Below are 72,089 nucleotides of genomic sequence, written 5' to 3' on the forward strand. Positions count from 1 at the left end.
ATATCTAAATTACAATCAATAGACAGATTATGACTCCTATATTTAGCAATGGCACGATACATCGCTTTTATACCCTTTTCATATAATGTCTTAACATTTAACTGCGTGAAGCCATTTTTGGTGAAATAAACACCAAGATATTTGAAATTTTTCACAATTTCCACGTTGTTACCATTAAAAGTGAACCTTATATTTCGAGATAGATTCCCTCTACCAAAAACAATAACTTGACGACCATTCAACTCCACGGGAGTCAAATAAGCTAAAATCTTTAAAAAAACTTATTGTGAATATCAATGAGGTCTAGAGACTTGATACATGTATTTGGCCTACAACATACTAGGATGAAGGGCTACCAAGTTTGTTCGACAAATGACCTTTACCTATTTCAGAAACTTACATATTATATTAAGATGTTCCTTGTATTGCTTATATGAAAACTTAACCACTACTTTATACTGTGACTTGTTTTGTGCCATGCGTCATGACCGTTCAGGCCCATGGGCCTCTTGTTTGATTGCATTGATTGATTGTATTGAAATGTTTTACATTTACTCGCAGAGAACGAGTTCATTGTAGTTGTTATCTTCATTAATATAGTAAGTTGGATGAAATACACAAAATAGGATAATACAGCATAATACGGTAATTACTTTTGATTTATACGTATTTTATTGTAATATTTTATATACAATGGGACTGGACATAAGTCTTCCAACTTATATAAAGTCCACTCTCTATTTACATTGTTCTCATCTACGCTTATTATAGTACACGACTGAAATTAATGAATTGATCATTTGTCATAGGAAAAAATACTGGGAATTGTATTATTGTTTGGTTATACATGTACACAGTTTTAATTCAATACTTTTATTTTAGGATTTCTTTGTTTTAGTTTAATTTTATTCTGTTGAACCACATACTAGTACTGTACTGTGAACAGTTTGTTCCCTGTTTGTTTATCTGATTTTTTTGGTTAAAATAGAGAGAGTTGCAACAAAATTCAAAAATGTTTGAAAAAATTGGGTCAAGCAGAAACTAAACAAAAGGATCGTTTAAGTGAAATAACAACGTATAATAATTATGGTGAAAATGAACCTGATTAATAATTAGTAGAGAGGTAGCTATTTTACAGGTGATGATTAATAAAACTCGATCTATGAAAAACTAGCCTTCTAGTACGACATAAGCTTCGTAAGCCGCCCCTTATCTAGGTAGATACTGACATAAAGAGGACACGGACCATTGTAGTGGAAGAGTAACATCCGAAAGGAGACGTCACATTCCGGGACCACTACCGAGATGAAACTGCTGGTCTTTATATTAATTTCTGTTTCACTGAAATGTTTAAAAGGTAAGATATTTGCTTTATTTCTTATTCTTATCGTTTTTTAGTGAAAAATATTTATATATCTATTAAGGAATTAATCCGTCAAAATGATCGTTCAAAAATCACTGATAAATGGATCTTATCAAAGCAAAACCATTTTTTAGCCATTTAAATGCATTTCATAAAGTCTTTTTGTTGGTAACAATTTGGATTATCCACATATAACTTTAGAATAATGCGAGTGTTTATTCTTATTTAAAAAAAAAATCCAAGTAGGTGCCTAATAGAATAAATGAACTCAATATGTTAGCATACCATGATCTAACTTACTTCCGACAAGGAATACTAAATAACTAATTCATATTATATTACTAAGACTGCAAATTACTTTTATTCTTATATAAGCTTTAAAGCGCAACACTTTTACAACGGTCACAAAATACCAAAAAAAACGTGAAATCAGATTTGCTGGAACACATCTTTTGTAGTATAAACTGTTCAATTTATCGAAAAACAAATTTCATGCCCTTCAGCCCCTCCTTTATATATTTCCGTTTTGCGTATTTCCATTGTTAGTTTGAAGTTTGGTTTAATTGTTTTTGATCGCGACAATAAATAAAAAGTGACTTGATTTACTAGTATACAAAATGTATTGATATTAATTTGTATTTGATTGATTTTTTTATTTTACATCCAAGAACTTAGTACAAATCCAATCGATCGACCTATTGCAATACAATGTGTGGGAATCATGTTTTATCATACGTTAATGAATATTTGTGAACCAATAAAGCATACGTTATAGATATGAAATGACAACGCATTACGTTATAGATATGAAATGACAACGCATTACGTTATAGATATGAAATGACAACGCATTTACTTATTTGGAAGGATACGAAGTTAATAATGTTTCTGTCTCGTTTGGTATTAATAGTTTTAGCCAACCATTATCTAGACCATCGTGTGTTGGGGTCGTATAATCAAATTGCATATTACGTAAGCTTACCTTCATTCCGATTGCTACTTAATTTTTTATATGCAAATTTTTCTTCCATTTCATATGTGAGTTCGTTCCTGTTAGTTATTAATTTTGTAAATTCCGTTTTAGAATCGGGTGACATGCTATCTTCAATTCTACCGATGGACTTCACTATTTCTCAAAAATAAAAAAGAGGTTTTAGATATATCTAAACTCCTCTTGGTACTTGCTTGTATTTTCACAATTGAATCTTGTTACCGCAATTTCCCAGAGAGATTTTTTTTCCATTATAATATTTACAGAGTTATACGTAAGGTCGTCTGGATCCGTATGTGTGTTAATTCATCATTAGAATTTAAAATAAAATATTGTTTTCAGTTAGATGATATCTCGAATAAAACTGAATGCATATTAAATACCATAAATAGAAACATTTTAAACATTCTTCTAGTTATTGCATTAAAAGCAATGAAGATATAATCGAAACCGGATAATGCATATCTTGAAACGCAACCTTTTCTGTGATTAATACAATACTTCATTTAATGTCAACGTCCGTTTGATGTGTACCCTGTAATTGAATTCAAACGCTGTTAAATACAAAATTGCAAATGGATACATTATTATATCAAACCATATTAAACACTGTAATTTCTTCAATGCTCGAAAATGGTCTATAGTACCCAAACCCTTGAGTAAATTCGACAGTAAGATATTAAAAGGTCTATAATGTATGTCATTTAGCAAATATCCATAGGATATAAGACGATAAATTCCCTCACTGATAACCATTTGAAATATGTAAACGTGTGGTTAAATCTCGGGGCTTATTAAACATTTACTGTTATTAGCCACATCATAGTATGTAATGAAATACACTGAGTATTAAAATATGATAAATGACCCTAGTCGCCTTTACTACGGGGGAACGTCCAGCTTTATATCTAAGCTGAACTGTCCTTCTGTATTATCATTTGATGTTGAGTACCGAGATAAACAGGAGTTATCCTCTGATAGTTTATAACCTCAAACACTAGTTCAATAAAGAAATAGTTTGGCTTTCAATTCTAAAACACTGTATACTACTTTATTTTCGTAATTTTGGCATTAGGGGCCGCGGTGGCCGAGTGGTTAAGATGTCCCGACATATTACCACAAACCCTCCATCTCTGGGAAGCGGGTTCGAATCCTATGTAGGACAGTTGCCAGGTACTGACCGCTGGGCGGTTGTTTTTCTCCGGGTACTCCGGCTTTCCTCCACCAACAAACCTGGCACGTCCTTACATGACCCTGTCTGTTAATAGGACGTAAAAATAAACAAACCAAAATCGTAATTTTGCGACAGAGTTCGAACGCGAATTCAACTGTATCGCAAATAATTATATCAAATGTTACATGAACGTATGATTATCAGTGATGTGAGGCTTTGATCTCGAATTTGTTTATTCGTGAATACGTTGAAAATTACGAAGTCGTAAAACTTCAGTGTTTACAGTACGTGTCAGGAGTAACAACTAGCCAAGGGCATTTAGTACGATAATCTTCGATTATGTTTATTTGCTTGATTATTTTAATGTCCTATTAACAGCCAGGGTCATGTAAGGACGGCCTCCCATGTATGCCGTGTGTAGCGTGTGTGAAGTGCGAGGTCCGTGTTGTGGGAGACTGCGGTATGTTCGTGTTGTGTCTTCTTGTATAGTGGAACTTTTGCACTTTTTATAGTACTATATTACTGAAGCATGCCGCCGAAGACACCAAACAACACAATTCCCCCAGTCACATTATACAGACAACGAGTGAACCAGTCGTCCCACTTCCTGTATGCTGAGCACTGTTGTGTTGTCTAATTGACAAATAAAATACTCAACGCCATCGATATCTTCACAGCAACACATGTATTCAGAAAACTGCAAGACCCGGATAGGATCATACATTTCACAGATTGGACAGTACATACGGAACGCACTATCATAACATACGGAACGCACTACTAACATATACAACATCTCCCCTTTTAAGTAAAGAGAGATTATCAACATTTAAACTTAAATGTCTTTTCTAAGAATATTTTCTATATTCTCTTCATTTAACCATTTCACCGTTTAACATATATTTATCAAATGAGCACAGTTCTATAATTATGATTTCAGAAAATTAACCACGTAATCGCGAAACCTTTCTGGAATTCTCACTTGTCTTCCCGCGCGAGTCGCGATAGGTTCTGTAACACTCTCATCATTAGAACTGTTTATATGACCATTGTCCGAAGGCTCGCTGTCCAAGTCAGATGGCATATATGAATCCACGAATTCCTCCTCCTCATCTGTTGACATATGATCATCATCTGTTGACACAGTCATCATTTGTTGACACACGATCATCATCTGTTGACACATAGTCATCATTTGTTGACACTTGATCGTCATCTGTTGACACCGACTCTTCATCCGATAGAGAATCTTGAAATTCATCATCCCCTATTTCCTCAGTTATCCTTTGTGGTTGTGAGGGCGTCAAATGAACTCTGTTCCTCCTTAATGTCTGTCCATCTGTTGTGCGGATAATATAAGACCGATCCCCATACAGATCAACAACTGTAGCCGTTTTCCAGTTTTTATTCCCTGGTTTTTATACTTAACAGTGTCACCCCTCCATAAAGGTGGGAGTGTTTTCGACTTCTGGTCATAATATTGTTTATTTTGTTGTTGTCTCTCCATGTTTTTGAATGCTTCGGCATTACGATTGCGACTTGACGGTTTAAGTAGTTTCGATGACATTGGTAGAGACGATCTTAACCTTCGTCCCATCAACAGTTGAGCTGGTGATGAACCTGAATCTCCAGGAGTATTCCAAATTCCAGTAATGCTAAATAAGGATCTTTCCCGTCTTTCATCGCTTTTTGGAGCATGTTTTTGACAGTTTGAACCGATCTTTCCACCATGCCATTTACTTCCGTTGGAATTCCGTATCTAGCAAAGATTGATTTCATGTGACTGATTACTGTAGTCGAGCGTGTATCACTCAATATTGACATATCTATAAACTTTGAGTGGTAGTCAACAACCAACAAGTATGAATGTCCATCAAATTGAAAAAGTCTGTCCCTATCTTCTCCCACGGTCCAGCAGGTATCTCGTGAGGTTTTAACGGTTCCTGCGTATTGGCGTTTCTGTAGGAACAGCACACGTCACACTTGGACACAAAGTCCTCCATTTGACTATTCATACCAGGCCAATATACTGCTTCACGTGTTCGAGCTTTACATAGCTTCATTCCAAAATGACCTTCATGGATTATTTCGAGTATCTGTTTTCTCATACTCACTGGCACTACAATACGGTCATGTTTGAACACAATACCTTCATTTACGGTAAAGTCAGCTTTCTCATTAAAGTAAGTTTGAACACACTGTAGAACTTTATGTTTGTCGTCCGGCCAACCAACCTGAATTACTTTGGTGAGTTCTTGTAAAGTAGTATCCTTGAGCGTTTCTCTCTGAAACTCCTCCAACTTTGTAGTAGTTACAGGTAAAATATTCATCACGAGATGAATTTGTGCCTCAACATCCTCTATAAGGTCATCCTTATTTTCACAATAAGATAATGTTGATCTTGGCAACTGATCTGCGATATGCATTTCTTTGCCTGGCTTGTAAACAACCTGAAGCTGATATCTCTGTAGTCTCATAAGTAGCTGTTGTAGTCTAGGAGTTGTCTCCCCTATGGCCTTTTTAACTATAGTCACCAGAGGTTTATGGTCGGTTTCCACCAAAACCTCTCTGCCATACACATATTGATGAAACCGTTCACAGCCATAAACAAACGCCAGTAGTTCTTTTTCAATCTGTGCATATCCTCTCTGTGTATCATTGAGAGTTTTTGACGCATATTCCACTGGTCTGTCCTGTTGAAGTAGTACAGCTCCTACCCCGTACATAGACGCATCTACAGATAATGTCACAGGTTTTGATACATCATAAAACTGTAAAGCTGGTGCATTAGTAACTAGTAACAGTTCACGGAGTGGTGAAGCGATTGTTGACAGATCCTTTACGAATTTTGCTAGGTAGTTTACAATTCCTAAGAATCGCTGTAATTCTTTTTTGTTGTTAGGCGTCGGCATTTCCCTTATAGCCTTGACCTTTGTATCATCTGGCTGTATACCTTCCCCAGAATATATATGTCCAAAATATACTACCTCTGTGAGCCCTATTTGGCATTTATCTTTATTCAGACTCATTCCTTTGTTTTGTAACCGCCTAAGGACTTGTTCCAGTCTACTGTCGTGTTCTTCACGTGTTGTTCCCCTTATGAGATTCAGAATGTCGTCGATTATCGATTTGACACCTTTAATGCCATGCAGAATGTTACATATCATCTTGAGAAAAACTTCTGGTGCACTTTTAATTCCGAACGGCAACCGTTTGAAACAATAACGCCCATATGGTATATTAAAATTGAACTTTGAACTTTCAGTGTCTATTTTGACTTGCCAAAACCCGCTGCTAGCATCTAGTTTACTGAAATACTTCGCACCTGCAAGCAAACTGCTTACTTCTTCTGATGTTGGTAAGGGATAATGTTCACGACGAATGGCAACATTAAGATCTTTAGGATCTAAACAAATGCGTAACATGCCATTAAGTTTTTCGACGACAACCATTAAGCTAACCCATTCGGTGGGCTGATCTACTTTCGCTATCACCCCGAGTTCCTCCATTCGTGAAAGTTCATCAATTACACGATCCCTTAATGCTACAGGTAGGCGACGCGGTGCATGAACAACAGGAATCACTGATTAATCCACTTCACTATGATGCTCACCAGGTAAACAACCTAACTTATTGCTGAACAAATCACTGAACTTGTTTAGTAATTTCGAATATTTATCCGAGTTAACTGCGTTGACTGTAACTTGCTGTACTAAATTCCACTCCTCACAGGTTTTTTGTCCTATGACTGGCATAGAGTCTAGTTTCACCACTAAGAATTCCACATTAGCTGTTCTGTTTTTGTTTTTACACTGTAAAGTACATTTACCTAACACAGGGATACCTTGGCCAGTGTAGGTTGAGAGTTTGACGTTGGATTTTTGTAGTTTGGTCTTGCCTTTAAATGTCGGAACATTTTCTCAGGTATCACATTTGCCTCAGCACCGGTGTCTAACTTCAAGTCAATCATATGATTGTTTACATTAAGTGTAGTTTCCCAATTCCGGTTTTTACTTCTCCGTCGGTTTACCATACCAATGAATAGATGATTGACAGTCTGACCTGTAGTTGTCCTTGTACCTGTAGACCTGCACATGGACTTGTAGTGATTTTTAACACCATATTTGTAACATGTCCTACCAAATGCTGGGCATTGTCTGGGTGGATGGTACCACATTCACCACATGATTTCCCTCTGTGTGAATTGTTAGGACTAGGTTTTTGACCTCCTTTTACTCTGATTAGAACCATTTTTAGATTTGGGATTTCCTGTAGACTGACTTGACTTCTTCTGTTTGACAACGTGAACTTTATTGATCATCATGACTAGTCGTTTCATTCAAGTCTTTTAACTGTGCACTTGTTGTCTCCGCAACACGACATATATCGACTGCTTTTCTTAATGATAGTTCAGGTTCCCTTAACAATCTGGCCCTGACCGTGTCTGACGTAATTCCCCCGACAATTCTGTCCTTAATTAGACTCTCGTATAAATCTGCAAATTCGCACTTTTTTGCCTGATTTTTGAACTCTGTGACAAATTGGTCGATTGTCTCGGACAGTCCCTGGGAGCGGGAAAAAATTGTGTCTCTCATATGTGACACTTTTTAACGGAGCACAATGAGCTTCATACCTTTGTAGAAGGGGCACGATTTTATCAACATCTTCATCCGGAAATTGGAATGTGTTGAAAACTTCTATCCCTTCATCTCCGACCATGTGGAGCAGCAGCGCGCACTGTAGTTTTTCCGATTTCTTGTCCGACTCCGTGGCTTCTAAATAAAACTGGAACCTTTGTTTCCATTTTCTCCAGTTCTCTGCCACATTCCCCTCAAAACTCAAAGGCGGCGGTGGTTTTAACGTCTCCATTATTCTGACACCATGTTGTGTTGTCTAATTGACAAATAAAATACTCAACGCCACATCTTCACAGCAACACATGTATTCAGAAGACTGCAAGACCCGGATAGGATCATACATTTTACAGATTAGATAGTACATACGGAACGCACTATCATAACATACGGAACGCACTACTAACATATACAACAAGCACTAAGCAGTAGCAGAAACTACCACTTTTATAGACTTTGGTGTGTCTCGGCCAGGGGACAGAACCCAGAGCCTTTCTCACTAGGGCGAACGCTCAACTCAAGGCCAAAAATGTGGCGGCGCCAAGGGAGGCATAAGGAAAGATAAAGTCAGTTAGGAAGAAGAGAAAAGATAAAATTCTAAATTTAGTCGCCTTTTACGATCATGCAATAGTGGCAGCAGGTACATATTCTAACGCCCTACCTGCAGGGCCGGATAATCTCCGAAATAACCAAGAAGTTGTTTGACTTGAATGGATATATAACACATCATAAACCCCTCCTTATAAAAATACGATTGGCATTTTTTTCAAAATTCTAATTTCATTTTGGAACTCTTCTTTTCTAAGAAATTATTATGCCATTGATTATATCAGCCCAGAAGAAACGATGTTACAAATGTTGACGTCATGTTTTCACTTATGGAAAATAAAAAATTTGTAAGCCAAAGAAAATGCTCTCGTCAAGGACGTTTAGTCATCTGGTGACCTAGATTTTAAGAATGCTTTCTCCGATCGAGATCGACAAATTTTATTATTTCTTCTGCTTCTTCTTCCGATGAGAGTTTTTATAATTAATTCATTTTCCGTCAATAAACTATTTTAAAATTTACAGATGCCAATGGAACTTGTGGAGACTGCTTCAAACCTCCCGAATTCACAAGTCCATACATCACTATGGAGGCACAGACCGACCAGTCTGAAGAAATTGTAGAACATGGATTAGGCGAAGTTCCCATAAAAGTTGACGTTCAGGTCCGAGCTATAAATACAACAGATCACGTGTTTCCGGGTCTAGGCTCCGCCCAGCGAGATGACGACCAGCCAGGACCCTACGGGGGCGTGGTCTACAAGTATAACGACGTTTCGGTGGTGTTCTATGCACCAAATCGAAACGACGGCAGCTCTTCCGGAACTATAATTTATACAGGTATTACCTTAGATGTTCTATTATCTTAGATGTTTACTGTTTAGTAGCATAATTTATATATTTGATGAATGTATTATCGTAATATTGCTTATTTTGTGATAACATTAATGTGTATAATAAAACATAGTCAGTTTTTGTCTCTAAAGAAATAAGCATTTAAAAAAAAATTGATTTATCAGACAAATACATTAATTATTTTTGAACATTGATATTGACCTAATAATGTTGTGAAATATATCAATAATAGGAAATAGCACATGGTATGGTCCCTACCACCAGACCGAGGATAGGGCAGAAGTAAGGGCTAAAGTGTGGACCAATTGCAGTTTTCCGAGGCCCCAGTTTGATTCGGACTGGTTTCCTATGTCAGTAAACAACGGTAAGGTATTTTATTGTCTCGACCAACGTTCTAAATCTTTGTTGAAGGAAAAAGGAAAATTCACAAAAAAGCTAATTAGATTCAAGCGAGATACATTGTTTAAACACAGGCTCTTCTTTTTGTTGTTAGAAACTTTTCCACAGAACCGTAAAAATTAGTTTTACCTCCATAAACCATGTTTGCATAGAGAGCCAACTCAGGTTCGAGTTGGCATTTCACTTTTTTTCTCAGTTTAAAGCTCTAAACGTACATTAATTGAGCGGTAATGACATTTTATCGCCTTTAAACTTGATTGCGCCAATAGTATTGTCTGTATAAGGTCAGTACCGTAATTATTACGAATGCACAAACTACTCCTCAAACCTGTTCAAATTCAAGTTTGTCCTGTAATTTGTTTGCGCCAAAACAAGTACATTTACAGCATTTCTCTGAAATTACTTATTTTAGTTTTTAAAATCTATTCCCTACCTACACTATTGCAATATAGTGATTTGTGTATGTTCATGTAGATAGTAAAAACGATAAGATCAAGAAACCAAGGAGGCATACAAACGAGATGTCCTTGCAAGAACAAATTGATTTATAGCATTCTTAAAAATGCCTTGTGAACATTGACGTCATCCCCTAAGAATCAAACATGCCTACTCTCAAAGAAAGTAGTAGAATTTCTATATTCTACCAATATGTATTGTAACAGACAGTTGCATTACTATTTTCTTAAACAATTCTCATTCGAAAAAGGGTCGAAGTTTTTTTGAATATACGATGTAATAATGTTTTATTCCATAACAAATAGTTAATTTCATGTAACGTGCGTTTGTTTCAGGTTCAAAATCCTTCAAAGAAATCGCCCATGGACTAGGAACATATCCCGAGTACGTGTCCGTTCAGGTCAAGGACAAGAATTCTAACTGGTACTCTGACGGTATTGGTAAGTTTGATCATTTTTCTGTTTATTTTATCTTTATAAATAATTATTTTTGGCTGTTCACATTGTTATATATATTGTATCACGCATGATTTTATATCTGTCTTTCGGTCCAAAAGTTGTTTTTGAAACATTAAAGGGTCTTCAACGACGATACAGGCACTTAGTAACCAATCAGCTTGGGGAGGAGTCATCTATGGATTTGACGACAGGCACGTCCGGATATGGGTACCAGGGTTCGACTCTGGTACGTATTGTCTTATAAATACAGGAAAAGTGGCAAACGTTACATACAATCTTTTACACAAATAGAATAAACAAAAAGTAAAATAAAACAATATATATGGGACCATAGTAACCATAGTTACTTGGTTTTTAATCACAACACCTACAATCATTATTGATAAAACAACAATAAAATGAAAAAAGCTAACAATCTAAAATCATTTTATTGCAATTTACAAAAACTAAGTAGCATAAAATTAAAGTGTATTTCCGTTTACTTATTTTCAGGTTTGTAGTATTTTATTTTCACTTCTGTAATATTTGAGTAACGAAAGATGGCGCGTTAAGTTTGTTTGAGTTTTTCACCCTTAACTTCATTTCGGTTTTACAAAGCAACTTGACATTGAAAATTAAATAAGCAAATATAAATAACATGATTATTTCATATCATTCGGGGAAAATGTTGAAATTATTGATTGGTATTATGTCTGTTATTATTACTCAGTTAGCTTTCGCTTGGAAAGTGCAGCTTTAGTTTGCACAACCACCTAGTTTGCTTTGCATTCTGAGAATTTGACATTTCCGTTGTGATTAAATGGTGACAAATAAAACATTTAATATTTAAACACTTTTATATGTGGAACCAATTTTACAGAAATACGAAACATTGTTTTAGTGTGTTTTAGTGTCTAAAATATTTCCTATCGCATACTCTGATTAGGAAGTATGTACAGCACAGCTGACGGATGGGGTCATGGGTCAAAGGAGATTTGGAACGAGGGGTCAATACGGGTGAGAGTGTGGAGTCAGTTTAAGGGGGATTTGATATACTCGGATACAAAAGCACTGGGGAAAACAGCGAGGAAACGACATTCACATCAACCATCCACACGGAAAGGAAACTCAATGGATATTGACACCGGAATCATTTCCGTCACGGTAAACTCTGTCGAAAGATACTTAATCAGTTTTACCGGTACTATACAAAGCAACTAACAAGCATTGATATAGCAATTGGTATTCTGAATAATCATATACTCAAGAAAGGTGAGTTATTTTCTCAGTATTTGAATGCATTGTATCATTTTAATGGAAACACCTGATGATTTTACTACTATCAACGATTAAAAAAGTTGTTGATAGACAAATAGTCAAATATGAAACAAATACCGGTAGCCAAGAGTTTAATCATTCGGAATTTTACCCATTATTTTAATATTACATTCTACGTTGTTTATTTGAAAATATATATAATTCAAATACGCATGCATTAATTAATTTTACTTAGCATGTTTAATATTGTTTATCTTCTAACTAACTGGTCCACTGATGTGTGCCTTTTATTCTGTCTTGCATGTACATGCTAACCCCCCAACCCCTTACCCCCTCCCCCCCTCCCCGCCCCATTTTATGATCGTTAAGTCTGACTTTATTTGAGGTGATGTATGTTCGTTCTGTGTCTTTGAAAATGAATGCTATAGCAAGGAGACACAACACGAACATAATGCATTGTCCCAAAGTACAAACATACTCAACATACACAGAACATCGCTTATAGTCTGTTTCTTAAAACATCGCAGCTGTTAACACGACGTTAAGCATAATCAACGTACTTATCATATACCACTCACTCGCATATTATACCGTATTATCTTTTAAATTTCTAGGTGAAGGCTTCTGGAGGTCTTAACGGCAACTTTTCCTTCCCTGGGATGGGTGCAGTACAGAACGCAGATCCAAATCAGTCATTCGGTGGATTAGTGTATGCTTATGGTCCCCGTACTATATCAGTTTGGCAGCATCATCAACACGGCCTCGGATATCTCGTTTACATCAATCAATACTGGGGAGGTGGTATAAAGTCCCAGAAGTCTAAAAACGGAAGCATGATAGTTCGGTTTTGGGAACCGTACACTGGTAGATGTAAGCATATATACATGTACTGTACTTTCTTGAGTTTTTGCAATAACATTCCATGTCAACACCAATCTCTTCCATGTAGGGTGCAATGTGCTACAATGAACATTTGGAGAGATTGTGCTGGATTTAAACGGTTTTTTAAGTATCGATATAATTGCTTTTTTCATTATATTTTGTATGTGTTCTGTCTATATAGTAATAACAATGGATTTTGATGTCCCAAAATTATAGAAAACATGCCAAAATCAATAATGTCAATGGTGACATTAAAATTGAATAACTATGGTAGAAACTTTTTTTCTAAGCATTTCGAAATGAAACGGTTTGAGACTGATAATAGAATGAACTTGCATTCGAATCAAACATCTTATTGTCATATATGTACAATTGGATCAGGCACAAGTTGTAATGTCCTTAAATAGTCAATATGTTTTATTTGAAGGTCCCACTTCTCCGGTCAACCATCCAGTAACTGTCCATCTAGACAATGGACAGACCACGATCTTGCAGACCACAACATTATCCGCAACTCAGAAAGGTAGCATACATTACTCAGTAGTCTGTCACGTCACATGTTGCTACCGTAGAGTGCTGATTTAATTTCATGAATATATTTAATAATACTTCCAAAATATGTATTCTAGAAATGTAATCAGAAGCTGTATTATCATATCAAATGTTTTTAAGCATTTAAGTGTATTCGTTTGTTAAAAATAACACACAAAAATGAATTATGTTTTCATTTTTTGTATACCTACATCAAAAAAGGGACGTATATGAACACTATGCGGAAATACAATATACAAGTTGCATATTTCAATGTTTTGACATCGTTATTGTACATGAATATATACATTATGATGTATTATTGCTTAATCGTAACAATGCTTTATCATCCCCTCCTATTTGAATTTTGAGATTGACTACTTTGTAGATCTTGTTGATAGTCTTTGTTGTTCACTGGTAGAATAAACAACGTTTTTCAATTCCTGTTCTAAATTTCAGCCTCTACATCAGCTTTGAATATAACAGTACAATCCCATACCACAGCGACACCAATAGCTGGTAAGATCGAATTATTTTACTTAAACTATCTTATTTTGGTCAAAAATAGACGTTAAATATATAAGCAGTATATGGCTGGTAAAAGGACAGAATGATGTCGGTGATTGTGGTATTTTAACCGCTTGATTTATTAAATCAAATTATATTATATCATATTATTTATATTCATACTCGTATGAAAATGTTATGTAAGGAGAGAAATTTCAAAGTCATAAACATATGGCAATTCTTTCCTACAGTTACGCAATCAAAACCTCAACCTCAATCAACTAGCGGGAAAAGCTCCAATTCATCAAGTCGTTCAGGTAGGCCCGTAATGGTATATAGTCCGGTCAGAGTACAAATGTACTAGTAATTCAGGCAACTGCATAATCATTGAATTACTAACTCATTCGAAAAATTCTCCGTTACAATAAAGAAAAAAAAGAACAACATAATGATAAGCATAGAAAACATAAATAGCCATAGCTAGGTATTGAAACAATTGTGATTATAGTGCATTTAATGGTATTGTTCAAGTCTAGTAAAGATGAAAGTGTGCAAATCGTACTTGTCATCGAAACGAAACGTCGTACATGAGTTATATGTATATGTGTGTGCGAGCGCATGTCTAAATTGTATAATTTAAAGCTTATGTAAGAGAATATTATGTTTTTGTGCAAGTCATCCTCGATACTGTAAGGGTTCCGATCACTTACGATCTCTACACCCCTGGACATCTGATGGTAAAACCGAAGGCAGCTCAGAAGAAAACATCTGAACCGATCACAGGCTAGCAAATGTTCTTCTGAAGACTACAGTGAGAGCGACGCCTAACATCAAAGCCACACAGTCACCCACAGTGTACTGTTATACGGCTCTTTCGATATGGTGCATCAAAGAACTAATTACCTGTTTTGTTCTGTTGCCTCCAGTTTTACTTTGAGAAAGTCCAGGGGTGTAGAGATCGTAAGGGATCGGAACCCCTGGAGTACGAAGGATGTGTGTAAGTGTCGCTGGTGAAATTATACACACATACTAATATGTAACTGCTTATTACCAAATTTATTATCCATTCTGTGTGTGTATGTGTGGCTGGTGTAATCCATTCTGTGTGTGTAAGTGTGGCTGGCGTAATCCATTCTGTGTGTGTAAGTGTGGCTGGTGTAATCCATTCTGTGTGTGTAAGTGTGGCTGGTGTAATCCATTCTGTGTGTGTAAGTGTGGCTGGTGTAATCCATTCTGTGTGTGTAAGTGTGGCTGGTGTAATCCATTCTGTGTGTGTAAGTGTGGCTGGTGTAATCCATTCTGTGTGTGTAAGTGTGGCTGGTGTAATCCATTCTGTGTGTGTAAGTGTGGCTGGTGTACTCCATGCTGTGTGTGTAAGTGTGGCTGGTGTAATCCATGCTGTGTGTGGAAGTGTGGCTGGTGTAATCTATTCTGTGTGTGTATGTGTGGCTGGTGTAATCCATTCTGTGTGTGTAAGTGTGGCTGGTGTAATCCATTCTGTGTGTGTAAGTGTGGCTGGCGTAATCCATTCTGTGTGTGTAAGTGTGGCTGGTGTAATCCATTCTGTGTGTGTAAGTGTGGCTGGTGTAATCCATTCTGTGTGTGTAAGTGTGGCTGGTGTAATCCATTCTGTGTGTGTAAGTGTGGCTGGTGTAATCCATGCTGTGTGTGTAAGTGTGGCTGGTGTAATCCATGCTGTGGGTGTAAGTGTGGCTGGTGTAATCCATTCTGTGTGTGTAAGTGTGGCTGGTGTAATCCATTCTGTGTGTGTAAGTGTGGCTGGTGTAATCCATTCTGTGTGTGTAAGTGTGGCTGGTGTAATCCATTCTGTGTGTGTAAGTGTGGCTGGTGTAATCCATTCTGTGTGTGTAAGTGTGGCTGGTGTAATCCATGCTGTGTGTGTAAGTGTGGCTGGTGTAATCTATGCTCTGTGTGTAAGTGTGGCTGGTGTAATCCATGGTGTGTGTGTAAGTGTGGCTTGTGTAATCTATTCTGTGTGTGTTAAGTGTGGCTGGTGTAATCCATTCTGCGTGTGTAAGTGTGGCTGGTGTAATCCATGGTGTGTGTGTAAGTGTGGCTGGTGTATCCATTCTGTGTGTGTAAGTGTGGCTGGTGTAATCCATTCTGTGTGTGTAAGTGTGGCTGGTGTAATCCATTCTGTGTGTGTAAGTGTGGCTGGTGTAATCCATTCTGTGTGTGTAAGTGTGGCTGGTGTAATCCATTCTGTGTGTGTAAGTGTGGCTGGTGTAATCCATTCTGTGTGTGTAAGTGTGGCTGGTGTACTCCATGCTGTGTGTGTAAGTGTGGCTGGTGTAATCCATGCTGTGTGTGGAAGTGTGGCTGGTGTAATCTATTCTGTGTGTGTATGTGTGGCTGGTGTAATCCATTCTGTGTGTGTAAGTGTGGCTGGTGTAATCCATTCTGTGTTTGTAAGTGTGGCTGGCGTAATCCATTCTGTGTGTGTAAGTGTGGCTGGTGTAATCCATTCTGTGTGTGTAAGTGTGGCTGGTGTAATCCATTCTGTGTGTGTAAGTGTGGCTGGTGTAATCCATTCTGTGTGTGTGTAAGTGTGGCTGGTGTAATCCATTCTGTGTGTGTAAGTGTGGCTGGTGTAATCCATGCTGTGTGTGTAAGTGTGGCTGGTGTAATCCATGCTGTGTGTGTAAGTGTGGCTGGTGTAATCCATTCTGTGTGTGTAAGTGTGGCTGGTGTAATCCATTCTGTGTGTGTAAGTGTGGCTGGTGTAATCCATTCTGTGTGTGTAAGTGTGGCTGGTGTAATCCATTCTGTGTGTGTAAGTGTGGCTGGTGTAATCCATTCTGTGTGTGTAAGTGTGGCTGGTGTAATCCATGCTGTGTGTGTAAGTGTGGCTGGTGTAATCTATGCTCTGTGTGTAAGTGTGGCTGGTGTAATCCATTCTGTGTGTGTAAGTGTGGCTAGTGTAATCTATTCTGTGTGTGTAAGTGTGGCTGGTGTAATCCATTCTGCGTGTGTAAGTGTGGCTGGTGTAATCCATGGTGTGTGTGTAAGTGTGGCTGGTGTATCCATTCTGTGTGTGTAAGTGTGGCTGGTGTAATCCATTCTGTGTGTGTAAGTGTGGCTGGTGTAATCCATTCTGTCAAATGTATTAGTGTGCCTCCTCATTTTACACATATCTTATGTGTCTGAATCCTGAAATCACATAAAATAGTCACTGGTTACGTAACAATATCATTACATAAACCAGTACTCCAACCCGAGGAAAATGTTTAGAAAAAATGTGATTATAGTGATTATATATACACTATACTTGTATTATGTATTAATGAATTGAAATAAACCCCGTTACTTTTATTGCATTTTAAGGGGACACGTCTGAACAAACTCAAGGTATTAGTGGCGCTGGTATGTAGTTATTGACTTAACTATTTTATTATCTGTTTACCTTCTCTCATGAAAAAATAAAAAAAATAATAATAAAAAGGTTGATTGCTTGAAAAATGTTTTTGAAGAGGTTTTATTTGTCACCAATCATTCTGATGTATTATAGTTTTACCGCTTCTGATCTCACGTCATTGCGCAAATTCAAGTATAATGTTAAAATTGTCTAAATTGTCATTCTGTGTACAAAATATATCTAAGTATATACATGGAAATAGTAGCATAGATTGTGCTAATACGAATTTTTATTTTTGAATTACGATATTTGTCTTTCCGAATTCTGTTCATTTTCACCTTTGGTCAGTTGTATTCTCGATAGGTTTATATTATTGGTTTCCTTCCCAAATACATGTACAATACTGACTATTTCACTGATTTTTGTACATCTTTTCTAGTGTTGGGGGTCATCATCGCATCCTGTCTTTTAGTACTCTGTGGTTTAGCTACGGGTATTATATGTGCGCTGTGTAAAAAGAAAAAGACTGAGGACACGGTAAGAACATTTTAAATTATTCGCTTTTTACCCCGGTTAACTTTGCTTGTGTGATATACATTATTTTATTAAGAGAATGGAAACAAAATATCAGAAGCATGATTAATTATTTTCTTAAAAACCAAATTAGTTTAAACTTTATTTAGTTCGTTTCTTTTTCTGTACACTAATTTACATTTTTTTATACAAAAATCACACCAAGTATAAACAAGTTTTAACTTATATTAATCCATCTATTATAATTAGCATTTGTTAAATCACATTACCTATGGTCTATTTAAAAATCGTTTTTCAGAATGAAACGAACGAATGATTGGTGTTTCAAGGTATAACGCATCACTCGGGATCTGCAATTCATCAATACGGAAACTTAGTATACAAGTCATCATCATGCATTGCTGGAATCTAAGTGAAGTTGTACCCCATTTATTTCTTAATCTAATAGATGTATAGATATTGGAATGAAACTTGAGAAGATAATCGGTGAATACCGGTGAATGTCTGTGATATCTCTATCCTTAAAAAAATAGCTGACAGGTGAACAATATTTCTTGTTACTGAATTTATTGATAAGCATAATTGTCACTTTTTCTTTCTTGTGATTGTAATTCAAAATAAAATATTTTCACTTAAAAGCTAAATCTGTTGTGTTTTGATTGAAAGCTAAATTTTTTTCATACCAAATCTGCGAAGTTTGCAAAAAAATTTCATACCTCTATAAAATAAAACAAAAATGCCTAATTAAAACAATTTAACGTTTGTTAAGCTCACAAAATGAATTCTCTCCACGTTAAATGACATCATTGTCATCCATTGTTGTACGGTATTATTCTTCCAAAGTTATGGTCCCAGTTCTCTTAAAACTATTGTCCTAGCAAAAAAAAGTAATGGCATTGTAAGTAATATCAAGGACTTGATATGGAATTCAATACGAAGTTTCAAAATTTACTCAAATCCATGCAAAACATTAATTCTTAACAAAAACATTAACAGTCCGGATGTAAAAAGGGAGAAAATGACAGATTCTATCACGCCCAGTGTTTTTATCTGAGGTTACAATACTGGCACTAAAGCACCATGGGCTATAGCCTATAGGTAATATAGTTTAGCTTAAGTTGACTAATAACTTTGCTAAAATCAATGTTTAAAGGCCATCCAGAATTTTGTTTTGTGGAAAGACTAAGTACCTGGAAAATAACAACTGACCTACGGCCAGTGCCTGGCAACTACCCCACCAGAAGTGCAGGGCCACTGGCAGAATTTTTGGACTTTTCAAAGCCTCCCTCTCTCTCTCTCTCTCTCTCTCTCTCTCTCATAGTTGCTAGTTGCTTGCACTGACACATGCTAATTTCGATACACGTTAAATATGCATATTCATGATTGCTGATAAACATATTCCGTCTTTGCATATTACAGAGTTAGCTCCCTTGCGAGTAGGTATCGATTGTTACATCATTATTTTGTGAGCGCAATTCACGTCGTTTTCTCCGAAACATATGACGTTTCGCTCGCAAACACATGAAGTCACAATCCATACCTACCCGCAAGTGCAGATAACTCTGTAATATACGAATTAGGAGTATTTATTACAATTGATTTTCAAAAATTACAGACTTTCAGTAAAATACCCTAATGAAAAGTTCGTTCTTATTGACCACTAAGTTGTATTTTCGCTCAAACATCAAGACGCTTAGTAACCACTACAAAAACTAGGTTTGTTTGGAAAGGACGGTAAAGTTTCATATTGCAGTTAGATTTGTTTTGTATCAATGCGAAGAACATTAGAAGTATAAGGTTCAGAATGTTCACTAGGAAGTTGTTCTGTAGATGTCCTATTATTCTTTGAAATAAAGACCACACAACCACAAAATAAAGTTTTAATTTTATTGAAAACATATTTATATTTACAACGAATTGAAAACAATAATGAGATCTACATGAATAACGACTTTACAATGAAAATGAAACAATGTTTACAAAATATCTAGACAATTAATGGGTTGTTCAGCACCCTGTTTGATCACACTTAATGAAATGTCCTGTATCGATCCTAAAACCCTTGAAAACATTGAAGAGTTCATCAATCTTGGCTTGTGGAAGGGATCTCTGACGGGAAAGGATCCAGGCAAATTCAAGATGGCTGATTCCGAGTATGTCAGTACAAGAGTAGATCAGTGTATACGAGGTGTAGTCTGTCTTCAGAACCCAGTAATTACCATAGGGTGTGTCTGTGGAAAATACAAAGATTTAGTAGTAATCTCATCGATGTTTATGGAACTGGGACCAGTTTCATCAACATTCATTAACTTTAAACATTTTTTTATCTATTTTTTATAGAAAAGTACAATATTAATAGAAGTTAAGGAAAACGCCTTTAGTGAAGGAGCATTTTTTCAACTTTTGCTATGCTTTTCAGCTATGAATTATGTTAAGTTAAGGACTTTCTATAAGAATTAAGGATTTCATTTAGCAAAGTAATGTTGATGAAAATGGGCCCCAAAATTTATTTAGTTTAAGTGAATCTAGTTATCCGCTTTTGCTAACAGTAATGTGTATGAAGTCATCAGTGTACAAGTAACGTCATGAATTAGCGCAAAACGCTGCTATATCTTCACGAAAAACTGGTAAAATTAGTATAAACGCTTAATGACAAACTGAAACAATACGGGGGGGGGGGGGGGGGGCGGGAAATCATCAAGAAAGTTAAGACCAAAAGGACAGGTTTGTAGATACTTACTTGCAGCGAATCTGATTTTGAGTTTAGCTGGTGAATTGAGATCTGACTGGAAGGCATCCCCGAAGGCAATGGAGCGGTTTCCTGACTTAGGGCTGCGGAAAATAGATGATTAATCTATACTAATGAAATCATTCATTATCTCATCATCAAATATGATTAATGTGTTGGAAACAATGGTTATGACTAATGCGGTATTTTCGAATTTCTAATAAAGACGAACTTGTATCAGAATCTTTCTTTAAGTCTCAACTAACAAGCATAAGACATATTTCGTAACTTTCAAATTAATCCATTAATTATGGAATAGATCGTTACTTTTAATTTTCAATTTTGTAGAACAACGCGGATTGCAGTTGCAATTACCCGATATACATTCGTGTAAAGGGATTATCGTTATATCTTTATGTTTGATATTGAAAATTATACATTCACACGGAAAGATTATCTTCCCACGTCTTCTCCGAGGCAATGACATCTTTGCGCTGTATGCAACAAGCTCTAATCAATCAAGTAACTAACGCTGGTTGCTATATGAAAGAACGCAACAATGACATGGCAAAATAATGACTCGTTTCTATGAACAAGATGGCCAATAAATTGTATCATTACTTATTATTAAAATTCCCTTAAATACCTTTTTTTCAAAAGCTTTTTGAAAGTCGCTGTCACACTGTACCTATCATTATATGTACCATTTTATGTTCTACATTTGAACTTCGGTTACAAATATGATTTGAAGATGTACTTACTCAATGCCGGTGTTCTTAACGCGGATGTGGTTTTCTGGTGTAAGACTATAGTTAGCCACTATACATTTCTCTCCTGTTTCAAAACTGGCGGGGAATTTGTATAGCTCATACCAGTCACCGATATACTGCAAAAGAAAACAGAACAGTTAATTTATTATATTGGTAGAGCTGAGTGATATTACAATCTCAAGAGCATATAGAATTATTTTCAAATATCGTTAATATAACAGTTTTGTTACACAAAAACATAAAACATTCAACATGAAAAAAGTTAAAATGTCTTTGTTAGAACACAAACATAGCACAAATCATCTTGTATAGAACAAGCATTCCTAGTGAATAAAGTGTTCTAGTGTTAAAAATAATAAATTACTTTCAACATCAGGAAACGACTCGATGTAAACGTAAACTCAAACTTACACTATTAAGATCGAAATTTTCCATGGTGTGTGTGGTCGGGCAATGCCCAAAACTGAATGTTTGAGCCGAAGCCAAGGCAACAATGGCTGCCAGAAGTAAACCTTGACGAAGCATGTTGGCAGATGTGAGTACGATTCCTGCAGTAAGATGAATGTGTAGAATCTGGCCAAATCTTTATATAAGGAATGTTTTGGACCAGCCACACGTGTTTTGTAGCGTGAAACCCTTCTGTCTTACACAAGTGATACTGTTATGAAATGTTTGTCACTGATAAGAGTGAGAGAAATTCCAGTGTCACGAGTCTTGGTGGTTTGAAGGGGCGGTCATGTTATTTGGTTACAGGGAAATGTGCGACAGAGTATCTACATTCTGTACTTCTAGTCCTCCACCTTTGACTTAATAGTTTGATTGTTCGAATTTCACGTGCAGTTGCAGGGTACTGACACTTGACCGTTGGTTTTTGCCTGGGGTGTCATGATTTCCTCCACCGACTAAATCTGACACATGATTCGTGTTATTGGTATTATATTAAGACAAGCAAAACAAAATTACACCAAACAATAAAGTTATCAAAATCCACTATCAAAAGAAGACACAAATAAACTATAAAATAATAATTCTATACAACACATTGTATACAACTGGATGTATTGCTTTAGTCGTACTAGAGGAAAAAACAAAAATAAAACCTCAAAGGAATATCCCAAACTACCTACCACAAAGCAATGATAAAAATTGAATCTTTAAATATCACAGAAGTAACAACAATATCGGCATCGTTTGCAAACCCAGAAACCTAGAATGAAATTGATTGTTTAAAAAAAAAACCATACATATGTAATATTTGCATTTGACATTCAGACACATATCATTCACTTGGTGTCAGAGTAAGATGCATTATCGCCATAGGTATACGTACATACTATATGTACTATATGAATGTGAATCGTTTGTATCGTAAATTCATGTACCTGAAATACATGCATATGATCTGAAGACCTCCAGTGTTATACCAACTTGTGTATACATACGTATTATCCCATTAAATCACATTATCTCTAATACTGTGAAGTCATGCTTATTATCAATTATATTTCCTGAAAATAGCGATGATAGCAATAGCATTACCATGTTCTATGAATCAATATATTATTACCAAATATGTCTGGTATTCACAAATTAACTACTTTAATGCAGTCATCCATTGATGCTGCTAGGTGACTTTGATATCATTTTGAATTGATCATTTTGCACCCACCTGAAAGGAAACGAGAGGTTAAGGACTATCCTATAATCACAACAGCTCTGGTATGTAGGGACGATAACTAACTTCTCGTGGTCATAACTGAACTTCTCGAGGTCAGTAATAGGTCATCCTTAAGGTTACAGCTAGTTACGAAACATATAAATATAAACTTCATACATTACAAACTACGTGATTAACAAAACAAAAAAAAAGAAAGGGAAAAATAGAATGTAAAACTAAAAATGGGGGGGGACTTGCCAAAAGAAACGTATGTATATGTGGCAAAATAAAAAAAGACAAAGGGCAACAGGTCTCCTGAAGACTTGTCCGACTTTATAGAGCATAAACATTTATAATATCTCAAACATAATTTTGATTGCAAACCTGCACGTCTTAAAGAAAAGATGTAAAAAATAATGAAATAAACTGTAAACATAACAGGTGTTTAAGTCACAGGAAGACAATCAGTCCTGGCGCCCCTGAGAGGCAAGCGTCTTCGAATTCAAAGTCTTATGTAATAGCAATAATGCCGATTATGGAAGTTAATTTTAATCTTCCTATTTTCTATAACTTCCTGAATTTGCGGTTGACTGTCAAAAGCCACATTCAGACACACGATTAATGTTTCACAAATAAGGCAATCGTTACTAAGACACCGATAAGACTGTTGAAATATCTTTTAGGCTAACGCACCTTTCACCTTTTTAATTAAAAACAGTAAAAAGAAAAGAAAAACTTCTTACTAAAATTATTATTGTAATCGTTTTTCACATGATCCGCCTGATATCCAGTGCTTTCGCACGTGTAATATTTTTGCATTTAAGCATTGATGTTACTATTTTTTTTTTTAATTTTATCGGGTTATGAAAAGAAAATTGTTTGCAAACTGTGTGAATCCGCGTAGCTGATTCTCACAAAAGTTTGCAAACATTTTTTTTCATAAACCGATAAAATTAAAAAATAGTGACACCAATACTTATAATTAATTTTGTATTCTATTTGATAAAATGAAGTATGTTTAAATGTAACATTATAGTGGTTTTTCAAGGGATTCTTTTTTCCGAATCAATATGCAACGTCAATGTCTCTATTGTGACTTCACGATAACGTCGGGGTTTCGCGCCATTCTCGGATTTTTTTTTATTTAAGCATTGATGTTACTATTTTTTTAATTTTACCGGGTTATGAAAAGAAAATTGTTTGCAAACTGTGTGAATCCGCGTAGCGGATTCCCACAAAAGTTTGCAAACAATTTTTTTTTCATAACCCGATAAAATTAAAAAATAGTGACATCAATACTTATAATTAATTTTATACTCTATTTGATAAAATGAAGCATGTTTAATGTAACATTATAGTGGTTTTTCAAGGGATTCTTTTTTCCGAATCAATATGCAACGTCAATGTCTCTATTGTGACGTCATGATAACGTCGGGGTTTCGCGCCATTCTCGGATTTTTTTTTCATAGTGGTATGCAAAAAAAAAAAAAAATACTGGCCAATCACAAAGCCAGATTTAGTATGAAAACAAAGAAAAATTAATTATAGAGAGCGCAGCGAACGGACCGAAGGTCCGTTTGCGAAGCGAACTCTTGTGATAGAGGTGTTTTGGTAACGTTATTCTATGTAATTCATCCATATTTGTAGAGTTTGAAAACTTTCTGATAAACCGGAAACAGGAAGTCAACACAAGATCTAATAATTATTAATTATTAGAATCATAGCTTTGCTGAATTACTGGCATTCAGTTTATAACAAGAAAAACAATATTGAACATAGAATACTTCTACTTTACTTTCTGCAAAAATACGTGACTACGGCTACAAATCATATCTCAACGTCATTCTCCGTTGCCAGACGGAAAAATTCCGAAGCAACTGCAAAACGGCTTTTAAGTTAAGATTCAGGACAAAATTTAATTGTTAGATTCAGGTAAGAATAAATTGGAAGGTTTATCTTTCACTAATGTTTTCATTTTGAATTTTTGCAAGCGTTACTTGTTTGTAATCACGCGAGAGTGTGATTTTGTTATCACGCGAGAGTGTGACTTTGGATACTGTCTTGAGCGATGCTGGATCTTGTGTTGACTTCTTGTTTCCGGTTTATCAGAAATTTTTTCAACTCTACATATATGGATGAATAACATAGAATAACGTTACCGAGACACCTCTATCACAAGAGTTCGTTTCGTTTGGAAATCCTTTATTGACCTGGCATTTTCTATTTAATTACACATTAAAAAAACAAAAACGAAAGAATGGATTAACTGCTGCGCTCTCAAATAGACTTTGCCTAAAATTATATTATGTCACTAGTGTAATATGACCTGGAGCGATTTTCATTGGCTGGAAATTCATTGTGACGTAAGACAGAAAAAATAAAATGACGTCAGGATTACGAGGACGGCGGGACAAAATGGCGGCCTCTGCTGGATTTCCGGAATACATTTTGACGTGAAATTCTTTGCTTTGTAGGTATTTGTAGTTATGCGATAAAAAAAGCATCTTAAATTTGTGTTCATTTCATGAAAATTATTACAATAAAAATAATACATATAGGATCTTACATGAGTGTTCATTTCATACATTTTATGAAAATCGTCCAGAAGTTTTAATTTTTGCTCGCGAAGGCTCGCAAAAATAAAAACGTCTTAAACTTGTTTCATAAAATGTATGAAATGAACACTCATGTGAAATCCTATATTCATTATTTTTATTGTAATAATTTTCAATAATTTGATAACGATAACCACAAGATACCGCATATAAAAAGGATTGAATATTGTAAAACTGTTAAAATGATACATATTTAACAAGAACTTAAATATGATATGGAAGTTCAATGATCGAGTGCACGTGTATTAAAGTTAAAACAAAGAATGGACCTTATCAGAGCAAAATGACCAGTGGTATTTCATGACGACCAGAACAACCCAAGAATGTGAACTTGGACGCTTGTCGTCAAGACATGTTTCATAACCATGCTTTCATAATTCTGTTTTCGCTTCAAACACGCTTCACACCATGTGAATCGAAAAGCCTAGGCCTATATAAGGCGGAGAGGAACTCGAAACACACCGTGCAGACTCTTCTAGGACTTTAAACAGCAACACCCACTTCACAATGCTCGGACAAGTAGTGATTTTGGCGGTGGCTGTGGCCCTGACGGCAGCACAATCTTTCAGTTTCGGAGGTTGTCCATCAGTAACAACACAGCAGGTCTTCGATCTCAACCAGGTACCTTTTACTAGTAATGAGGGAAAACATCACATAGCATTATAAGTGTAAACGGTTATGTTGTTAAAGAAAGGAAATAGTTTGAAGTATGTAATTCCTTGTTAAGAAATTCCTTTATTATATCTATGGTGCGTATTTAGAAGATTTTTCATATTTCTATTTCCAAAGTCGACAATTTCAGATTCAACTTAATATTGTGGGTATCGCTGTCCATTCTAATTAACAAATAATTAGCCATATTCCATTATTGGTGTATTCCTGGTAATTATAATGATATATTTATGTATTACCATTTTTTCTAACCTTTGCTATCACTGACATGATATTCTATCATTATTGAAAGGACATTGTAATTAATTTTGTCAATCGGCTGGTATTCTCAGAATATCTTTAACAGATTACATTATCAATGTTTCCATACAACTGGATTATGTACATGTACTTAGATACCTACACCATCACTTTGTGTCCTGAATTATCCTGACTCGTGACACTTGAGTACAAATTAACTGACAAATTATCGCCATATTTGTTTCAGTATCTTGGGATCTGGTACGAGTTGTACCGATTCCCCACCAGTTACGAGTCCGGACAGAAGTGCATCACTGCTAACTACACTCTGACACCCAATAACCATGTATACGTGCACAACGAGGGATTCGAGTGAGTACAACATGTTATTATGATAATTGGCAATAAAGATAATAACAATAAACATCTTAGAAAACAACAACATGTAGAACTTTATGTGACTTAAATCAATTAACTAATTAGAGAATATCCCCTATCGCTCTTACCTAACAGTTGTAGCCTTTGTAGGAATAAAGCCTTGACAATTAATGGACAGACAAGGCAGTAAAGATTTTTTTTGAGAACTCTCTTTGTTAGATATTATTTCGTTTTGATTTATCATGATTATCAAACTATTTTGACTATCACAACCAACACCACATACGTTTAGAGTAAATTAAAGTCAAGCTTAAATACTTAAACATCAGAAAGTCAAGCTTAAATACTTAAACATCAGAAAGTCAAGCTTAAATACTTAGACATCAGAAAGTCAAGAAGCCGCTGCTGCAGTAGATTTAGCAACATATCGGCCAATTCTAAATTAAACATCGATCTTTCAGTCTCGATATTTCAATATTATGAGTTTACAAATTCCTGTTTACAGCCCAAAGACAGGTAAACCGTCTATTGCCATTGGTGATGCCTACCAGAACGATGTCCAGAACGCTCCTTCTAAACTCAAAATCAGATTCGCAGCTCGTAAGTAAACTAGTCTAGTAATATTTCTCTGAAATTGTATATTGACAAATGATTATGATATAAATTGATTTCAATATTAATATTGAGTTGCGTGGTGATGTAATTACCAATTACCATGGAAGTCAATGTTGTTGTCAGCAACAATAAAATAAAATTTGATGGTAACCAGGAATAAAAACATATATACCTGAGATTCGAAAATATACGAGTCTGAGTTATAGAGCAATATTAAAACGATGAAATTACAGAATATTGTAAATTACAGAAAACATTATATTTCTGAAAGGAGTGGTTTTTTTTGGCAAGGGAGTTGGTTAAAACGATTGTGATATAATAAATAGTGTTAACGTTGTAACTGTAATGGGATGTTTAACTTATAAAGCATATGCTGATTTTCCCCCAGATACACCTTACGGAAACTACTGGGTACTGAAGACAGACTACACCTCCTACACACTGATCTATTCCTGTATCGATATCATCGGAGTCAGTCATCTGGAACAGGCTTGGATCATGTCACGTGAACGATCTCTACCACAGGCTAAGATTGACGAATTGATGAATGTCTACAAAAGTTTCAAAATCGATACAAACCATTTTGTGAAAGCTGATCAAGAAAACTGCTGAACTTCATATAACATTGTTGAACTTTGTTTGTTTAACATACAAAGACTTATATTACTTACATCACTTTTAAAATAACTCATAAATACTACTTGCCGGAAATTTTCTACTTTCATTTACCATTATAATATACTTTGCTTTAAAAGAGAAAACAGTAAAGAGTAAAGGTTGACAAATAAAAAAGCTACTTGTATATTCTACTTTCATTTTCCACTAAGGTATCATTATCATTTGACTATTGAAATTGTCATTAATAACTGTACACTGTACATACATTGTGTTTTGTTGTTCTGCAAATACCGAAATACTGTGATATTTTGATTGTTTAATGTAATAAAATATATTATATGTGATTCAGTTCGTCATTTGTTTTATATAGAGAAATAGAAATCGACGTTGTCCACATATGAATGTAAATATATTACAGAGTTGCAAGCAATACTCTGATCATGGACTTATTTAAAGAGAGAAAAAATGTTTATTTAATTTAACTGGTTTGGTAATTGATAGTTTTGAAACTGAGGAAATATTTTTAAAAGACTGAAAGTAGATATATCTAAGGTAAGATGTTCCAGACAAATCTCGTGTTTTCCAATATTTACTTATTGTTTATCTTTGGTTTTCTCATCTATAAATTAACTACTCAGGGGATTGTGTATTTAAAACGACGTTATTGATTTTCCAAAATAATTCGTTCACTCAAGCAAGTAAAAAATGAAGAGCTCTATGAAAAGTATAGGTTTAGTACTTATTTTGTGCAGTCTCCCAAAACAACACACACACGACATACACGCAACACACCGCATACATGGGAGGCCGTCCTTACATGACCATAGCTGTTAATAGGACGTTAATTAATCAAACAAACAAACAAACAATGTGTATAATTAATTTAGTTTTTCTCTTCAATATCTTCTTTTTAGTTATGTCAACAACTCAATAGGCAGTTGTTTACAAACCCAAACTCCTTTCAAAAGTCTTACTGTAGTTACAGAGGAAAAGATAGGAAAGTTTATCATGCTGTACGTGCTATATACTAAACTCTTTGTCACGTGATAGATCAAAGTTTCTAAATTTAGCTGGGGATTGATTAGGTCTCGATTCCCGGTAGATTGAGGTTAACAGCAAACACACATGTACGATATGTCGTCTGAAAAAGTCACTGTTGAATTCACAGACGATGGATTCGCCATCCTCACAATGAGAGATGGAGAGAACCGCCTAAACGATGAATTTATACAACTTCTCAACGACAGTCTGGACAGGGTTCTCAGGTAAGGGGAGGTAACTCTAAGTTCACATGCCAACAAAATTTTGTCGAGATATCTTGCACATAGTATATAATGGCCATTGCATATGTCCAGTCCTATATGATAATGCATATACATGGGCATGTATCATTTTTGACAAAGGAAATCCTTACTAAAGTTTGGTACCACTTTAACCTAAATTCTGATTGATGCCTCGTACGTCTAACCTAAAGGCTCATTTTTGACCATGAGATACGATATACATACATTACACACCTCATCATTAGGAACGAGGCCATGTCGCTAACAGTGCATGGTTTTCTCCCCCCCCCCCTTCCACAGATATCTCCATTAATACTCCGTTACATTTTTGTTCTTATACAGACACCTCATGTGTAATGTAGTAAGACCAAAGTCTAATAGCTATAGGCCAACCTTTTATGGATTTTGCTACACTATCTTGTTTTGAAAAAAAAATGGATAAGTATAAAATCATTGATGGCGTTAACATTCTTAATCGTCAGACAGTTAATTTGTCTTTAATTTGAAATACTGAATTTTGATTTAAACATATTTTATTGCAAAATTTGCAATGGGATTGGGCTCATGTTATACAACTTATATAAAGCCCATTCCCAAAAATAATAAAACATTCAAATTACAGACAAGATGGCATTTACAAGAAAAGATATACATGATATATAAAGTTGTATTTGAGACAGAGAGAGAGGGAGAGAGTGAGGTAAGAGCGAGAAAGAGAGAGGTGGGGAGGGAGAGAGCTATTTCATAACCAGTATGCTCCTCAAGGTGATAGTTTCATCTCGTAATATACTATTATTTTAAAATCTAAAATCTACCCCTCCGATAAAGACGACAGAAGTTCTAAACCACTTTTCTTAACTTTCGACTTCTCAATGTTCATATCATCCTGTCTTCGGTTTGTCTTTCTCCTGGTCACTCTAGGCTTTCTTTGAATATTCGTTTCTCTTTTGTCGTCAGTATCGGAGGGTTATACAAATATAATTTACGTGTAAATATTACCAGTAAGATGTTGGGAGTAAAGCAGATATGGAAATATTTGATAATACAAATTGTAATAGAAGGACGAAGTTAAAATCTATGAGTATCTTTGATAGCATGAAGATTAATTCGTTTTCTTGTGTACTTAAGTTCATATCTCCAAAAAGTAATACATTGACAGAGAGTGGAATAAATGAGTTTAGCTGTCGAAATAGAATGATTCTTTGGTCATTATATGAATTACAATTAAAAAAGAAATGCTGTGGATCTTCAACTGGGAAACCGCAATGACATTTTTGATCTGTTACAATATTTGCTCTGAATAAATTGATACGAAATGAACTTGAACGATTTCTAAACTTTGTATGTATAATGTTTAATTTACGGTCTCCAAAATAAAGAAGTCGGGTACTACAGGTACGTCTTGGTTCCGGATAGCATGTTTAAAATTAGAGAATGACTCGCTATGTCTGGTGTTTAAAGGCAACTGGTTCCATAAACGAATGGTAGACGGGGAAAAAGATATATTTGAAGATTCAAGTCTATTATTAGGAAGTGTGTAATTTTCTGCATTACGAAGAAGGTGTTGGGTGTTATCAGCAATTATAGAAGGAAGGAGTGTTTGTAGATAGGTTGGGGTTAGCCGTTGATGTATTTAAGGGCTCCCACCCAGTTTCACAGTAAATAGAGATTCTGCTTGAGAACGATCGTAATCCCGTAACAATGCGACCTGCCTCTAATTGTAATTTTTCTAAGATTTCAGCTTCAGCGACCGTACAACCGTCCCACAACTCACAACAATATTCCAATATAGGAAGAATAAAATTTCTATAAATTTTGCTTAACGTTTGTCTAGAGAGAATGAATTTTAATTTCCGTAGAACATCTAATTGTTTCGTGACAGTTTTACTGATATGGTCTTTATGTCTGCCCACTTACACTCGGAATCAATATACACTCCAAGATGTCGGTGGCTATCAACAAAGTCGATATTTACGTTATTAAAAACAATATCAATTACATAATTAAGGTCAATATTCGAAATGAGGATAGCCTGTGTTTTTACTGGATTAAATTTCACTAACCATTTATCGGCCCAAGACTGGATATTCGAGAGATCATTATTTATTTTTTGTTCTATAACTTGTGGGGATTTGTCAGTGCATAAAAGAGAAGTATCATCAGCGAACAGCTTAGATAGGCTGTCTAAATTATCAGTAATATCATTAATATAAAGAATAAATAAAAGGGGACCTAGGACAGACCCTTGAGGCACCCCCGCCTTAGTAATTTTAACATTAGATTTAGCATTTCCCAGACATACTTGTTGCGACCTTAATCAGCTAACCATATCAATAATTATAAATAGAAATTAGAAATACTGAATGTCCATAGGCTTCCTGAAATGTTGCTATAATGCTAGATTTCAGCACATTAGAAGTGTAAAAGGAGCGGGTCGGCGTGGTTTGTAAATAGTGTTAAATATGGTCTCTGTCACTCAACTGACGGAGCATGCTTCTTTGGCTCAGTCGGTAGAGCCGTAGATTTCCACGCCGGAGACCCGCTTTCGATTCCTGGTCGGGACACTCGACAGGAATGTGTATTTTCCCTGTTCTTCTACATTGGCGCCCGACTAAATAACCCACGGTGGTGGTGTTTGGAAGGGTTTCGTAAGTCTTCGGGGGCGAAGACTTCGAGAAAGGAGGGAGGAGTGTAGCGGGATTGGACTGGGTCGATCATCGGTGACCAGGAAGCTCAGTCGGTAGAGCACTCGGCTAGTGTTCGGAGGGTCCCGGGTTCGAATCCCGGTCTGGTCGCTACATTTTCTCCTCTCCTGTTACATGGCATGGTATGAGTAGCGTGATACGCCAAACCTATATTGTCCCATATTACTGTTCGCATCATATTATGTAATCGTGTCTTGATGTCATGTATGTGTGTCTTGATAAAGGGGCAGATTGTCACGAACATTTGACATTGTTTTTGTCCACATGGTTGGAATTACTACTTTGTCCCATACGTTCAAGAGCGGGAACCCAAATAGTAGAAGCGCAAAAAAGTGAACACACACAGTCAAAAATACCCTGCAATGTTTAATAATTTTATTGTTTTATAACCTTGCATTGAAGAACACGACTACAAATAGTATTGTTATCTCTCCTTTTCCAGTAACGAAAACTGCAAAGCATTGATAACCACTGGCGAAGGTAAATTCTACAGTAATGGTGTGGATTTGAAATGGATTAGTAAACAGTCTATGGAAGTGAGTACAAGGTTCCGGAAAAATATCCAGGCCTTATTTTGGCGATTCCTTCATTTCCCACTCCCAACAGTTGCCGTCTTAAATGGTAAGTGTAACAATGACTTCAACTCTCGTGAGACAAATGTTTTATATAGTTTTCAATAAAGTACATCAAAAGTAAATACTTCAGAATTACACTGTATGGTAAAGGGATCCGGCCCCGGTTGTTTGGTATCTGCTTCCGGAAAAATCGTACCCAAACAAATGAGTGGGGTACGTGCTAATCGCTTTAAAAACTCGATACTATTTCATTTGTTTATTGAAACCTATTAAAAATTAGAACAGTGAAAGCTTAACATTTTAATATGTCCAACCATTGTATGTGAAAATGAGAATAAAGTCTTTTAGTTTGTATTCAAAAATGTAATCTGGATGGTATTTCCCTGCAAAACTGAGAAAAATGCTTGAGAATATGAACATATCTCAAGATATCTGATGCATTTCTTTACGGTAAGATGTTGAATGAAGAATTAGAATAGAACAAAAACTATCTATCACTTCAAATTTATCATAAATACATTCTGTGTGCCATAATCGATAATGTTTAGTGAGCATGTTATGACTAAAGTGTACGTGTTTGGTACGCACAAAATACCGGTTTGGTATTCATTAGTATACGGTTTGGTATAACAACCTGGTTAAGAATTTGTATCAAAAATAAAAACATAGGATAACTTAAGGACAGTATTATCATTTCACGCAGTAAAATTAAAACATTACACAGCAAGAGCCGATACAGAATTACCATCATAGAAAACAATTAAATCTATGTACATGAACGTTTATAATCTGGTGTTTGCTGTTATATATATACATTATATAGCTTCGTCATATCAAAGGATATATCGGGGAAAGCCAGAAAAAATACCACACGCTATAACAAGTATGCAACAATTAATTATCAAGCATTTTCAATACAAATCAAGTCTTAGACGCTTTTATACTTCCATGCTCATGCGTAATGTTTACTCATGATATTTCTTTTTTCTTATTATGTTATTTTATTCATCCCCAGGGGAGGAGACACATGATCTTTGTGTTCTATTTACAGATACGCATTTTATTACATATAAAATTAATATCGATGTCCTTATATTTTTTAAACCAATTTATTAACATTATAATCTCTCCCGTGATGTTATCTACAGGGCGAAACGAACGATGCTTATTCAAGTGTTCATTTTTATGAAACAGCTTATATCCAATTCTCCATAATTTACTGGCTGTGGTGTCATTTCAGTTGCTCGACTGTCCAACAGCATTCCTACTAGACATATCTAACGTCGATCAATTGAAGTGCGCATTGAACATTAAGAGATAGACAATTTTTTTTCACGTAGCACTAAGTTGCCATAAGAGCTCAATTTCCGGTGACCTCTCGGATTGGCCAATCATAAAGATAAAATGAAATATCGTCCAGAGCAAACATAATCTTTTTATATATTTATACACAATGTAGTCATTTCTCCCTAACAACATATGTATGATGTGACGAAATGGCTTGTTCATATGATATCTATATATTATTGTTACATATTTTTATTTACACCTTTTGAAATTAAGATAAAGCAACAATTCTCGGATGGTCGTACTATTTATTACAATAAAATGTAAACAACAAAAATGTCAACCGTGATAAGTGTACACGATTATGTACTCCGGCGGATCTTTGAGTTTTATCATAGTTTCTATGACGCTGTAAAACTACAAGTTTGAAATGTAGATACTTTAAATGCGCCGCAATTAGCGAATATGTAACTATAGTGTAAGAGAAATGTACAAAGATGTGTTAATAATACATTGTTATGCATTGTGAGAATGACTCCTCAAACCGTCGAAGTCGTGCTCCGAGTCTGGGTCTCTGTCGATGTTAGAAATGTCTAGTGAAAAGAACAAGGACGTATATGAAATCAAGGAATCCCTCAAGGATCCGTGCTGGGCCCACTACTGTCCATAACATTCGTAAACGAAACGCATTTTCTGTGTATATATCAGACAAGTGCCCTAGTTGTGCCTTTTGCTATGGCAAACCTACATTTTTGGTGTTTTTTTTTGTAGTCATGGAAACTAGTCAAATATACCAAATTACTGTTTATATTTGTCACCAGCTGGTTTTTGTCAGTTTTACAATACACACATTAATAACTCTTACTTTGAGCTTGATATCTGGGTTTTTATACCAACTTTGAAGCGCGAGGATTATGCCACGCTTTATTTGCGGCTCCCTGTTTATGATTCAAATTTAACTAGATTGCTGTACCAAACCGTATACTAATGGATATACCAAACCGGAATTTTGTGCATACCAAACACGTACACTCTAGTCATAACATGCTCACTAAACATCTTCGATTATGGCACAAAGGATGTATTTACGATAAATTTGAAGTGGTAGATAGTTTTTGTTTTATCCTAATTCTTCATTCAACATCTTATCTTAAAGAAATGCATCAGATATCTTGAGATATGCTCATACTTTCACGCATTTTTCTCAGTTTTGCATTGAAATACCATAGAGGTTACATGTTTGAATACAATTGTTGGACATATTAAAATTTTAAGCTTTCATTGTTCTAATTTTTGATAGATTTCAATAAACAAATGAAATACTCTCGAGTATAGGATCCCGGTTGTTTGGTATCTACTTCCGGAAAAATAGTACCCAAAAAAATGAGAAAAAACTATCTACCACTTCAAATTTATCGTAAATACGCCCTTTGTCCCATAATCGACGATGTTTAGTGAGCAGGTTATGACTATAATGTACGTGTTTGGTACGCACAACATTCCGGTTTGGTATATATCAGTATACGGTTTGGTAATAACAACCTGGTTAAAAATTTGAATCACAAATAAAAAAAAACATAGGATAACTAATAATAAGGGACAGTTCCATCATTTCGTGCAGTCAAACTAGTACAGCAACAGTTACAAAAAAGAAGAGAACAAAAACTATCTACCACTTCAAATTTATCGTAAATGTGACCTTTAACTCATAATCGATGATATTTAGTAAGCAGGTTATGACAATAGTGTACGTGTTTGGAACGCACAACATTCCGGTTTGGTATAGTCATTAGTATACGGTTTGGTATAACAACCTGGTTAAATTTTAATCACAAACAGGGAGCCGCAAAGCGTGGCATAAACCCCCGCGCTCCACAGTTGGTATATTTATGAAAACCCAAATAGCAAGCTCAAAGTAAGAGTTAGTAATGTTCATGTATAATTTAAAGTGTATGTATGTATTGTAAAACTGAAAAAAAGCCCAGCTGGTGACAAAAATAAACAATAATTTGGTATTTTTGACAAAGTTTCCATGGTAACAGAAAAAATACCAAAAATGGAAGGTTCGCAATAGCAAAAGGGCACTTGCCTGAAATAAATACACAGAAAACGCGTTTCGCAGGCGATAATAAAATATGATTGACGGAAGGAACGAACGGAAGAACGATCAAAGTTACGAAGGAGCAAAAATGGACGCACGAAAGAAATCTATTTTATATGTTCGTTCGTTCATTCTTTTTTAAAGTTCATTCGCTCATTCGTTCGTTCGTCATTTCTTTCTTTCATGTGTACTTTTGTTCGATCGTTCCTTATGATCATTCGTTTGTTTAGTCAATCGAATTGAAGCGAAGGGAAACGTATTAAAACGCCCATTTGTTCATTGATGTATCACTAAAATCATTACCTGGGTGGAAATCCCGTGTTTTGATCGCGATCAAATCTACTATATTTCGTTTTCTCTTTTTGTTTATAAATTTGAATATTTTAACATTATCAGCAGATAAATATACATCTAAGATAACTATTTTCGCTAGATTGCGAATATTACTGACAGTAGTGGGCCCAGCGCGAATCCTTGTGGGATTCCTGATGATATTTTTTTCCAATCGGAATGCTGTTTCAATAGATTTAGTGAGTGCAGTTGAACAACTGAATGCGATATGACACCACAGTCAGTAAAGGCCCGGTCCCACTGGCGTTTAGGAAGATTTGCGAATGTATTGCGCTCAAAATTGGCTGATATTCGCTGAACATACGCAATATTCGTAAATTGCTCTTGTATCTGTCGCCCAACATCCGCACACGTCCGCAATTATCCGCAATGGCATGTTTTTCCGTTCCCAGGATTTTTGAACTGCACAAAATTTTGATTGCGGAAGTCATTCGCATTAGATACGCTATTCGTACGCAATACACACTCAATACATGCTTACTATATGCGCTGTATATCCGCTGTTATTTGTTGATATCCGCAACTGACTAGGTTTTGCGGCTTTATAGCGAACTGGGACAGTGTGTAAAACGAATGTATAACGTACCTATCACGTTGACATCACGAATTAAAATAATTTGTCTGTTTTGCATTTGATTTGAGAATTATTTGCGAATGTATAACAAACATGTTGCGTAAACCAAAACTACTGTATAAATATGGCAAAAATCGACATATTTGTCTATTTTTCCTGTCCGTCGAGAAGTACAGGTGTAATAATGGGTCATCGGCAATAATACCAATGCAGCGTGACAATGGTATTCAACAACATATTAATCTACTGGTTCAAGTCATGAAATTGTTTCAAAGACAGAAAAGAAACATAAATGTCTGCTTTGAAATTTGAAACTGACTGGACCTTCTTTGTATCTGGAGGAGGAAGGATGAAAGTTGCAGCTTGCCTATCTTTGTTGCAGTCGTGTTGTTATGAAAAGCGATACCGGAAGGCCCGAGCGCGCTTCTTTTATCTCCGTAATTCAGATGCCTTACATGCGCACTACAACCGTTCTTTCCGCTTCATCTGCGCAATACATTATTAATAGATTCGTAATATTTCCGTAACAATCGCAATACTTCCGATCTGTTTCCTCAATGTATGCGTTATGTATTCGTAATTGTTTGTTACGTATCCGCATTGTTGGATAATCTTACCGATTGTAAACCTCACGGGAGAGCATCCCTTTATCGTATTCGCTTGTATTCGTGAAATATCCGCATTTGTTCGTAATAAATTCGCAGAATGTTATTAATACATCCGTAATTTGTACTTGAAAATTTGTTATTTTAAGCCAATTTTGTTGCGGATGACAACGAACGGCCAAAATTTATAAACTAAATTCATCCGTAATTAATCCGCTCTTCAGTGGGACCGGGCCTTAAATTATAGAAAATTGGATATAAGCTGTTTAATAAAAATGAACACTTGAATAAGCATCGTTCGTTTCGCCCTGTAGATAAAATCATAGGAGAGATTATGATGTTAATAAATTGGTATAAAAATAGAAGGACATCGATATTAATTTCATATGTGATAAATGCTTATACGTAAATAGAACACAAAAGTAACGCGTCTCCTCCCCTGGGGGTGAATAAAATAACAGGATAACAAAAAAGAAACAATATGAGTAAAAATTACGCATGAGTATGAAAGTATAAAAGTGTCTTGATTTATATTTGAAATGCTTTATGATTAGTTGTTGCATACCTTTTATAGGGTGTACTGGTTTTTTTCCGGCTTTCCCAGTTATATACTTTGATATGACGAAGCTATATATAACAGCTACCAATAAACACCGGGGTTACAAGCTTACATGTTCTATAATGGTAATTATGTATCGGCTCTTACTGTGCTAGTTTGACTGCGCGAAATGATGATACTGTCCCTTATTATTAGTTATCCTATGTTTTTTTTTATTTGTGATTCAAATTTTTAACCAGGTTGTTATTACCAAACCGTATACTGATATATACCAAACCGGAATGTTGTGCGTACCAAACACGTACATTATAGTCATAACCTGTTCACTAAATATCATCGATTATGGGACAATGGACGTATTTTACGATAAATTTGAAGAGGTAGATCGTTTTTGATCTATCCTAATTCTTCATTCAACATCTTATCTTAATAAAATGCATCCGTTATCTTGAGATATTTTCATATTTTCACGCATTTTCTCAATATTGTACGGAAATACGATCCAGGTTACACGTTTGAATACAAAAAGGAGACTTTATTCTCATTTTCACATACAATTGTGGGACATATTCAACTTTTAAGCTTTCACTGTTCTAACTTTTGATAGTTTTCGATAAACAAATGCAATAATATCGAGTTTTTGAAGCGATTTAGCACGTATCCCTCTCATTTTTTTGGGTACTATTTTTCATGAAGTAGATACCAAATAACCGGGACCGGATCCCGTTACCATACAGTGTAATTCACATCAAATGATTAATCTTGAAACCACAATTGACGTAAAGCTTTTCTGTTCTTGTGATTTCTTCCATTTTGATAAAAGGCAGACGATTTGGATTTTCAACAGCACAAGCAACATTTTCAACTTTTTTTCAGGACATGCTTTTGCTGGTGGCGCCTTTATTGCTATTGCACATGACTATCTCGTGATGAATTCAAAACGAGGGTGGTTTTCTATGAACGAGGTTAGAGTCGGGATGCGCATTCCCCCTGCTACTCTGGAAGTCCTCAGGTGATTATCAGTCTTTTATAAACGCTAGTGATGCGCATATACCGCAGCCTCCTTAAGTAAGGGAACACTGTCTTTAAATGCCAAATAAAACAAACCAATCGTGACAATGGTCTCTTGTATTGACTATACCTAAAAAATGTTTTTCGTTCATGAAGCTTTTCAGGATTAATAAAATGCGCAAATACATTTTTGTACGTAATCTACAAGATTCAGTTTTCCCTTTCCATGAAAGAACAAAAACAACAAATTTCAATCTTTTAATTTCTTAAAGAGTAAATTTGAAAAAAACCGATAATGAATTATTTTACATTTTCTTTCGAGTCAATAAGCATATTTAAAAATGTTGCTCTCGTGACGTCATGCTTTCTAGACAAAAAGGACAGATTAGAATGAACACAGATGAATATTTTTTCTAATCAAACGAATACTCTTTTTCTTTATTTGTCAGTGCAAAACTTAAGAACAAACAAGCCCTGAGAGAAGCAGTTGTGTTTGCACGACCAATCCCAGCCGCTGAAGCAAAGAGCCTCGGTCTGATAGATGAGATTGGGGAGTTATCCACCCTTATTGGTACCGCCAAGAAACTGGCGCTGCAATCGTTAGGACCAACAGGCATCGACCGCGATATGTTACAGATAATGAAAAAAGATTTGTATCCCTCTTCTCTAATGGACAATGACAGCATAAAGTCAAAGTTATGATTTCCCAATATTTATTGCATGAAAATAACGTAATCTAGTGATTCCAAGTTAATCCTTCTTGATACTTCATTTGTAGAAAAACATTTCTTCTTTGCCTTGAAAGCCGAATGAGCTGGTTTATCCAAGAAAGGAGAAAGAGGAACAGAGCAAAGAATGTTTGAAAAAAAAGAAGATTTTTTTATCTTTTTTTTTTCAAAAATCAAAGGCGATAATTCGAGAATTTTAACTCCAATAACCTGTGGAACGTATCTTTACCCTTATGTAATAACACTTTCATTACAACGACATTCCAGATCAAAAGTTATGCAGTGTTATGAAGGACAGTGAGTTAAGGACTCATCACATTAACAACATCACCGGAGATTGTGTGTAAGAAAAAGAATGTGATAATAGCCTGTAATAGAATGGCACATATGAACAAATCTATAACATTTCTTTTGAGTTGTGTATTTAAAAAAAAAACCTGCGACGATAACTCTTTGGTAAATGGATGGCTTGTTATGCGATGATAGGAATTAAAACCTAGCCAAACGTTAAAGGTAATACACAACTGACGAATGGTAATTTTATCTGTTGAAAATAGGAGCAAAATAATGAGGGTTTTTTCAATAACAAACGTTATTCACTAATAGTATGATTGAACATTTTGACCGTTTTAATTCACATCAAAATCAAAATTATTTTAAATAACTAATTGCATCTCGAAAAAATCCATGGCACTATGCCCTATTTGGAGTGAGATACTAATAGCATAAATAACAAAAACAACACAAATTATTGAATGTATTTTTGTGTTAATTAGACATACACGATTTAACGTCAATTATTGGCCAGTTGAGAAATATTGTTTATGTCGGCGGTGGAACAGCTTTACTTAGGACAGTTTTATTCAACGTCATAGAAGAATTACAAAATATGGCTCCTACAATGTATTTACGATGGTCCATATACGCCTTTTCAATATACACTTAAGCAACATAGTTTTGACAGTAGATACACACAACAACAAAAGCAGTCGATTTTTGTCAAGTGTTGTACAGCTTATACGGGCAAACACAGCATTTACGAAATAAACTTAAAGCAAAGTAGAATTTGACAAAAACGAATTGTACAACACTTCGACTGCTTTTGTGGTCGCTGACAACGTCTTTGTGTGAAATCACTGTCAAAACTATGTTGCTTAAGTGTGTATTAACAAGACATATATAGGCCATCATACAAATTAGTAATAACTGTAAACTATTAATCACTCACCCAAGGCATAGTTAGCTACTACGAGAAGAGTATACTACACTGAGCTACACATGTACATGGCGATATTTTGTAATGCGATTCCGAACCCAAGGACACCAGCCTGACGCCTGTAGTGTCTGATGAGAATGATTGAAATATCCTTTATCAAATAGAGCAATGTAACAAATCATTTATCAATTCAATTTACTGTCTTTATTTATAGCTATTAACGTAATTGAGTAACAGCTGTATTTTGATATATTAATTATTACGTAAAATGATGATGGTACATTAAAATTGCAGACACAGGTCTGTAATACTTTTCAAATACAACTCTTTGATCGATAGAGACATTACATTATTGCAAGAGAAAGAAGTAAACTTTAAAAGTTGATAGTCGATGCCATGTAAATGAGCCGAAACAGCTACAAACAAGTTCAACACTTCATCATTCTAAACCGGAATACATTAAATTGAATCCTCTAATGTATCAACATCAGGCAGATATACACGTACACGTATAAGGTTTTTCCTTCCAGTCGATGACAAGTCCATCTTTTACATATTGCAGAGTTACCTCCCTTGAGGGCAGATATCCATTTGTGTTGTCATTATTTCGTAAGCGAAACTCACGTTTTTTTCGCTGAAAATTATGACGTTACGCTTGCCAACACATGGTGTCGCAATGAATACATACCTGCAAGGTATATATATTACTGTCGTCAAATGAATCGGGGGAAAGACGACAATTACAAAAAGTTTGTTTTTATTTAAGTAGAAAAGGGAATGGCCTTGTCCGTTATTGTTGATGATATCGTATGATAAGTGTAGGATTTGAAGCCATTTTCGACGGTTCCTCGTGGAAACTACATCAATGTGATTAGTCAAAATGAGTTTGGAAATATACCAAAAAATACAAATTATTCATAACGTTTTATTCCCCGCCTCATTATGGGGTGTTAAATACAAGCAAATCGACAAAAATAAGTTAAAGTAGGTAGATGTATAAAAATAGAATACGCAAATCATTAACATTGATTTAAAGTCAATATTTCACAAAAGGCATCACGAAACGTATACATCGTATCGAATTGATTTCAGAAGGAATAGTCTTTGTTCTATATCACCAGTGAAATGCATTCATGTACTGACCTACAAAAGGCTTCGAGTAAAGGAGGAAGGATCCATACCCTCAATGAAATTAAAACAAAAGACTGAATCAAGATAAAAAAATCTTCCACAAATGATGTCACTATCCCTGATACGGAACAGTTTTAGTAATTAGGACATATGTTGTCAAGTAAGAAAATATTTACAGCGGACATGTCTATGCTACTCTAACCAGTCGGTCAAAGTCTTTGGTATCATTCAAAAGTCATCACTCATTCACCTCCATCTTGAAATAAATTTACCGCCGACTTTTTAACATTCAGCGACTGCAATTGTTTCTTTATAGTTTATTGTAATGATTACAGTAAACAAAACATATGAACACTGTCACCAACCTCTAGCTATCGTTTGTGACACACTCTCTATTCCGGACGTGCAGTCTGTGGTCGATTAGTTGCCGACTGCGGAGTTCCGGTGTCTGCTGGAGGACTTCCGTTCTCCACTGGGGAAGGTTCGTCCTCAGTTGTTGGATTATCACCAGACTGATCCTTTGGCTTGGAAGTTTCGTCATTTGATGAAGGTTTGCCATTTTCCTCATCCTATTTGAATACAAATGGTTTCTGAAATTACTTCTAACTTTATGGAATCATTTGCTAAATCATACTCATAGATAATAAGAATGTTTCTTTTCTGAGTTTTCTTATTTTGTTTCTATTCGTTTGGTAGCGGCTCTCTATTTTATTTTCAATATAATTTAATCCGTCCTTTTGGATGTAAAAACCAATGTTTGTTAGGTTTGTTCTTACCTGATTTCATTTGATGAATATATTTTCCTGATCACTTATTGTGATATATTTTAATAATAGAACAACTGTGCATCAACATGTGTATCAGCACTAGTGATAATTTCGAATTTGTCTCACCTCGGTTTCCGAATCTACTTTTTGTGTTCGTTTCCACTTTTTCTTCAACAGTCCAAATATCAGGCCACCCAGACAACCAGCGACTGATAGTATACTGGCGGTGGCAATGAGACCAGTAGCTACTGGAGATACTGTAAAATTCAGACTACTGTAAACCATTCATGATTCTGTTTTCAAGGCGACTTCATTAAGCGTTTTTGTTTTGTTTTTTGTTTTGCTAAACGACATTTTCATGTCGAACGACATTTTTGCTGAGACATAATTTCGCGTTTTCATTTCATATCTATGTATTTGATTTTGCGATTTAAAGATAAAACGCTCTATTGTAATCGAACATAAAAACGATTTGGATTTAATAATTTTCATCTCGCTCGAGATCTACAAGAAAATAAATCCCACACGAAAATAAGTTTGGTTATAGTGTCTTTATGCTAATCTTTAATCATGAAATATTATTTAATATAGGATTAACTCATCATTCATGGTTAAAGTGATGCTTAATCAAAACCAAATAAACAATGAACTCATAATTCACTGTTTTTTACCTGTATGGCTATATATTCAGGTCCCACTGTTTATATTTATATCATGATTTTCTTAGTGGTATAAACAGTATATATTTCAGCGAACAGGCTCTTTAGAATCCCAATTTTACTTTGTTAATCAGTTTACCCAATTATCAAATAAACCACAGGGTTACATTATTTTTTGTTCGTTATGTCAAACTTACATCCTCCGCTGGCTTGTTCCGTCTGGTTATCAGCGGTCAAAGTGTCTTTTGTTGGTTGTGGATTTGGCGTCCTGGTTCCACCTTTTGAGGTTGTCCTTGGTACCACTGATGTTGGCGTGGGTCCGATATTTGCGGATGAGCTCACATGACTTCCTGTGTTTGGTCTCAGTGTGAATGCTAGTTTTGAAGAAGTTTAAAAAAACTTTGTTCGTCGTCCATATTCCCGATTTTGTATACGATTGAATAAGATTTTTCTTGTAAATATGATACTTGCTCGCATTAGAAAGGTAATATAATTATTCTTATATTAATATATGGACAACATTGACGTTGGTGTAACGATGGTAGGATTTTGATAATGGCGGAATGAGCAATTTATTTCCAAACCATGGCCAACAAAACTGATTTCTTCGACTTGTATGTCTTGTAATTAAAGATAATTTATAAATCTTGGGTAGCAAACAATGTATATAGAAAATCAAGTAATGGATACCACATTTTAACTACACTTAAAAAATCCGTTTGCCTACATAGAAATTGTCAGACATGCCTCATACATCTGTTTCTGCATCTTTAGAATCGTAAAAGTCAAGGATTTCTATAGGACATAAAACAAATATAGATTTAACACAGACTTGAGTTGCACATGTTCTCATTCAAAATAACAAAAGAAATATACATATTTACATTGTATTTACTTTATTTCAATGTAGTGTTGCTATTATGTGATATGATGCATTTTCATCTGTAAAATGTTATAAATGTTCGAACTACATGTATAAAGATGATGGAATTAGACACCAATAACACAATTATTTACCTGCCGGGTTTGTTGCTGTCGCCATGCCTGATGTACGTTTTATAGTAGATGTTACCAGTGGTACCGCAGGAGTTGGTCGATGCAACGTTGTGAAAACACCAGCCGTGTTGTGAGGTGTTGTGGTGCCGGTAAAAGGTGTTGTGGTACCGGTAAATGGTGTTGTGGTAGCTTTTACCGGAGTGGTAGGCGGGGGGCCTGTTGCGACATTCATCAATATCGATACTTTTGATATCTTTTTTTCAGTCTCATTAAAGAATCTGGTATATAAATATTTTGGCCACTGCTAATACTTTGATAAGATTTTTTGAAACATGTATACTTTTTCCGCAGTCATAAGATATGAGATATTACTCAAACGCAATTATCAAAGTTGTTGAAGTGAATAAAATTTCTAGTAAATGAAACCGTATATTTACTGAAATCAGGTTAACATAAAATTTGTAAACAGTCACCAAAAGAAAACTTTAAGTAATAATGACAAAATGTATTCCAGACATAAAACCGTGTCTTAATATGGTATCTCATTAAAGTACATAAATTATGCTCATATTTGTAGTTTTTATGGAAAATGAAAACGATATTAAAGTAACGTACATTTTCCAGTGTAGGAGTTCCAAAACTGAACTTCCAGTAAACCGAATGCAGTATCCTGGTAGTGAACGCTGCCTCCCCAGTATGGAGAGACATAGACTAGCGTCCCTTTGTGATACAGTGATGTATTTCCGCCACCAGGAATTATGGGATGCCAGACCCGGATACCTGTTGATGCGTATGAGTATACCACTCCTCCAAACTTGTCATTAACATCTGTGTTCTGAACGGCGCCCATTGTGGGGAAGGAAAACCCATTGTTTTCACCATTCAGAGCTTTAATCTGTACAATGACTCAAAACATAAATTAAAATGGAAACACGTGAATAAAATAGTATATACTGTTTTTTATTACTGTTGTGAGGAATAATAATAGGAATGGCTTCATAATAACATTCATTTTTCTAAATATGTTTTTGGTTTTTATGTCAATCTATCATATATCAAAGTGTACAAGAAGCATTTTATTTTTAGTTTATCCATAGCACAAACCTTACACGTCTCGGACAAATTCAGGTAAATCTCCATGTATGTATAAATATAACGATGTCAAAAGTGTGCTTATGACCTATGGTCATCATTCTTCTTGTGACTAACTATTAATTAATGAAAAAACCGATGATGTTGATTTCAAAGAAATGAAAAAATCGAGACTTCAGTGTAGATCAATTTATAGTGACCTAATGACCTAAAACGATGATATTAAATATAACACAATGTTAACCTTAACAAAGGATTAAGTGATAAATAAATATAACGGGTGTAATATCATTACCGTCACGGACACCAAACCGGTATCTATGTTCAGACTTCCAGCAACATTGCCCAGTTTAGACGTTCTCCTCGGATGGGCACCAACTAGTACTGACTTTTTGTATGCAGAATCTCCAGGCATGTGACCCCACACTCTGACCTTGACCAGACCCTGTGACCAAGTCTCTTGTGAGCCTCGACCCCAACCATCCGCAACGCTAAACATTTTTCCTAGAACATGCAAATTACATCCATGCATATATATCAAACGATATAGATAGTTGCTGGTAGGACTGACTATGCTTGAGTAAAAAAAAGAAGATTATGATCGCATATTCAGAAACAGACAGAAATTGAATTATTTCTTCGAATTACAACAATAAAAGCTACGGTTAAAATTAATATCCATTTTGTTTCCGTGTGTGTTTTGCCTACCTGTGTCAAACCCGGGTACCCATATCCTCACGTATGAGTCATTATAAGCGTACACTACTCCTCCCCAGGCCGTGTTTTTATTCACATTACCAGGAGTCATTCCTGACACTGAGCAGAAACAAAATAGGCATATCAGTAATTTCAAAGCAGACTCTCTGATAACGGGGACTAATCCATTACTTGACACCTTCACGTGAACCAAGTTTTTAATACAATATACTTTCTTTACCCATAACCAACATTTCAACCTTTTCACCATTAAAACCTGAACATTCAGGTAAGTAGTACAAACAAGCAATAGACGATGAAGACAAACAACAGGAATTTGGGAGTTTGTAAAATAAATGTTTTCATGAACGATGCTTAGGATGAGTATTTAAGCTCGCTTTTCACTTCGCTCTTGAACAAGCACAAATTAGTTCGTCTCGGAATATCTTTTTATATGTATGTTTACATATGAGTATATGCCACTTTTGTCGCTATTGGTTATCCAATACGAAGCTCAAGAGAACAAGGGGATGTCTCATAAACGATTCTTGAAATTTATGATTGTAACATCAACTCACGTACTTATTCCATCTGAGTACCAGTCTGTATCGTTGTTCCACGCCTGGACTGTTACATACTCAGGAATGTATCCTAAATTATGTCGTAGTTCTCGGAAAGAGTCACTGCCTAAAAGTGAGACTTTGAATTAGCCTAAAACGCCTTTTATTGAAAAAGTTACTTCATAAAGTTATGATATTGATAAACTATTACTTAAATAGGCAATGGAGCTAATAAAAAAAACAGAGCGCCTAAAACCGAAAGAAAACATTTACATAGTGAATTAAGTAATTATCAGGAAAACAAAAATATATTTTAGAAAAACATATTTGCAGATAAAAAAACATCAGTACCAGAATACTTATATTACTAATTAATTTTAAAATGTTTATTTTCAAATTAACATTAATAATTAAACTGAAAGATCAGGACACAATACCAATAGAAATAGTTTCAAGTATTTAGCCAACTACATACTGTCAGCTACAAAAACGTATATTTTCTTAGTATGTGCATATTTTTTCATGAGTGCTTTATTTCATAATTTGCATAAGCACAAACCTTTTGATTTGGTGTTATTTTTGCGATCGAGACATGTCTTCATAGTTACATATTCCTACCACAGGGTATTAAGGGTATGCACCCATATTTTTTTTAAATCTGATCTTTTTAACAAACGGGCTATATACATTAGTGACGCATATCTCACCTTTAAAGGGACTAAATCGTTTAAAAATCATTTAATAATAGATAAATAGAATTATAGAACTGAAAATAATTGTAAAAGTTGTGTACTTTGTATTAATAACAAAAATTAAAAGTTTGTGTAACCATTTTGTTCAAAACTGTGAAAAAAACTGAAAATAAATAGAAACGACCTAGTCACAATTTCATATTACTATCTTTCGGCGAGTGTAAACAATCCCTATGTGCATGCGCAATGCGCGAACATTCAAAACACCGACCGAAGGAAATCTCATCTCTCTAATGGAAAAATCTGCTATCGACTGATAACACCAATTCATCGACTACAAGTTCCTGATTACTGTGTTAAATCTTAAACGTTGAAACGTATGCAGAAGTTTTGTGAAGAGTTTCTAAGCGTAAATATTCATAATGTGTACAGGTTTTTGCAGCTATAAAGAAGAGTTTTCATTATATTATATGGTTTTATACTTGCTTCTAACATTATTTTATTTTTATTTGTCATGATATTATAGGTACTAGTCCGCTAAATCTGCCAATATTATTAGGCTTTTTTTGACATTCCAGTGTCGTAGGAAGGTGAAACGTAATGGGGGGGCAAAGGGTCCTCAATATTTTGTAATTTTGTAACACCCCCCCCTACCCAACGCACCGCACCCACAGGAGATACTTTATATACCTTTTTCCTATATAATTACATATAATCCTTATACACATCTATAGACAGTGGTGTCGCTAACTTGAAATTAATGAATACGCAAATTACCTTACAAGCGCCGTAGTCTATCGATTTTGGATGTTTGGGGGTCCGGGGGTAACCCCCGGGGAAAATATTACGAATTAAAATTACTGAGATGAATTTTAAGATGTATATTGACGGTTTTGCGAGCGCTGAAGGCGCGAAAATTTGGTTTTTGGGGGTCCAGGGGTCTCCCTCGGGAAAAATTACAATTTTGGATGGCTAAGATGTGATGATTTACGATGCATTTGATCAATTTGTGAGCGCCAAATGCGCGTGATTTTGTTATTTTTTTGGGGGGGGGGAGGGTGGGGGTTAGGAGCGGGGTTTTCCCCCGCAAATAAAAATTACGATTAAGAATGGCTGAGATGAGTTTTACAATGTATTTTGATGATTTTAAAGCGTTCTTAACACGGTATTTTTTTAAAAATTAAAGTTACCTGCATTTCGAAATGATAATTGTGAATGTGCAACCCTGCTTGATCTGAATGTACCGGTTTCACATTATCGGCACATTGTTGTGTAACTCAAAATAATAATGAATTAATTGTCTTGCTAAGACATATAAACAAATAAACCTTTTAAGAATCATTTTTTGAAATAGTATAATCCCTTGGTGGACATTTTTAGTTTAGTTCGTGTGTATTGAATTTTCAATATTAAAGTTTGAACAGCATATGCTTGAAAGTTTTAGGAAACGCGCCGTTGTATAACTAGTTGTATAACCTTTTCCATCTGATTTACTCAAAAAATCAACCTAACTATATATCTTATTTGGTAGGTATTTTATGTATTCAAAGCAAAAGTATACCTTACATATACATTGTAGACATATGTAAAATGCATATGTTTGCTTAATAATGTACATGTACACCAGTAAACATGTATAAATTATACATAATTAACGGGTGAAAATACCTCTCACTTCTTGTCATATTTCCATCAAATACTCTAAAGCTTCTAATCTCTGTTAGAACGTAAGCTGTTTTACTTGTCAATGTAAGTATCGGCTATTACACTGAATCAGGCCAATATAATTGATAAAAAGGTGGCCTCTTATAGTGGTGTCATTACATCTATATCCATTAGCCGGATGAGATTTTCAGTGATCCAGATTTTGAACTCAAAGATGCACTCGGTTTTTTCCGTTATAAACAGCCAATGCCGAGAGATACAGTTTCTTGGTGTGTTTTGCGATATTTAAACGTTGATAAACATTGCCAATATTTCAAATAAAATGTTGTAATTTTGAAAACTCTCTAATTTCAGGTATAAGAACGTTTGTAGGAAGTCAGAAACCCTAATAAATCTATGTAAATCTAATGATTTAGTAAATAAATTATCTTACGAAAAACAGGCTAGGTAGACATTTCACTGTCTGCTCTACATGTCGTCTTGCCTCTAATGTAAAAATGTAGTGTTGCGCTGGTCAGTAAAATCGAGAAGGGTTCCGAAAAAAACATGGCGGTGTTGGTCGGTGATTGAGCTAAACGATGTTTAAATGGAGTTTCTACAAAGTACGGGACATAACACCTCCAGAGGAGATTGTTGTTGAACACAATTATGGACATTGTGTACCACCATAAGCGCAGATTTGTGATTTTTAATTGGTTATTGAGGTACCCATACGACATTTAGATTGCCAAGAAAATATCTACCAAGCCTATTTTTCGTATATTTCCCGATTCATCAGGTCAGAACTTGGTCAATACTTGGCCAATTTTGTTCATCAAGAACTCATTAGAAAGATTATGTAGCTCTCTTTAAGATAAGATATGCTTCAATGGCGTTTAGAGCCCCTTTATTAACAAAATCACGATTTAAAAAAAATATGTATGTTTTTATCTACCTTCGAGTTCAAGCCCTTGTAACTATAATATATATATAGAATACTGTTGGTTAAACTTTCGTGCCAGGTTGCTGTGATTCATACATTTATAAAATAATAGGCGCGGGGAAATAGTCGCGATCAAGCGACCTTCGTGTAATTTCCACGATTACAGTATCAATCAATTTATACTCGAGTGCTAGTGTATTAAAAATACTTTCTTTATAATACTCGTACAAACCATTTTCAACTTTAAGTGGGATCCAGTTAGATTCGTAGTCCGGAGTTGGGAAATTACAGGCGGTCCATACCCTAACTCTCACCTCAGCTTCGTCCTCCTTCTGTACAAAAGGGCCGACCCAGGCATTACTGTTACCTGTTACAATGGTAAGTCCAATTTAATTTATTTGGCTTACATGTTACAATTAATTGTTGATATACTATCTTCCGTATTTTCGTTTTTTCTTAGTATTTAATTTCATATGTTTACATTCAATATCCTAGCTGGCATTACCTTTAATTTCATTCACAAAGACTAAATTTAAAATGTCAGTTATGTTATTATCTAATTTCATTTTTAAATCTTTTCGACTTTTGGTAAGAACAATATGTCATTCATATTTTGACATGATTTCTTATTGTCGCAGAAAAAATGACGTGAAACACTATCAGTATTTTTGTATTGAGTCTCAATAAAACAAAAGATATTGTTTACAAATCCAATAACGTACCTGTAAATATTACCGTACCATCAGCTGAGTTATCGTTCCTGTTTGGCACATACAGTTTGACTGAGGTGTCGTTATACTTGTAGACTACACCTCCATACGTCCCCGGTTTGTCGTCATCTTGTTGTGAGGAACCGAGTCCTGGAAAGACGTAGTCTGTGTTGTTACCACTGATTGGCTTAACCTGGACATCAACCTTGATGGGAATGTCTGTGATGTTGAGTGCTATTGTGGCCTCTGATTGGATAGATTGGGCTTTCAGTTTGACGTAACCGCTGACGTAATTCGGTGGTTGGAGACAAGTCCCGCATTGTATAGCTGCGTCTGAGCCTTAAAAACTTATATAATTATCATATAATGATACCGAAACCAATATCTTAATATATGTTAATATAGCTCTAGAGATGAAATCACTATTCCATCATCCAGATTTTTGTTATCTCAACTAGATAACTTAAGTTATACGGATACAATATCTAATTTACGTTATACAGCTAAAAACACCCGACTTATTATGATATTGAAATAAAGTGAGATGATTCCAGACATATTTTGTGCACCAGTCTATGTCCCTTCGATATCAAATATGGATTAGATGATATTGAAATATATTTGATACTCAAGTATGAAGCACACTGTTGGTTGATATATCTATATTACATACTGTCACATGAACAGTCTTAAAATCAGTGAGTTATTGCTTCTGAATGGTAATGTTATATCAAATATCAAAAGAAGAGCAAAATCGTATGTACACAAAGCAACCATGTACTACAATACCATTCTATACTAAATTACCTGTATATGTACTGATATCTAGAAATCAAGACGTATGAATACTGAAATTAATTTTTAAAACCGAAAATGTTTAGAAAATATGATATTTTTGATGTTTTTTTTTCTTATTGAGATTGAAATAGTCTTATCTTAAACATTAACTTTAACATTAAAGACTGCATTCAGTTTTACGGACATTCAATTTCTTTTTAAGCACTTTATCAATTAAATATTTACGAATATAGTTACAAAAAAAGATAAAATTGAATAAACATTAATTAATGTTAGTTATATGATATTAGACTAATATATGTACATAATCTGCCTGATATACATATTTATGGCATATATTTTGCCCGTGTAATATTTTTGCATGACTTCGGGATAAAATAGCAGCATCCACTGGATTTTTGCAATAACTTGAAGTTGAGATTCTTCAAAACGCACGTTGTTGTAGTTGTTATATGAGAGATATATCTTAAATGTATGTTGATTTCATATGAGATTTTATGAACTCGTGTCTAAGTTTTAATTTAAGATATTTAAAAAAAATGAAATAAATTAAAAATAAATTCTAAGACTCGTTTTATCGAAGTTTATATGAAATGAATACTCATTTAATATCATATATCTATAACATTTAAAATGTGAAACATTGCTATAAAATAAATGAAATAATTATTTTTGGACAAAAACTTGGATTTAACACAATGATTAGTTTAAATAAATAATTATTTACCTGTATGGTATATATAAGCTATAAACACAGAGTAGAACACTGATTTGTCCATTATCCTGTCGCTCCTGCCAGAACAAGCTGTTTCACCAGGTTAACTAGCTTTATACGACTTTATATAGATAAAGCCCCTTCCATCCACTCACACTATGTGATAAATCCTGCCCATTCTTTAGTATGAGGATCTCTCTAATCTCAGGTATTGTCGACATTGTGATAACATTGTCACTAGAACTGACATTCAACTTTAGCCGAGTTTCTAATGAAAATTCGTGTTAGCCGTTTACTGTTTAGTAGCCATATATGATATTTTATATTGAAGATTTATCTATAAGATTATATGACACATTTATTTGAAAACATTTGATCTTATATTTAATTTCGTACACATGCTAAACACATTTAGTGTATATAGCACGTGATCACAACGACATGCATCACCACCTGGACTGCATTTGACGGGTAAATAAAAAGTACGACAAATTAATTAGAAGCCTAGAAGCTCATGTCGAATAATGGAGTATCATGTTCTACGAGAAATTTCATTTCTGGAAAAGCAATTATTCTATTTATTAAGAAAACCTCGGGTATGAACTTCACTGAATAAAAAATCTTTAGGTTCAAAATAACTATCCCCCAGAGTTTGAAAATAACCGCTCATAGATCAAAACGTTTGTTCCTATTAATAAATAAACATTAACGAAATTTAATAACACACCATAGCTGAAAAATAGCATCACCTTTTGAGTGGTTACATTTTAACAATGGAATTACTGCTTGGGTACCGATAGCTGAGATGTTAAAATGAACCTACAAATTCTTTTAATAGTGCCCTTAATCTGGAGGTTGCTAGTTAAAACCTAACTGGAATCACCTTCATGTTACAGAACAAATGAAAAATTGGTGGTTTTCCGGAAACTCTGACTTTTTTAAAAGATCCAGATTCAGACTGTTAAATGGACATGTACCACAAAAGCCCAAACCAAACTGCAGTTGTGGGTCTGGACACTACTCGAACACACAAACAACCAGACCACACTATTTATCGTGACATAGCCTGTTACATGCAGTTGGAATGTAAATTGCCTTAACTGAAACAATTCGACTACGTGTAAATGCTTTAACAGTTTACTGAAAAGATATCTAATGTAACTATCATCTATACAACAGTTACATATTTGTCTTGTTTACATTATACTTTGCCTAGTTTTCTTATCTTTACAATTGACCTTTAAGAGATAACTTGTTTATCTACAGTTATACAAAGGATTCTTTGTAAAAAATGTATTATTATCCGGGTCCTAAATCTCACGTCCAGGCAATTAGGTTTTGGAATATCGTCGATGAATTAAAGAGCGCTTGCACTTTAGGAAAATCCGTGTCTTTTCTATGTTTAGCATACAATATTCCCTCTCCGTTTAAAGTCGATGTAGAGTTCAAGTTTATGTAATTTTGCTTTATTGAGCATTACTGTTTCTCTCATACATACCTACGGGTTTAGCATTAATTTATCTCATGCAATACACTCATGTCGTCTGCAGATTTATTACCTTCAATATAAACTAGTGACGTCACTGCGTCAACCAAAAACAAAAGTCTATGCAATAGACTTTTTTTTTACAATTCGTATTTCCCGCGTTAGGTTTTACGCTTTGGTTGTTTGATTGGTCAGTTTATATCACGTAATCGTCATATACGTAACAGACATGCGCATATGTCATTCTTCGCTGACAGAAAGAATTGCAAGACGCCATTTTGTTGGACAAGAAATTGGCGAATTTCCCTTCCTAGTCCACTTCTCTGTTTATCGATATGTTATGTGCCAATACACTACATGTATGTTCTACTGTCCATTTGAATGTGTGCCAACTTTTTAGTATCTTTTTTTGTATTATTGTCCATCCTTGATCAAGATGTTATGTTAACATAACATATTATGCAAGTATGCAATTATTATTAACAGAGTGGTAGATCGTCAGTGTTATCTTAAGGTGATGGCGCTCTTTAGGCCGTACCTTCACTCAAAATTCTGTTCGATAAATAATTTGTTTTAAGTCAAAATAAATATAATTCGGCCACCTTCATAAAAGATGATTCAGTTATCTGCCAAAAAATTCTTGTTGCGTCGTTTATGCTTGATTATTCATTTTGAGCGAACAGAGCTTGCTGCATTAATAATAGACGAATAAGGGGGGAAACTGTTGTCGCAGACTCTATTGCTTTTGATACCCTTCGTATTCATTAGCATATTAGTGACTATCAACTGCCCATTGTTTACTTGTATTTGATTACGTGCTTAGTCTTATAATATCTCATTAATCTTAGATGAAAAGTCGTCAAACTGGGAATGACATTGCGTTAAAAGAAGTATGTATGGATACCAGCTGAAGGGCAACCAGAAACCGACAAAACAGTTCGCCATAAGCAGACAAGACCGACATCTGTAAATGCCGTCCACATAGACTTTTAATAGAGAGAGAATATGACTAAGAGTAAATGTACGCGCAATTTAAGATGGCGAAGAATGATAAGATATCTAGATTTAGTTTTTGTTGTCTATTGATAATAACCATTAAAGAAAATTGAAATGTACGATTATTGATAAATTAAGAAGATTTGCGGAAATTTAAACGAAACGGTTAACCCTTTACATATATTCAGTACATTTTATTGAGTCGCCCAAAATTCAGCGTCCAATCAAATCATATATTTTCTGTTCCGTGTACAACTTCCTTGATATTTCAGTATTTTCCACACCATAATTAATTCCGTCGACGTGATTAAACGGCTATCATAGAGATAATAAACTTTAAAGTATTAATGTGGCATTAGACAAAACAAACATGGCTGTCATCTGACCCAGTTAAAACGCTGTTTGTGGAAATGTCAGCTATGACGATGTCGATTACTAAACAATGGATAGGTATCAGAACTATGTATATTGTGAATCCTCAGGAAGTATTCAACTGGTCTATATTTGATAAATCCATGAGACACACAAATATTTGTTTAGTTAACACGAACTGCGACTTATCCCAGCATGGAGGTCATGATCGATGGCCTTCAACAAAGCTCTGGGAGCAACTTCATGGATTAGATAAACGTCAAATGTGTACTTCAGATGCAACATTTAGATTTGATTAATGAAAACAAAAACATTACTAAATGTTTCGTCTACCATATCCAATGGTATTTCAATTTTGCTAGCCAATGGTATCCAGTACGGTACTGAATAGCCTTGGCTATCGAAATTGGGTATTCATTCAGCATACAATTTCATAAGCACTCAATACTAAGTAAGTTATTTTTCGATAGTCATGGAGATATTCATTTCAATTTTTTGTGGTCAGCTTAAATGACTTATCAACATAACAAATTCAAATTGATGGAATCAATTCCTCGGGTCATATTTTCATTTCAACCTATTGTATTGATAATTATCAATAGGATTGGGCAACTGGCTAAGTCTATATAAGTCCTCTCTTAGTCAGAAATTTGACAAATTTAATTATATATACAGTTGATAAATTTTAAACACATTAATTGAACAAATTTTTAAACAATAATAGAGTTATATATCGAAAAAAATTGAATTCTATTTATATGCCATGAAATATTTATGATGCTCCTTTATAGGTAGACGAGTCTAAGACTATTAAAAAAATACTTGGTCAATTTTGTTCATCAAAAACTCATTGGAAAGACAAAGTATTTCTCTAAAGTATTAATGTATTAATCTTCATGATATCTAACCCTTCAGATAGTATTTCTCCTTCTTATAACAAGAGACAACCTTAATACGAAAAAGTACTGTTGGGTCTATAAGAACCTTGCAATATTTTACTATCAAATCACTAACAAATTGTGTATCCCGTCGAAAACTTTTGAAATAAAAATAAACTTAAAAAATACAAAGCAAAAATAGCTTCGAGCTTCAGTGTTATTTTACTTCATCAAATACTTTGTCATGATCCATTACTGATAATTCTGAACAATTGCTGTCGATTCCTGATAGTTTTTGATAGTGTCATCAGCAGTAACTTTCACTCGATCCGTTTCCATCTCTTTGAGTGTCGTCTGCGTGGAGCATTTCCAGGTTGCCATATTGTTGCTGCCGGATGATAGGGACAAAGAACGATAACTGCATTATCCAAACCTAAAAGGAAACTTGAAGATCATGCGACTGTCCAGTCTAATTAAAAAAAGATACTCGATATCTAGGTCATATTAAATCGTCAAATACGGATCTGTATTAACTACATAGAAACCCGTTATTTAACAAGATGGAACATTTCCGAATGTCGGTAAAACGTATAAAGTATTTTAATTCCTAGTGAAATTAATTTCAGATTTCGGCAATTAGTAATTAGGCTTTATGATTTTGCAATTGTAAAACGTAACTAAACATTCCGTGTTAAGTATTGAAACGAATCTCGTCCTCGTCTCTACTTGAGGGTTTCTCACTCAAGTCTAAAATACTGGGTTGTGATCACAGATCATCTAAATAGCCAATTATCGGAAAGAATAACTCAATGCCTCAATACAAGTTCATCCATATAATTCTGATTCTGCAGATACAGTGTCACAATGTGTAATCACACTCTCTATCAGTCTAATTTACTGTAAAATTAGACGTTCAGTATGCCAGAATATAGAAGTTATAAATGGTAGCGAGTACAAATGTACAATTATCTAAATTGATAGTTAAACTCCCTGTTATAATATATGACTTGTCTTTTTATAAAGAAACAACAAAGTGATAAATAAGATGCAATAGCAACAATTGCGACAACAGAATAAAGATAATAGTAACTCTGTATATTTACTTAGTAGTTTATAGAAATTGATCAATATGCATCAATTTCTCTATTACAAGATTTCAAACCAAATATCTTGTAATAGATATACAAGAGAACTCTAGTCTCTTGTATTAACACATAAAATTATCTGCAATTATCTATGGAAATTGAGCAATGCATCAATTTCCCTATTACAAGATTCACAAATCCAAATATCTTGTAATAGAAATACTCAAGGCTTTTAAACCACTGTGTTTGTAATAAACACAACTATTTATAAATATTGATCAAGTAATAATCAATTTCACTATTACAAGATAACTATATCTTGTAATAGAAATACAAGAGTACACTAGACTCGTGTATTATCCTATACAAATGTTATAGAATTTAAAAATGATTTATAGAAATTGATCAAGAGATCACTTTCACTATTACAAGATTAACTATATCTTGTAATAGAAGTACAAGAGTAAACTAGACTCTTGTATTATCCTAAGTACAAACTATTTATGGGAATTGATCAAGTCATCAATTCCTCTATTACAAGATTCACAAATCCAAATATCTTGTAATAGAAATACTCAAGGCTTTTAAACCACTGTGTTTGTAATAAACACAACTATTTATAGAAATTGATCAAGTAATAATCAATTTCACTATTACAAGATTAACTATGTCTTGTAATAGAAATACAAGAGTACACTAGACTCGTGTATTATCCTATACAAATATTATAGAATTTAAAAATGATTTATAGAAATTGATCAAGAGATCACTTTCACTATTACAAGATTAACTATATCTTGTAATAGAAGTACAAGAGTGCACTAGACTCTTGTATTATCCTAAGTACAAACTATTCATGGGAATCGATCAAGTCATCCATTCCTCTATTACAAGATTCAACCAACTCTAAATATCTTGTAATAATTCCTATTGAACAATAGACGATTTGTATTATAAGTTATGCCAACTTTCTTATAATCGATATAAGGGAGATATATACATACCCCTCGGGCGTCCACATTTCCTTATATGGAAAAAAGTGGAGGCAAAGTGGCGGCCCTCCAGACTGTTTACAACAATAACAGTCGTACATTGCCGACGTCACAATATAGTGCCAAAAATGAAAGCACAAAGAATAGGTTATACATAACATAAAACAACTGTTTATCAACTAAAAAATGCTCTATAAATACACAAAATATAGTTACAAGTCTCTGATTCCGTTTCCGAGCCGTATTTAAAAATGTACACAAAAATCAGCAGGAACGTCAGCGTCAACAGTTTCACCGTGAAAACAGTACAACTGCTCGGACCGAATATGTCTTGAAATCGGCCGTTGTACGCTAGGCCTACAAGTACGTATTAAACACATACATTTTGATTAATAGTATTGTTATTGTCTTAACGATCAATGAATTAAATCATAAGATTGATCATGAAGCTTACATAGACAAAATAGCTAATTCAAATTCAGACCGCCTGCTTAGTCAAGATCCAATATGGCGGCTATCGTACTACTTGCCAACAAACTATTTCACATAAATCTAATATCACATACCATCTGATAGCATGGTCAGTTAGATAAAAACATTTCCATTTGCCATGTACTGCTAATTATTTACAATACAACAGTTATTACACGCTTATTCAATATATAAACACACCTGGGATACAGTTCAGTAACATAAACACACAACAGCTGATCGTCAGTCAGCTGATCTCAAATGAGCATTCGTTAAAGTATACTAGTATTTTGTTTTGCTCTGGTTAGTTACATAAATAGCCATAATGATAACACAAATTAAGGTTATAATTCCCATTGTAATTATGCCATAACAAAGGAATGGATAACTGTAATTCGCCATAAGGAAACTCAGCAGAGGCGGGGCCACCACAGCACCGATGTACATAGTGCATAGCAGAAAGGCAGTTAGCTTCCCGGTCAAAACAACCAGATATTGACTAGTCCAGCCCAACTGGAGGGGATAACACGCTGATATTCCAAGGCCGATAACCCCGATAGATACCCATGTTCCCGGCACGGACCCAACGTTAGCACTTACAGATAAACCTAAACTTCCCAAAATTATAAATGCTACAAAGACAAATAGCAGTTTTGTTAGAGATAAGACCTTGACAAGGAACGCACACACGACCCTGCCTAAGGTGCAGAAAACAAACAACAGGGAAACAGTCATCGCAGCTTGAGACGATGGCCATTTCAGGAACTGAAGGCAAAACATTGGCATCAAATCGCTCATCGAAACTTCCAAAGCGGAGTGCATTGCCCCGAACAGGCAGGATACTATGAGTAGGAGAAACACTGATGGTCGACGCCAAACACTTTGCGTCTGAGGGGTTAATGCGCTTTTTGTTATATCAGAGGAGTCATCTTCTCTTGAACCGGGATATAGTATTTCAACAACGCCATCATCGACATTCAGTTCTTTTTTGTATTTACATGGCTGATTGTTGTTTGTTTTCTCATCACAGTTAGAGAGGTGTAACTCTTCGTTCACCGTCTCATCATCAATCATTTCTTGTTTGAAACATTTGTTTGAGAAATAGAAACAGGCAAACGGAACTCCACCCGATATTACAAAAGCGGCTGCTATAGTGAATCCCAGGTAAACAACTGACTGTTGTTTCATTATAAAGGAATTAGACATATCCGATACATTGACGTTGAGAAGTGTACTGTTAGTAATGATGGAATACGAAGAGCTCGGCAATTGCGTCACACGAGTATATCTAGTTTCATATGTGACATTTGGTAATGCCTGGAAATGACTTTCATCATTTGTACTTCGGGTAACAGCTACCGGGTTCTTCATTAAGAAAGGAATAAGAGCAAGTGGTGAAATGATCGTTGAAATTGAGAAGAAAAACATTACAGTTTGGAGAAACGTCTGGCGCGTGTTTCCTTCCCACAAATTCACAGAATCTGTTATCAACCCTAAAACAAAATATATATCTTATTACACAGTATATCAGGTAACAACAAACACAAAATTTTGTTAAATTGGAAAACAATTGCCAAAAACATACTTATTATGTTGGCATAAGTATTTGCTGAAAAGAAGGGTAAAAATGTATTTCTTTATTTTTCTCTATAAACCAGTTTTGAGATAAATATAGTATGGAATTGATTAATTTGTTATTGATTTTGGTTTGCTATAACTCAATAGGGATATAGAAGAGAGAAATATTGGTGTGAAGATTTTGATAACGCGGTGCTTACCTAATTCCATGGAGGAAATAAGAAGGCCGTGTAAACCATACATAGCTATCATGGTTCCGAATATCCGACACCAGGGAAAGGCAATCATAAGGCATGCGTTAAGGATTGATGTCACTGAAGTGTACACATCCCTGTCCACCTTGTCATACACCAGACCAGCTAGGGCGTGGCCCAGGATTTTACAAGTGTACAACACAGTCAGGTAGGCTGATCCTTTCTCTAAAGAAGTGTCAGTCAGGAACAAGATCTCCGGAAATGACGGTCCAATTAACCCTTTCAGCCATCCCTGGAAAAAATAAGGTACAAAAAATTAAGTTGTACATGTATAATGGCAAAAGGAACTGTTAGCAAACAGCCAAGAACATGTTTAAAGTGAATAGTCGGGCAAAGAAAACCAGTGTAAATGTGTTCATTGGCCTTCCAAAAGTTCTCACTTATTAATACGACGGCCAAGTTCTGCTTACGTTTCCCAGTTCTGGCCATTAAAGTAAAGGAAAGTTGAAAGCATTGAAAGCGAGGCTGCGTGGAACATAGTCAGCCGGGAGGACGTTTTAGGATTTCCATACTTTAAATTAATTTCTTCGCACGCAGACAGATTTTGGCGAGAGATTTTATTTTTCTATTTCATAAGAAATTATACTGGATACATTCACACAATTTTACCGACTTTAGCCATCCTTGCCCGACTGTTCACTTTAAGTCATGCGAGGATGGACGTTATATTTCCATTCTACCTTCAGTTTCCCGTTTAATCTATGTTAAATCAGATGGGCAATATCAGACTATGAACTCCAATCTGGTCAAGCGTATGAATATTTAACGTTTCCGCTGCGTCACTGACAATGTATACAATGGATGCTTACGCCTATAGGTAAGACACCTATAAATAGAATCTCGCCTCTGGTTGGCCAAAAATTAATGTTGATGGCTCGAGACTGAACTTCATGTTAGAGGCTGGACTATTGGCTTAAAATAAACCATTTTTGTCAACTAATGCCATAAATATTAAATGCATGTTTTCTACTCTTTGAAAATAATATTTGAGCATTAATTTTTGCATTTTGGGGATATTTAGGGTAATTTTGAAATTTGACAATTTCCTGTGTTTTCACTTAGTATTCCGTGCGGGACTGCTTTATTTTAGACGAGCATGGATTTTGGAAGAAGTTTTATTGGTGAACACGCTTTTTTCACTTCGTAACTGTATTCGTGACTGAATTACCTTTCCAACAAGTATAAGTAAGTTATATTTGTATGAACAGAATTTTAGATACACTTATTAATGCTAGCATTATCGCCTATGGGAAATCTATACGCTAGTCTTACCTATAGGTAAGACACCTATAAATAGAATCTCGCCTCTGATTGGCCAAAAATTAATGTTGATGGCTCGAGACTGAACTTCATGTTAGAGGCTGGACTATTGGCTTAAAATAAACCATTTTTGTCAACTAATGCCATAAATATTAAATGCATGTTTTCTACTCTTTGAGAATAATATTTGAGCATAATTTTTTGCATTTGGGGGATATTTAGGGTAATTTTGAAAATTTGACAATTTCCTGTGTTTTCACTTAGTATTCTGTGCGGGACTGCTTTATTTTAGACGAGCATGGATTTTGGAAGAAGTTTTATTGGTGAACACGCTTTTTTCACTTCGTAACTGTATTCGTGACTGAAATACCTTTCCAATAAGTATAAGTAAGTTATATTTGTATGAACAGAATTTTAGATACACTTATTAATGCTAGCATTATCGCCTATGGGAAATCTATACGCTAGTCTTACCTATACATAACGGTCAAATACTTTTAAAAGTGGTTTTAAAGTTGTGCGGTCTATAAAATCTAATAGTATTATCGTGTTGACAAAATAGAGTGTATTAAAAATATCATCGCATAATTTTCATTTGTTCGGTTTGTTTCAAACCGTTTTGTGTTGAACTATATTCAGAAGCTGATGCTATGGCTGTTCCGTTTATTTAACTTGGTGACGTCAACACTAGCTCAAGCGGGAAATTCAAAGGATATACGTGTATAGTTTTGCATTTAAACGATCGTAATGGAAATATAAGTAAAAGAAAGATAAATATTCATGGCGCCCTAACGGGCGCCATTCTATTTATCTTCCTTCCGGATGGGCTTCATATCAACTGTATGTCCAATCTGCTAACAGTTTATTGCTTAACAGTTTTATGTTACGGAGCAGAAAACAAAACGCTGAAATCAGATGGTCATCGATTCATTCATTTTTTTCTCCTCTGTGATAATGAAGAATAAAATTTGAATATTCGTCGTTTAGAAATCATTCTTTTACTGATTGATGATACAACGAAAACGTCTACTCGTGAAACATTTTGTGTGCTTTCAATCAAAAATGTGCTACTATATCAGTTACCGTTTTACCACATAATTTGCAAATAACAGGGAACAGCTTCCCAGACAAATGATAGATGTATAAGGTCACTCATCTGCCATGTATCCTTCACACTTAATTTAAAGATCTCCCACAGGGGATGTGTATCGAGCTTAGTATGTATGCTAGCAATTATGTGTAGGATTCCTTCCATTTCACCTCCTCGCAAGTTTGTACTATTCGTTTTATGAATTGTTTCCACCGTCCCTTTGAAGGCATATCATCGTCAGGGTTGTTTAATCCAAAGAAAATCTCGATATTGTAATTTTTCATAATATTATGCGCGTCCGGTATAAATCCCAAGGAATTGCTATTGTTTGCCGTATATGTTTTCAGTCTGACATTAAATAATTGTTGACATCAAATAATTAAACGCCGTTCAAGTCCGTGAACCAGTTAGACAAATAATAGTCTATGTTCCATACATCGAAAATGCATCTCAGTTTATGCAATATTACTTGCTCTCCAAAACAACTAGTCGTTTGTCTGTTAAGGTGTATGGGGATGCACATCATACATGTGTGACATACCAGGATCAAATTCTCACTGCTGCGATTTAGTACCTGGTTGTATCTCGCTGTTACTGTCACTAACTGAGCAAAACGTGTATTGACACACAACGTTCACAACTAATGACATGATTCACAATTCATCGTAATGCACCACTTACAGAAATTTTAAACGTTTAGACGGTTTCACGGATGGAAGAACATGTCAGCATTGAATATACTTGTTCGTGATTTGTATACGGAAACCCTTTACAATATACTGCGTGGTACATAGACGATATATCTGGAGTAGAACGGTCAATAGATGTTTATTCATCCGCTGGAACTTAATCTTTAGTCTACATATATTGCTCTTGTTTGTAAGAATGTATACATATATATTTGCTGACTTGAAAGGTACATGTATACAGCAAGCAGAAACGATTGCTACGGAAGTTTGTAAAATACATAAATCTAAACTATGTTGGGTGGATACATTTGGAATCAATTCATTGAAAACTGACACAATTTATGTACTATCCATAATTTTGATAATCATAATTAAGATACCCTCACCTAACTTTGGAACTTTTGAAATGGCCATTCTTGATCATGATACAAACTGAAACTTCCAAAGAAATGTTGTTTTTGAGTGATTTTTTTTACAATAAAATGAATTATAAACATCCACGAGAAACTCACTATTGACAAATGAAAACTGTTACAATCCATGTAATCTTACAATTTGGCCTCGCCTTATCTAACGAACATTCGACAATGTATGTTGTCATGGTTTTTCACGATCATTATGTAACGTAAATTAAAAACCAACGTAAACTACTGATTACCTATGTGCAAAATTTGCATATCCGGTTTTCTTATGCATTATAAAGTTTTGATACAAAATGCATAGTCAACCTTGCCTTGATTATGTATATTACTTACAACTATAAACAAAGACCAGGCGACAGCAGCGCTCCGTTTGATGTTTTCTCTGAAGTCTCTATCCGTCCTAAATCGAGATAGAAATGAAACACGACCATTTCCAACCTTGGAGTTCTTTTCTCTGTCAGTCTTGTTTAAACCACTGCTTGTTGACATAGTGATGGCGAATAAATATATTTCTGTGTTGTGTATCTGCACAACTGCACAGTGAAAGGTGCAAGTAAACTGCGATCTAATGCATCTCCCATATATAACGTAGATCTAGGGTTACCTACGTAAAGTAAAATACAACTGCATATGCAGTTGCATTCTATATTGTCGTGTGAAGCGATCCTTGCCTCCAAATAGCAGTCCTTGGCATAAGTTGTTTAGGTATAGAGAAGGTATAGAAGGGATATACATCTATGGATCCGCTTCAATAGCGATACTTCACGTCGGATGTTGATATATTGATGGCTTAATTCCCATCTATATTAACAGTCGGCGTTCATACGGTCCCCATAGTGCGTCTGTTAACCTTTTTCAATTTTGTCACAGCACGCGGTTCAGTGGCCTTCAGCATATGATATGCATGACTTTGCTATGTAATCAGATCGGAAGCAGTGCGAATCGATGCACAACGTAGATGTAGCTGATTGCTGTTTGGAGCGTTTAAAAATCATTATTATTATCTGTATTTCCTCCAAAATTGAAGATTACATAAAGACTGACATTTAACATGAAAAATATTAACATAAAATGCAAATAGATATTTACAAAATATGTACAAGTTCAAGTCTAATAATTAGTAATGAGTTGAGATTTAATCATAGCAATAAAGATCGCATGCTTATTTCCTAATCTAAACTCCTCTAAACCACTGTTTGAGAAATCATAGGCAAATTGTTTACCTTTTATTTGTATCACAATCGAAAAGAATATGGGTAACATGATCGTTAAAAAGCATTCCACAATATTGACATACTGTAATTATTTACAATCTGATAATCATGAGTTTACACAAACATACAAAATACAATGTACATGACTATTATACTGTGGTAACTTTACAGCGAGTTCCCAAAGAAAGTGCAACCTATTTTTAGGGTGAATACATTTGAATCTAATAAAATCTATATCATTTGACATACGTTATAGACGTGATTTTTCATCAAAGTAAACATTTTATAAACAAGTTTTCGCCAATGTTTTTTTTACTAGGAGAAGTACCAGATTAAAATAATTAGTAAAAGAATCATACAATGAGTATTTTCGTAATATACTTATGATGTCTGGTATGAAACCTTGTTGTTTTTCTGCATTCAAAAAATACGTAAAACATCTGGTGACAAAAATTTTTTGAATCAAGAATCCACTATCCATGGCTATAATTCTTCTTACAAACAATAATTTTCTGACGGTAACCCAACCGAGCAATGATAAACACATGTCGGTCCTGGTCCTCATTTTAAAGCATTGAACACATTTTACAATAAAATTCTGAGCTCGTTCCAGCATTTTTATCTCTGAGTTATTAAGAAGCCACAACTCACATCCGAATAGTGCAGATGGATAAATCTGAATTTTGGCCAATTTGGCAATAGTTGCAGGGTTAAGAGCATTAGGATGAGCACCTGACTTTAGAAGTGACATAATACCAGTTTTTAACTTACAACATGCCCTTTTAGTTCTTTCGACACTATTTCTATAGTGATTTAACATTAACAATATACCAACGTGTTTGATTTCAGAAACTACTGGTCGAACACAACTGTAAAGTAAAATATTAGATACATTGTACTTTGTGTGTGTATTGGAAAACGTCATAATATTACTTTTAGTTGAAGAGAACGTAAACCGCCACTTCCGACTATACTTTTCACATATGTTAACCATGTCTTGCAAACTTTGATAATTTGTACTTAAAGGACTCAAATCGTCTGCTTGAGTGGGTATATTAACTCAAATTTCTGTCATACCTATGATATTACAGGTCCCGTACATCAACGTCATTTTCATGGTTTATTTCCAGAAATAATACGGATTACGTTTAAACACGAAAACTATGAGAACTAATCCTTTTATCTGAATCGCAAATATAAAATCAAAGGCAGTCATGAACAACGTACCCGTTTATTTATTTTTGACTATGCCAAACTGCATAGACTACGACTTTTTCAATTAAACGTTAGCGTTATTATGACATTCTATTGTTGTCTATCCAAGCACACTGAAATAGCTTCATATAGTAATAATCTACTACTAAAGATTGTCAATTGCCGAAGATATAAAGGATTGGGATATTCTACTCGCGGAATCACAAAATTCTGTAGAACCCGAGGATTTTAAACAACATTTTGTGACCCCCAGGTAGAATATCCCTACCCTCCTTATCCACATATGAAAGAGTCTAAAAATAATTTCGTTCAAAAAACTTACAAGGGCTCACCAGTGTACTTTAATAGTTTTCTGTCGAAAAGATCGTTGATCGAGATTAAGTAAGAATCTTGTTTTTGAGCAATCCGTCATTAGATGACGGGTTTCTATTAAAGTCTGCGTCTGTCGACCAAGGTACGTGCGTTATCCATAGACAATTATTGTCTCGTTATTTCTCAAGTCTTTCTCAAAATGCATTTGGATGTTCCCCTTGATCAATAAATGTAATTTGAGAGCGATGGATAGCCGGCATGCGGCCAAACTATCGCTGATTCTCTGCAAGTGCTGGCTAGATTTTCCTTACATTTTCTTATGCAGTTTCCGCTAGGACCCTATATACTCGTGCATGTTCCGTTTTAACAAATAACAACAAACGGGTGGTCTTCTATACTATTTACAGACTTGAAAGAGGAAGATTTAACGGTTATTTCCAAGAAAATACTCATCATAAAGAAGCATAAGTAGGTTCCAATGGTCGCCGAGTGGCACATATCCCTTTGATCGAAAAGTATTCATCTGGTGTTTTGGCAATTGCGCTACTTCTCAGGAAGCTAAATCTTGTTTTAAGTACTTTGGATCTGAGGTATGTTTCTGTTTTAATGTGTTCTTTTTATTTTGGGAGTGGTTAGAATGATGTCAGATAGGCAGCCATCTTTAATTTCGGCAAATGAACTTTGCAAATTTGTATTACTATATTTCAGAGATCTTTCTTAGATTCCGGTTTGACCATTTGTATTTGTTTTAAGGGGAATCACGGCTGCTGACAAGTTGTCATCTTATATATTGATCAGTTATATTCTTGCAGAAAGTATCGGACGGATCTTTCAAAACTCAATGGCGTTGAATCCCTTTAACATACATGTACAGCCATGTTGGATTTTGTCTTTAAAACTTTGAGATATAGCGGTCACAACGTTCATTTGTATGAATCTACGATGGTCGCCTGTCAACCATCTTGTCCAATAAGTCCCAAAAATGTTGTTATAAGAGAACGACCTGAGAAAAAGTGGTAATACGAAATTTTACTGGCAGACAGACCACGGACAGAAGGCAAATTGAATCACAGGGACCTGGGACGAATTTCTGTTATATAGTACATAATATGTATATAAATACTGTTGGTTAGAAATTAGTGTCAGGTCCCTGTGAATTGAATATAATAGGTCAGCACTTGTTTTATTGGTGGGATAAAGATAAGTTGAACAGACATAAACAATTCAACCAAATATTTTATTGTTCCAATATATGCAAATAAAATTATCTCAAAAGTATAACTAAATCCATTTCTATGTTAATATGTAATCGTATTGCACTTAATATTTAAATGTGTCAGGGTAAAAAACCAATATGTAAATACATGAAAATCGATATCTGTATTGCTTTGATGATTGGGAAATTCAGAAAATATAACAAAGTAACAACTGCATGACATTTAAAACATGCCATAAGCAATAATACTACAACAAAGTGTTTATCTGTAGGAAATACCAATTGTACTCTAGGTTATTCTTAGATCATGTAATGTTGATAACATAAGGCTCTTTTGTAACAAAATTTGTATAATAAACAAGAGGCCCAGAGGGCCTGTATTGCTCACCTGGTTATTGTAATGCCAGGTTATGTTCTGAACACAGGATCATTGTTTCTTTTATGAAGGAATTTAATGATTTACCTGTAATTTCCCTATTGGGACCCATTCTTTCTGCTCCAGGGGGCCAGAGCCAAAATTTATACAAACTCTGGTTAAATTCTATGTAGAGCTCTATGATTAGTAGCGATTTAAAGACTTTACCTCTATTTCCCCCCATCCATCCTTCCCCTGGGGGGACAGAGCCAATATGTATACAAACTATGTTCCCCTTCCCCCAAGGATGTTTCTGGCCAAATTTGGTTACATTCCATGAAGAACTCTATGACCAGCAGCGATTTAAAGGAAATGTTGACGGACGGACGCCGGACGGCGTGCCATGACATAAGCTCACCGGTCCTTCAGGCCAGGTGAGCTAAAAATGGGTTATCCCATTGAACACTTTATCAGTTTTAAATAGTCAAATAAACAAAGGAAAAACAAATATTGGTATTCCCTGTGGTGGTACATTCAGGACACATGAAATCTTATTATATCTGCAAGTCAAAACATCTCTTTACTCAACCTGGAGAGTAGAGACATGGGTAACAGTCTGTGTGCATGTCACAACGTGGAAAAGCAGTGAAAAACCCATTTATCAACACAGATAAACCAAAAAGATATTTTCAAAAACTGTCTTACATACCAGTCGAAAGGGTATAGCAGTGAAAAACCCCTTTATCAACTCTGATAAAACTGTATCAAATTTGATAAACTCACATTACTGAATTTGATAAACCTATTTAGCGAATTCAACAATGCTAGGATTTTTTCAAAAACTGTCTTACATACCAGTCAACAGGGTATAGCAGTCAAACAAAAGCTGAACAACTCTGATAAATTTATATTTTCAAATAAACCTATTCCACTAATTAATTTTCAAAAACTGTCTTACATACCAGTCAACTTGGTATAGCAGTGAAAAACCCCTTTATCAACTCTGATAAAACTGTATCAAATTTGATAAACTCACATTACTGAATTCGATAAACCTATTTAGCGAATTCAACAATGCTAGGATTTTTTCAAAAACTGTCTTACATACCAGTCAACAGGGTATAGCAGTCAAACAAAAGCTGAACAACTCTGATAAATTTATATTATCAAATAAACCTATTCCACTAAATTAATTTTCAAAAACTGGCTTACATACCAGTCAACTTGGTATAGCAGTGAAAAACCCCTTTATCAACTCTGATAAAACTGTATCATCAAATTTGATAAACTCACATTACTGAATTTGATAAACCTATTTAACAAATTCAATAATGCTAGGATTTTTTCAAAAACTATCTTACATACCAGTAAACTGAGTATAGCAGTAAAAAAAACCTTTATCAACTATGATAAATAAATATTTATTATTGAATTTGACAAACTCACAATATCCATTTTGATAAATCCATTCGCTTTCATTCACATCCCAGCCTACTTGTTATGGCAGTGAAAAATCACTTTATTAACTCTGATAAATCCTTTTTACATTTCATGAATTCACAGTACTGAATTGAATAAATCTATTCATTTTCAAAACTGTCTTACATACCAGTCAACTTGGTATAGCAGTGAAAAACCCCTTTATCAACTTTGATAAAACTGTATCACCATATTTGATAAACTCACATTACTGAATTTGAAAAACATATTTAACAAATTCAATAATGTTAGGATTTTTTCAAAAACTGTCTTACATACCAGTCAACAGGGTATAGCAGTCAAACAAAACCTTTTTATATTGGTTTAGAAGTTATGTAAATCACATACCGTAATTAATAATTCAATATAGAAAATGCTATCTTCAAAATGGTATCTCTATGTCTTAAATGTACCATCATAATTTTCAAACTGTTCTAAAACATTATTGCAGAAATCATATCCTTAATTATTGAAATTGTTTATAGTAGAATAAAACATCAATAAAAAAAACTCACAATGATTCTACATTTGTCAATTTGATTTTTCCCAATTACTACTGGCCAAAACAAATTTTCTAAATCCCTAGAGAACTTGTCATAATTTGCCAACTCCTATATAAACAGCTTCTAAATGTTTGCTCTTTTGTTGTCAATTCAGAATAGGTCCTTGAGAATGTTCTTTGCGGTAGGCTTCCATGTCCTCATCTGTCGGATGCTGAAGTATCCGTACTTGATACTGCCATAGCTATGTTTACGTGTGTGACCGTATGCGATGCCTTCCTCATTCTCTTTGTGGGTCTGCACCAGTTTTTGTCCTGCAAGTGATAGTGGAAGAATACACAATGTATCTCAGATCTAAATTAAAATGGGAACATTGATATGGAAACATTATTAGATAATTTCATATCAATGGAAGATTGAGTTTTGTGACAACTACTCTTCATTCAAGAATGTTTCTAAAAGATGTGTATGCCAAAAACTGAAAATATTAACTACAAGAAAAGAACATCAAATTTTGTTAAATTAATGGGTTTTTTTTTTAAACTGTCAATCAATTCTAGTTGCAGTTATAAGTTACTTCAACCAGGAAATATAAAATATACAAAAGAAATAAATTTAGTATATGCCTGTGACAGGAAGAGATATGAGCAGGACCGATATGGGTAATTGTATGTATCCCTACTAGGGCTGCCGCGATACGGCAGAAGCGTACCACGATATATTGTGATACACAACAGCTGTATTGTGATATGTATTGCAATATTTTGACCTTAACATATGTGATGTCTATTTCGTATATATTCCATATTAAATAAAAACACCCTTTACAATATACAAACATACAGTGCTATGTTATGTAGTTTTACATCGATTTCAACTGTGTTGTTGAGTAACAAAAATGTTCAAATGTGAGGTTCTAGTTTTAAAAAATATGAGTCTGTTTGTGAAAAAGCTAGGCTACAGTCGATCGTAACCTAATAATGCAATAACTAAACATGATAGTGTCTGCAAATATTAAAACTTTTGAACCTAAATAATGAACAAATTTTACGTACAATTGTCCTGGCAAAATAAGCTTACGATCGTGATTAAACTTCAAAGGGCTGATCGGTTTGCAGTGTCGTTTTGACACGTGTAGGAATTCGAAAATGGCGGCGGACGATGAAGCCTGAAATAGCTGGCAAAATCTCTGCAGCCATGTATTCACCGGGCCTTAAATGTGTTTAGAGAATTATATATTCCGGTATTTTTGATTAATGGAGCGAAGCAGCTTGATAATATTTCAGAAACTAGCCTAATGTCATATTGTTTATTTTCAACGTCATGCAAATGTTTGAATCATTTGAACATTATACACGTTAGTTACAAACATTTGACCGACATCTGAATCGAATGAAAACGAAATTGATACCCACATTGCTTCATATTATCGGAAAGGAAAACAAATATAACTTGCTGGTTTTGTTCTAATGACAGGACGTTTTAATTATATCAAATTAATGAAATTATAATACTAAGAAAATATATCGTAAAAAACCGGTACAGGTAAACTGTATCGCGGTACAATATTT

At 34.8% G+C, this 72,089-nt stretch overlaps 7 protein-coding genes across 7 annotated transcripts in view; 3 read left to right on the forward strand and 4 right to left on the reverse strand.

Annotated features, from left to right (window-relative positions):
• The first annotated feature begins 1,212 nt into the window (after nt 1-1,212).
• Nucleotides 1,213-18,595, forward strand: LOC138315595 (uncharacterized). The gene is made up of 13 exons (XM_069256734.1): nt 1,213-1,357; nt 9,234-9,548; nt 9,796-9,927; nt 10,754-10,858; nt 10,995-11,102; nt 11,802-12,019; nt 12,748-13,003; nt 13,443-13,538; nt 14,006-14,065; nt 14,305-14,370; nt 17,399-17,437; nt 17,869-17,966; nt 18,262-18,595. Exons 1-13 carry the CDS (start codon nt 1,306-1,308, stop codon nt 18,277-18,279), a joined length of 1,563 nt encoding a protein of 520 aa, XP_069112835.1. The 5' UTR covers nt 1,213-1,305; the 3' UTR covers nt 18,280-18,595.
• Nucleotides 18,596-19,836: 1,241 nt separating this feature from the next.
• On the reverse strand, nt 19,837-22,095 carry LOC138315596 (apolipoprotein D-like). Its single transcript, XM_069256735.1, has 4 exons — nt 21,873-22,095; nt 21,453-21,577; nt 20,704-20,795; nt 19,837-20,194 (listed from the first exon to the last, which is right to left on the reverse strand). The coding sequence occupies exons 1-4, from the start codon at nt 21,984-21,986 to the stop codon at nt 19,971-19,973; spliced, it is 555 nt and encodes a 184-aa protein (XP_069112836.1). The 5' UTR covers nt 21,987-22,095; the 3' UTR covers nt 19,837-19,970.
• Nucleotides 22,096-26,175: 4,080 nt separating this feature from the next.
• On the forward strand, nt 26,176-28,600 carry LOC138316996 (apolipoprotein D-like). The gene is made up of 4 exons (XM_069258630.1): nt 26,176-26,354; nt 26,893-27,017; nt 27,529-27,623; nt 28,027-28,600. The coding sequence occupies exons 1-4, from the start codon at nt 26,241-26,243 to the stop codon at nt 28,248-28,250; spliced, it is 558 nt and encodes a 185-aa protein (XP_069114731.1). The 5' UTR covers nt 26,176-26,240; the 3' UTR covers nt 28,251-28,600.
• A 707-nt stretch (nt 28,601-29,307) lies between these two features.
• On the forward strand, nt 29,308-40,442 carry LOC138315598 (uncharacterized). The gene is made up of 4 exons (XM_069256737.1): nt 29,308-29,521; nt 32,687-32,865; nt 39,173-39,308; nt 39,757-40,442. Exons 1-4 carry the CDS (start codon nt 29,382-29,384, stop codon nt 40,007-40,009), a joined length of 708 nt encoding a protein of 235 aa, XP_069112838.1. The 5' UTR covers nt 29,308-29,381; the 3' UTR covers nt 40,010-40,442.
• Nucleotides 40,443-42,162: 1,720 nt separating this feature from the next.
• LOC138315597 (uncharacterized) lies at nt 42,163-52,739 on the reverse strand. The gene is made up of 11 exons (XM_069256736.1): nt 52,667-52,739; nt 51,154-51,480; nt 50,664-50,798; nt 47,175-47,279; nt 46,605-46,712; nt 46,192-46,400; nt 45,420-45,699; nt 44,826-45,020; nt 44,006-44,182; nt 43,276-43,406; nt 42,163-42,951 (listed from the first exon to the last, which is right to left on the reverse strand). Exons 1-11 carry the CDS (start codon nt 52,716-52,718, stop codon nt 42,775-42,777), a joined length of 1,896 nt encoding a protein of 631 aa, XP_069112837.1. The 5' UTR covers nt 52,719-52,739; the 3' UTR covers nt 42,163-42,774.
• A 5,086-nt stretch (nt 52,740-57,825) lies between these two features.
• LOC138315599 (uncharacterized) lies at nt 57,826-65,060 on the reverse strand. The gene is made up of 3 exons (XM_069256739.1): nt 64,561-65,060; nt 60,713-60,998; nt 57,826-60,427 (listed from the first exon to the last, which is right to left on the reverse strand). Exons 1-3 carry the CDS (start codon nt 64,714-64,716, stop codon nt 59,217-59,219), a joined length of 1,653 nt encoding a protein of 550 aa, XP_069112840.1. The 5' UTR covers nt 64,717-65,060; the 3' UTR covers nt 57,826-59,216.
• Nucleotides 65,061-68,216: 3,156 nt separating this feature from the next.
• LOC138315600 (FK506-binding protein 5-like) overlaps nt 68,217-72,089 on the reverse strand; it is a 15,755-nt gene continuing 11,882 nt past the window's right edge. Inside the window, exon 9 of the mRNA XM_069256740.1 lies at nt 68,217-70,832. Coding sequence (XP_069112841.1) covers nt 70,672-70,832 — 161 coding nt within the window. The 3' untranslated portion in view covers nt 68,217-70,671. The remainder of the gene's footprint in view (nt 70,833-72,089) is intronic.

Source organism: Argopecten irradians, chromosome 2, assembly GCF_041381155.1.
Source record: "Argopecten irradians isolate NY chromosome 2, Ai_NY, whole genome shotgun sequence".
Taxonomy (NCBI): domain Eukaryota; kingdom Metazoa; phylum Mollusca; class Bivalvia; order Pectinida; family Pectinidae; genus Argopecten; species Argopecten irradians.

What these genes read in the sequence shown, in the direction of transcription:
- LOC138315595 (XM_069256734.1), top strand. Translation starts at nt 1,306, where the DNA reads ATGAAACTGCTGGTCTTTATATTAATTTCTGTTTCACTGAAATGTTTA. An exon ending in CACAGCGACACCAATAGCTG is followed by an intron (nt 14,066 to 14,304) that starts GTAAGATCGAAT and finishes TCTTTCCTACAG; the next exon opens with TTACGCAATCAAAACCTCAA. An exon ending in CAATTCATCAAGTCGTTCAG is followed by an intron (nt 14,371 to 17,398) that starts GTAGGCCCGTAA and finishes TTGCATTTTAAG; the next exon opens with GGGACACGTCTGAACAAACT.
- LOC138315596 (XM_069256735.1), bottom strand. Translation starts at nt 21,986, where the DNA reads ATGCTTCGTCAAGGTTTACTTCTGGCAGCCATTGTTGCCTTGGCTTCG. An exon ending in AAAATTTCGATCTTAATAGT is followed by an intron (nt 21,578 to 21,872) that starts GTAAGTTTGAGT and finishes TTTCTTTTGCAG; the next exon opens with TATATCGGTGACTGGTATGA. An exon ending in GTTAAGAACACCGGCATTGA is followed by an intron (nt 20,796 to 21,452) that starts GTAAGTACATCT and finishes TATTTTCCGCAG; the next exon opens with CCCTAAGTCAGGAAACCGCT.
- LOC138316996 (XM_069258630.1), top strand. Translation starts at nt 26,241, where the DNA reads ATGCTCGGACAAGTAGTGATTTTGGCGGTGGCTGTGGCCCTGACGGCA. An exon ending in AGGTCTTCGATCTCAACCAG is followed by an intron (nt 26,355 to 26,892) that starts GTACCTTTTACT and finishes TATTTGTTTCAG; the next exon opens with TATCTTGGGATCTGGTACGA. An exon ending in CAAAATCAGATTCGCAGCTC is followed by an intron (nt 27,624 to 28,026) that starts GTAAGTAAACTA and finishes ATTTTCCCCCAG; the next exon opens with ATACACCTTACGGAAACTAC.
- LOC138315598 (XM_069256737.1), top strand. Translation starts at nt 29,382, where the DNA reads ATGTACGATATGTCGTCTGAAAAAGTCACTGTTGAATTCACAGACGAT. An exon ending in AGTCTGGACAGGGTTCTCAG is followed by an intron (nt 29,522 to 32,686) that starts GTAAGGGGAGGT and finishes CTCCTTTTCCAG; the next exon opens with TAACGAAAACTGCAAAGCAT. An exon ending in GCTACTCTGGAAGTCCTCAG is followed by an intron (nt 39,309 to 39,756) that starts GTGATTATCAGT and finishes TTTATTTGTCAG; the next exon opens with TGCAAAACTTAAGAACAAAC.
- LOC138315597 (XM_069256736.1), bottom strand. Translation starts at nt 52,718, where the DNA reads ATGGACAAATCAGTGTTCTACTCTGTGTTTATAGCTTATATATACCAT. An exon ending in AGCTTATATATACCATACAG is followed by an intron (nt 51,481 to 52,666) that starts GTAAATAATTAT and finishes TAAGTTTTTAAG; the next exon opens with GCTCAGACGCAGCTATACAA. An exon ending in GGTACCCGGGTTTGACACAG is followed by an intron (nt 46,401 to 46,604) that starts GTAGGCAAAACA and finishes TGCATGTTCTAG; the next exon opens with GAAAAATGTTTAGCGTTGCG.
- LOC138315599 (XM_069256739.1), bottom strand. Translation starts at nt 64,716, where the DNA reads ATGTCAACAAGCAGTGGTTTAAACAAGACTGACAGAGAAAAGAACTCC. An exon ending in CCTGGTCTTTGTTTATAGTT is followed by an intron (nt 60,999 to 64,560) that starts GTAAGTAATATA and finishes TATTTTTTCCAG; the next exon opens with GGATGGCTGAAAGGGTTAAT. An exon ending in TATTTCCTCCATGGAATTAG is followed by an intron (nt 60,428 to 60,712) that starts GTAAGCACCGCG and finishes ATTTTGTTTTAG; the next exon opens with GGTTGATAACAGATTCTGTG.